The 72,089-nt window shown below is 42.0% G+C and overlaps 1 long non-coding RNA gene and 2 pseudogenes across 2 annotated transcripts in view; all 3 read left to right on the top strand.

The window, feature by feature from the left end:
* Positions 1-8,944: 8,944 nt before the first annotated feature.
* On the top strand, positions 8,945-18,062 carry LOC117070325 (annotated as a pseudogene).
* Positions 18,063-28,511: 10,449 nt separating this feature from the next.
* On the top strand, positions 28,512-54,651 carry LOC117070335. The gene is made up of 4 exons (XR_004431880.1): positions 28,512-28,614; positions 44,809-44,948; positions 47,383-47,467; positions 54,472-54,651. It is a non-coding gene; the product is annotated as an uncharacterized LOC117070335 (long non-coding RNA).
* Positions 54,652-67,268: 12,617 nt separating this feature from the next.
* The window catches only part of LOC117070329, an 11,707-nt pseudogene continuing 6,886 nt past the window's right edge, over positions 67,269-72,089 (top strand). The window contains exons 1-3 of the transcript XR_004431870.1: positions 67,269-67,661; positions 69,319-69,431; positions 71,244-71,324. The product of XR_004431870.1 is annotated as a golgin subfamily A member 6C-like (transcript). The remainder of the gene's footprint in view (positions 67,662-69,318; positions 69,432-71,243; positions 71,325-72,089) is intronic.

Here is a 72,089-nt window from a genome sequence, read left to right as displayed (position 1 = left end):
GGGGAGACAGATATTAAACAAGATAAATAAGCAAAATATGTACTGTGTTAGATAGTGATCATGTCAAGGAGAAACAAATACAGAAGTGGGGAAAGGAAATGTCAGGAGTTGGGGTGCCTCCCTGAGAAGGAGACTTTCAGGTCAAGTGGGGTGTTGAGGTCAGGGAGCTACATGGAAGCCTAGGGAGAGCATTCCAATCAGAGGAAACAGGGGCATCCAGGTGGGCATGTGCCTGGCCTGTGTGAGGAGCAGTCAGGGGAGAAGGAGGAGGCCAGAATGGGTGGAGAAGGTGATGGGGGTGAGTGATAAGAGAGGGGAGGAATTGTTGTCAAGGAGCGGATGGGTCCAGAACTTGGAGATCGCTCTCAGGGCTTTGGCTTTTGCTCTGAGTGAGACTGGAGTCACTGCGGGGTTTTAGCAGAGAAGTGACGTGCCGTGACTTGGGTTTTAAGGGTCCATCTGACTGCTATGTGGAGGACACTGTGGGAGGCAAGCCAGAAGTAGGAAGCCCTGGGGGGGAGGCTGTTGCAATAATCCTGGAGGGAGATGGTGGCTTGGTCTGTGGTGGTGGCCGTGGAGTGGTGAGAAGTGGTTGATTTTGGATAGATTTTGAAAGTTCAACAAACAGGCTTTGCTGATGGTGGAGCTGCTGTGGGATGAGAGAAAGAATTAGCCCCACAGTTTGGGCAGCATGGGCAGCTGGAAAGATGGGGGTAACCCATCTGATCTGAGAGGGGAAGTCAGCAAACTCAGCTGGGGTTAAATGAGGCACTCAGCTGTGGTCATGTGAAGTTTGATGTGCCTGTTAGTTGTCTGGGATGCAGTGTTGAGGCAGTTAACTGTGGCAGGCAAAATGGTGGCTTTCAATGATATCCAGGCCTGCATCCCTGGAACCTGTGAATGTTACCTTACATGGAAAATGTCTTTGCAGATGTGATAGTCAAGTATCCTGAGCTGGGGAGATGATTCTGGATCAATAGTGATCACTAGTGTCCATATAAGAGGAAGGCAGAGGGAGATTTGACTGCACGGGAGGAGAAGGCCATGTGACCACAGAGGCAGTTTGGAGTGATGCGGCCACAAGCCAAGGGATGCCCGTGGTCACTCTCAGGGCTGGAAGCTGGAAGAGGCCAGGAACAGATATGCCCCTGGAAATGGCAGGAGCCAGTCCCCCCAACACTTTCAGCAGAACCTGGAAGAGGCCAGGAACAGATATGCCCCTGGAGTCTGTGGCAGGAGCCAGTCCCCCCAACACTTTCAGCAGAACCTGGAAGAAGCCAGGAACAGATGTGCCCCCGGAGTGTGTGGCAGGAGCCAGTCCCCTCAACACTTCCACCAGAAGCTGGAAGAGGCCAGGAACAGATACACCCCTGGAGTCTATGGCAGGAGCCAGTCCCCCCAACACTTTCACCAGAAGCTGGAAGAGGTCAGGAATGGATACGCCCCTGGAGTCTGTGCAGGAGCCAGTCCCCACAACACTTTCACCAGAAGCTGGAAGAGGCCAGGAACGGATACGCCCCTGGAGTCTATGGCAGGAGCCAGTCCCCCCAACACTTTGGTTTTGACCCAGTGAAACAGATTTTGGACTTCTAGCCTCTGGAACTGTGAAATAATACATTTATTTCCTTTTATCCTCTCCTCCCTCACACCCACCCTCCCTCCCTCCCTCCCTTCCTTCCTTCCTTCCTTCCTTCCTCTTTTCTTTTGAGACAAGGTCTTGCTCTGCTGCCCAGGCAGGTGGTGCAGTGGTACAATCACGGCTCATGTCAACCTCAACCTCCCTGGCTCAAGTGATCCTTTCACCTCAGCCCCCTGAGTAGCTGGGACCAGAGGTGTGTGCCACCATACCTAGCTAATTTGTTTTATTTTTTTGGAGAGATGGGGTCTAAGTTTCCCAGGCTGGCCTCAAACTACTGACCTTGAGAATCCTCCTGCCTTGGGCTCCCAAAGTGCTAGGATTATAGGCATGAGCCACTAAGCCTGGCTGAGAATAAATTTCTGTTTATAAAATTTTTTGTTTTTAAGCCACCGAGTATGTAGTGATTTATTACATCAACACTAGGACACTAATACAGTGACAGGCCTGGAGGGAGAGTGAATGGCGCGCACTCGTTCTGTGTTCTGAGGCTGTGTGTGTGTGTGTGTGTGTGTGTGTGTGTGTGTGTGTATGTCCAAAATCTGTGTAAGTCCAAAAGCTGTTTCACTGGGCCAAAACCCAGTTGTGTGTGTGTGCACGCATATGTGTGTGTGGTGTGTATATTTGTGTGTGTGTGTGTGTGTGTGTGTGTGTGTGTGTCTATGGGAAGGACAAGTGTGTGCACCTGTGCTGTGGCCTGTGAAGTCAGAAGGCCTACAATGATGGGGTCAGCACCCCACCGTGATAACAACAACGGTAATCAATAATACCACCACATACCACTGGCTGGGTGACCGCACTGTAAATATTTGATCCTCACTATCCCCTGTAATTGAGGCTGGGGCTGGGGAAAGGCTTGGGTGAGCACCTTCGATGTGGCAGGCTGAGCTCCTGGGCTTCCTCCCGAAGTGCTATCTCAGCAATGAGGGTTGTCTCTGCAGGGTGGGAGGCCCCTGGGAAGGGACTGAGATTTGCCTAGATGGTGGGAATGCCCCACCTGGCCAGGTTGGTAGTGGCTCTAAGCAGAGTATTTAGAGCCAGCCTCTGGGGCCAACCTGCCTGGCTTTGAATCCTGCTTCTCCACCTAGAAGTTGGGTGGCCCTGGCTGTGCCTCAGTGTCGTGTCTGTAAAATGAGTGTATTAGCAGTGCTGACCTCATGGGGTCTAGTGAGGCTTACATTAGTGAAAATATGTACAATGCTTAGAATGTGTCAGCTCTTAACTCTCTGACCTTGAGGGCCGAGGCTGTGGTAGAAGCAGCTTTGCAGTCTAAGGATCTAGGTTCAAATCCTAGATCACCTCAAACCAGGTATGGGACCTTGGACAGAGGCTTGTTTTCTTCTGCATAACACCAACCCCTGCACAGCCATGGAGCATATGGTGGCTGGTATGCAAAGGGCCTGTCATATTGGGCCCCCAAAGTTGAGGGCTCAGCCGGAGTCAGCTCCCTTCCTTTCTGCTCACCCCAAGACAGGTGACCTGGCCCCCAGACCACCTCCACCGTGAGCAGATTCTGTCTTAAGGCTTGCAGGGCATGAGGGAATCCATGGTGGAGGGGGTGCTGGGAGGGTCCTGGGCATGGCAGGGAGGGTGGCCAGGGCAGTCAGAGTGATGCCTTAATGTGCCCAAACAGCTGTGGCTGTGCGTTCGTGGTTGCGGTGACCTCGGGAACAGCAATGTATTCAGGCCCCGTTAGAATCTGCAGGGAAGATGTGGTAATATTTACAGCCCAAATCTCCGTCCCCATAAAGGTAGGCAGGGGGAGGAGCTGGGAGGGGGAGGGAGGGGCTGGGCTTTTGGTTAATGTCATAAACAGAGACTGTCTCCCTGGAAACAGCCGTGGTGGTGGCGGCCACAGGCTGACAGATGTGCACGCCGTAATATGGGTCCATGGAGGCGGTGACGAGGACATTGAGAGGGATGAATGGGCTGTAACTCACCAGGCCTGGGGCTCAGAGACATCAGGTTGTGCTAATGAAGGCATGGGGGGGATACTGACGGAGGGACGAAGGCCTGGAGCTGGGTGTGTGTGGGGCAGTGGGATGGCCACTGCTGTGTGGTGTTTGGGGAGACCCTCCAGCCTCTGGCTTATGGCCCAGGGCCGACCTCAGACACAGGCCACACTGGCTGAGATATATTTTCAGTTAGGAAACTAATCCTTCTGCCGTGTTGGACTGGGTCTAGAAAGGCACAGACAGAGGGAGGAGGGCTGGAGAGCCTCAGCTCAGGCATGGGAGGCTAAGGAGCAATGTATGTCAGGTATGACAAGGAGCAATGAGTGTGATATGAAGCAGGGGTTGGCCCAGTCGCACCTGCTGTGCACAACCCTGTCAAGAGCTGGGTGTGGTGGGCCCACACTACCAGAGCTGCTGGGGCCAAGACTTTCCCTAAGTTGTCTCATTTCAGAGAGAGGGAGGAGCTGGCTGGCCTTCAGCCACCCAGCCAGTTGATGCTCCACTCTGGGTCCCACCTAGGCCCACAGGGACACTAACAGGAGGTGGCAGGCAGGAGGGACTGGGACCTGCAAACTGGGTAATGGTAGACTCAGGGGCTGCACTTGCTGTCTAGGAATGTCTAAGGGCCTGGAACCCTTGCCCCAAACTTGGGTCTGCAGTGGGCACCCACTGCTGCAGGGCAGAGCCAGGTCCAGGGTGGAACTCCGTCAGAGCTGCAGATGGATGGGCTGCCTTGGGTGGAGGTGAGCTTGCTGTCATCAACTGGGGGCTTGAAGGCCATGGCCAAGGAGACTGGAGAGGGAGTTCTTGGTGGAGAAAGGGGCAGGTTGGAGGCCTGTCCCTCTGCCCCAAGGTGCTGCCACCCCCAGTTCTCTGCAATAGGATGAGTCATGTCTGAGCATCAGGCCTGTGGCTCTCCCGCCCTCACAACATGCATCGCATCTGAGCCCCAGCTCCAGGCGACGGGAAGCGTGGGTTCCAATCCCAGCCAGGTTCCGACTTGCTGTGTGACTTTAGCTGGAGCTCTTGGCCTCTCCGGGGCAGGATGCAGGAGCACTGAGGCTGTGAAGGTGCGGGGCTGTGGAGGGGGAACACTGGGCACTGAGGCTGGGTGCCGAGTCCAGCTCCTTTTGGGCACTCTTCTCTGTAGGTGGATAGAAATCCAGGAGTATCCACTGATGACCTCGTGACCAGGGTCAGGAGCCGGTATGGGGTCAGGAGTCTTCTTTTCATCTCCTTCTGCTGCATGGCCATCAACCCTGTCAGCCTGCCACTCTCATTACTGACATCACCACCCTGAGCCCCAAACTGGGTGGGCCGATGGGCTCTGTGTGGTGGGTGGGCTATGTTTCTGGGCTCATGCCCTGCTGGGGGTCAGGCACCCAGGATTGTGTGTGTGTGTGTGCACTGAGTGTGGGCAGCCTTACTTGATCCTACGGGGCAGCCCGTGGAGTTCCCGTGGGGTTCCCGACGGGGTTGGAGAGGGCTCCTGTAGGATGCCCCACTGCCTGTGGTGTCTGGGGCTGGGAGTGGAATTGGCGGGGGCTGCTCCTTGATTCTGAGGTGGAATCTGATCAAAGGTGTTTGAGGGGAGATGGGCCCTGGGAGAGGTGGGCGGAGGGCTGAGGGCTGTTAACAGAGTCTGGCCAGGGACCAAGTGGGCATCTGGCAGTCGGGCGAGGCCAGTGCCAGCTGTTTCATGCGAATGAAGACCCCCATTCCCCTGCTCACCTGTGGATCTGAGTTAGCTCCCCCCCTGCACACTCACCACCCTCTAGGCTGTGCCCCTGCACCTGGGAGAGGCGCACCCATTCTCCCTGGGAGGGCATCCACAGGCCCACGGCATCCCCAGAGCTACTCTGTCCTCAGGGGCTGTGCAGCCAAGGAGGGCAGTGGGTGGGTAGGGGCTCCCCATGTGGGGGTCTTGCAACTGCTGCTCCCCTCCAGGAACTCCTGACCCAGTGTCCCCTTTGGAGCCATGGAGGTGTGGGACTGAGGAGGGATGTTGTTTGTGAGGATCAGCAGGAGCCTGAGGGGGTGTTCTCAGGATTTAAGGGAGAGAGTGGGGGGCCAGAGACCCCTGAGTAGGTAGGACAGACAGAGAAGGCTGCTGTTCCTTGGGAAGGTCCCCAGGCTGAGGGCTTTGGAGGAGAAGCTTTGCCCTAGGCAGGGCCTCTGGCGGCTGGCTGGCCCCAGAGTGAGTTTCCAGGGCTGTAAAGTCAGAGAGAGGTCATATGCTTAAAATTTTCACTGCCCAGGCCATGTGACCCCAGGCAAGTGCCTTCGAGCCTGTGTATCAGTGCTGGGCAACCTTGGTCAGCTTCTGTCTCCAGGGTTGCTTGTGCTGAGAGGTGCCTGGGCTGGAGTCATGCCTGCCTTCCTGTGTGGAGAGGGAGCTGGGGCTGGACTCCCGGGCTGGGAGGGATGGGCTTCCAGGGTGGTGGAGGGGCACAGGCGGCCAGGCACGGTTTGGCTTGCATCGGTTCAAATCTCACCTACTAGCTGTCACCTAACTTCGCTGTGACCAGCCTTGTCATCTGTAAAGTCGGGATTCTGCCAACCTCAGGGGCTGCTGTGTCAAGGTCAAGTGAGTCATTTCATTCAAGCCTGGCACACAGTGGGTGTTCATTCATGCTGGCCACATTGTTATAACACTGGAATTGAAATTGCTCAGAGCTCCTGGCAACTCCTTTTCCCCACAGCCTGCTGCAACATGCCAAAGCCTCCCAGGAGTCCCATGGATCTTCAGCAGTCACATGGTCCAGACTCCCATTGCTCAGATGTGGAGACTGAGGCCTTATAGGATAGGGCTATGGCAGGGACCTGGGCTCTGGGGCCTCCACTTTGGCAGCCTCTTCTCTGGCCTTTCTACAGCCACCTTCTCCTCCCTTCATCAGCCTATTCTCCGTTGCCATGGGGGACACCCGCCTTGGCTGTTGACCATGTGTCACCCAAGAGCAGATGCCCATAGACCAGGTGAGGCTGAGTGGGTAGTAGGTTGAGGGATGGTAGGAGGGAAGGGAGAGACTGAAGCCCACTCCCCTGGCCCCCTAGTCCCCAGAGCCGAAGCTGGTTCCTGCTAATTAGCACCTTAATGAAGCATGCTAAGGCTCTCCCCCTGAGTCTGCTCCCAGACAGATAATTACGATGATGTTTTTGGCTGCTGGGGGCAGGCAGCTGGAGGTGGGGGGCGGGAAGAGGGCTTTTCTGGCTTTATTACTGTCCACAGGCATTTTCATACTTACCCACTCTTGCCTCATTTGGAGGAGGAAAAAATGTGTTAATGGACCTTTTCCTACAGCTGAGGACAATTTATGATAGAGGTGACAAATGTCATTTCAATGAGAGTCAGATTCCGCTTTATTTTAAACCATAGACCCCCACCCCAGCCCCCAGCTGAGTCTGTGGATTTGGGGCGTTGACAGCGGAAGCCAAGGTGTCAGGTTGGCAGGGCCTGGCCGACTGCTCAGGGAGCAGTCAGAATTCTCACCCTCAAGCCGCAGTGTCTGCCTGCTCACACGCTGCACTCCTGCACACTCGGGATGCCAGTGCTTGTGCCTTCCACCTATGGATGAGGAAACCGAGGTTACGGGAAGTTAAAAGACTTGCCCCAAATTGCCCTGGAATTTTAAGGGTTGGTGGGTGAGGCTGGAACCCAGGCTGCCTGACACCAAACTCCATACTCTTAGCACTTCATCTCACTGCCTGACTCTGGTAGGGGAGAGGGAGCTCAGGTTAGATAAGCCAGGTAGAGTCTACCAGCCCTGGCCAGCCCTGGCTCTGGAGCACCTGTGGCCACACTGGCCCGGGAGGAGGCCCAAGGTTCCTCTTTCTCTATGGAGGGTGCTGCTTGAATGGCTTTCGCTGAGGGCCTGGAGGTGGGGTGCACAGTGGAGGTGTGTGTCCCATCTTCCCTGCAGCCTCTAAATCAGAGGTGGTCCCTCCAATGAGTCTACCAGACCTGGGAGCTGGGCTGGAGGGCGATGGTCCAACCTCTGAACGAGGAGAAACTCAGGGCCATTGAGGGCAGGCGACCTCTCAATGTGTAGGCTATTGAGAGTCAGGACAGGGAACAGGTACTCTGTACACAGGCATATAGAGGGGGCAGCCGGGAGCGCGCGCACGCTCTGAACTCGTGCACCCCCGCCGAAACGGGTGCGCCCGGGGCGCCTCGGTGTCAGGGGTCAGTGGTGAGAGGTGGGGGGGACAGGGGCGGGGTGGGGGCCGGGTGGGGGCCGCCCTTTCCCAGACGGTAGAGGGGGCGGTGGTGCTGTTGCCCTTTTAAGCTGCGGTTTGACACCGGTCGGTGGAGTCAGTTACAAGGGGAGCAGCCGCGCAGGTCGCTACACAGCTCTCCACCAAGGCCTCGATGCCCCCTTGGCATTTTCCAGTCGCGCTCCGACGAGTGGGGAGGCGGCGGGGAGAGGCGGAGCCGCGAGAGCGCGGCCGGTCCCGCGGGGTGGTAGCGGCCAGGACAGCGGTTCTGGACAAGCTTCCCTTCCGCGCCCCTCATGCTGGAGATAAGGGGAAGATGTCCGTGTCAGTGTTTAAGGCCAAGCTGGAGTTTACCAGGAGCCGCCGCAGCTCACGCTCCGCTCACGCACCACTGCAATATCACCGTGAGGCGCCCAGCGGCGGATTCGCGGGGCAGGGCGCGGGCGGAGAGGGGGCGCGGAGTCCCGAAACAAAGGGGAGCCTGCTTCGGAGAGGCCCCGGTTCCCCAGGTGGGGCTGGCCTCCTGCGACTGCCCCGGTCCCGCCCCCGGGACTACGTGAGGCTTGGGTGGGAGGAGGCGGAGGGCGCGTCTTTTAGACTCCTAGCGCTGCACTGGTTTGGGGACTGGTGGCCCTTCTCGGCCCCCGTCGCCACGCCCCGACGTGGGAGCCAGCGGTGGCCGGATCCCTCTCAGGGCCCGTGGTCGCCCTCAGTCAGTGGCCTGATCCCTGGACCGCGACTATGGGCATGGCAGGGCGGCTATGGCTGTTGTTTGAGCCCAGGCGGAGAACGGAAAAGACCTTTAAGATTTATGGTTTTTTGACCAGGCGCGGTGGCTCACACCTGTAATCCCAGCACTTTGGGAGGTCGAGGCAGGCGGATCACCTGAGGTCAGGAATTGGAGACCAGCCTGGCCAACATGGTGACACCCCTCTCTACTAAAAATGCAAAAATTAGCCGGATCTGGTGGCGGGAGCCTGTAATCCCAGCTACTCGGGAGGCTGAGGCAAGAGAATCGCTTGAACCCATGGTCTGTCAAGAGATGGAGGCTACAGTAAGCTGAGATCGCGCCACTGCGCTCCAGTCTGGGAGACAAGAGTGAGACTTCCTGGCTAACTTTTGTGTTTTTAATAGAGACGGGGTTTCACCATGTTGGTCAGGCTAGTCTCGAACTCCTGACCTCAAATGACCCACCTCTGCCGTCCAAAGTGCTAGGATTACAGGTGTGAGCCACCGCGCCTCGACCCAAGGCCCTTAAGTTTAAAGGCCTCATTCTTCAGTCAGGTTTTCCTTGTTCCCACGTGTTCAGCCAATTGTCTTTAAGTTTATGTTTAAGGAGAAACTAACAATGAAAAGGGACTCATTGACAAAGAAAAAGTTGGAATGCAGCCTCTGGTGCTGTTTGAGCGATCCTTCTCCACGGGCCTGGCTGCGTGCTGCTGTGTTCTGGAAAGGCGCGTTGTACCGTGGATGCGGCAGGTTAAGGGTCCTGTACAGGTGCTCTGCCCGCTTTTCCTTTCAGGCTTCTGTATCAGCTGTTTTTCCCCTGTAGAATGTACTCCTGACAGCCATGCCCTAACCCTACCCAATTTGTCTTTACATGTCTGACCATCAAGGCTCTTCTGGGTCATATTTAGTTCATGCTGATATATCCCCTTCCTCCACTCTTAAGTGCTTACTAGTTTTGCTTTGTTCATGTTATGCTGTATTCTGTAAGCCTTTTAAAATTTTTTTTATGGCGGCAGTGGAGAATATTTTGTAATTATGCTTTGTGCTTTTTATCTTCCACTCAATAAATGCTTGGTAAATGTTTGTTTTATTGAGTATATGACCCTATTCTAGCTATATTGTGCTTGAACAAAAAATCTTAACTGCCTTGTAAGTTAACTGCTAAGAATTTGTCAAAAATGCAGAGATAACATCAAGAACTTAAAAAGGTCTCTAAGGGCTTGATGGAAGTCTGTAAATTAACTTCATATGAAAGAGAGTGTAAGAAGTGAAAAAGGTAATGCATGACTAGAGAGCCAGAGTGATAAAGCCAGGGTCTCTTTCTCCAGATCTTTTGTAACAGTGTTATGTGATCTCTTCTAGAAGATCGTTCTGAAAGATAATGCCAACTTGAAACCTAGGAAACCATCTAGTGGGTTTCTGCAGCTTAGGTGGTTCAAAACCTCATCAGCACCTTTGTTTTCTCTGCCTCAGTTTGCTTACAATGATGTTCTTAATAGCTGTAATTGCTGTCTATCTTTGAATACTTAAGCATTTTTTTAGATCACAGGGATATATGTGCATTTTTATTTTACTGAGTGTTAGAATTTTTACTCTACTTTTGTGGGCTCTGGGTTAGCTACTTGGTTGTTTAGTTGTAAAATGATTAGGAAAACCGTGTGTGTGTAGCTACTTGGTTGTTTAGTTGTAAAATGATTAGCTAGGAAAATCGTGTGTGTGTGTGTATGTGTATGTGTGTGTGTGTGTGTATGTGTGTGTGTGTATTTTAAGTTTCTTTTGTCAGAGTACTTAGAGTTTTATTTTATATGGTAATTTTGTCAGTTTACTTTATTCATCACCCCACGTTTATTGAACAGCAAAGTATGAAAGTAATGAGCCCCATAACCAGCCTTCAGAAGAATTACAACTGCTGTATATCCAAACTGTCTTTTCTTTTCTTTTTTTCTTTTTATTTTGAGATGGAGTCCCACTCTGTCACCCAGGCTGGAGTGCAGTGTCACGATCTCGGCTCACTGCAACCTCCGCCACAGGTTCAAGTGATTCTCTTGCCTCAGCCTCCCGAGTAGCTGGGATTACAGGCAACTGCCGCTGCACCTGACTAATTTTTGTAGTTTTAGTAGAGACAGGTTTCACCATCTTGGCCAGGCTGGTTTTGAACTCCTGACCTCGTGATCCACCTGCCTCAGCCTCCCAAAGTGCTGGGATTACAAGCGTGAGCCACCGTGCCCGGATGAACTTTCAAGAAGAAGTTTGTGCATCAATTTTCAAAAAATTATGATATCGAAAGATAGCTGTGTCTTACATTTGGAAAGATACAAAAACTGAACATACTGGCAGGCAGTATTGCTTGGTCTCAGTGGATTTATGGAGATAAATAGATACAGAAAGTTATTTCTAAATAAGACCAAAATATCCTTTTCTTAAGCAGTGACAGGTAAAGAGATTCTCTTGGTTAACCTTGAATTGTGTTGCCCTTGATTGAGAGTTTTATGGCAGGGATGGTAGTGGTGATAAACTTGTTTGAAATTTGTCCACTTACAGTAACCTTTGTGGTAGCTGTCACAGACAACTTCATCCTCACAGACCTTGAAATTACTATAAAACTAACAGAACAGAGGAGAAACAAAGGACCTGAATAATTGGATGCTTAGAAAATTGTTCTGTGTTTTCATAACCGATGAAAAAGAACAGTGTTAGAAGCACTTAAACATTTTATGTAAGGAACACTGCCTGAGTTTATATTGCAATTTTTTTTTTTTTTTTTTTTGAGACGGAGTCTCGCTCTGTCGCCCAGGCTGGAGTGCAGTGGCCGGATCTCAGCTCACTGCAAGCTCCGCCTCCTGGGTTTACGCCATTCTCCTGCCTCAGCCTCCCGAGTAGCTGGGACTACAGGCGCCCGCCACATCGCCCGGCTAATTTTTTGTATTTTTTAGTAGAGACGGGGTTTCACCATGTTAGCCAGGATGGTCTCGATCTCCTGACCTCGTGATCCACCCGTCTCGGCCTCCCAAAGTGCTGGGATTACAGGCTTGAGCCACCGCGCCCGGCCTGCAATTTTTAAGTATCATTCACTGTTTAAAAACTGGCATATTGTAAGTCACATTTTAAAGACAAATAGAAAACTTATATTTTCAAGATGGATATAAAGCTTAACCTTATCAAAATTACAAAATTTAAAGCCTATGATTGAAAAATGTTAATGCGTAGATTTAAATATTGGTCATCACTTTAGATGTCTTTCAAAATAGATTGTCTCTTAAATATTTAACTGAACAAACTTTGAACATGTTGTAGAGTTTGTGCTCAAGGTGAAGTTTCCTGGGGTGATGGTTAGTTTATAATATGGATAACAAAAACTTCTTATTTTAAGAAATTTGGAAAATTTTTAGGCAAAACTAGAAAATATTACTGATAATTCTACCACTCAGAATGTACCACTATCAGAATTTTGTATCTTTCCAGTCCTCTGCTCATCTCTTTTCTCCTACGTTTGTATGTGTTCCCTCTCCCTTACAAAATCAGATTTTTTTTTGTAATCTGGTTTTTCACTCAACAATATTGTAGATCCGTGTCATAAGTTACTCCTCTACAGTGCCTTCAGTTATTGTGTGCATTGTGTTGGATGACTGTACTATCAAGTCAGTCATGTTTCTTGGTACTGAATATATAGGGGTGTGTGTGTGTGTGTTTTTGTGTGTATATGTGTGTTTTTCTGTCTTAACTAATGTTTTAGACCTCAATAGGTAGAGCTAAATCCTTAAAACCTTCCAAGTGGTGGCTTTCAGTTCTCATTACTGAATTGCTTTCTAGAGATGGAACAAATTATATTGTATGGAAACTCTTTTTCTGAGATGAAGCCTTGCTGTTGTCATCTAGGCTGGAGTGCAATGGTGTGAACTTGGCTCACTGCAACCTCCATCTCCCAGGCTCAAGCAATTCTCCTGCCTCAGCCTCCCAAGTAGCTGGGATTACAGGCACCTGCCACCATTCCTGGCTAATTTTTGTATTTTTAGTAGAGACCGGGTTTCACCATGTTGTCCAGGCAGGTCTCGAACTCCTGACCTCAGGTGATCTGCCCGCCTCGGCCTCCCAAAGTGCTGGGATTACAAGCATGAGCCACCACACCTGGACTTTTTTTCTTCTTGGTACCAGCTTTTATTTATCAGATTGGTAAAAATGTTAGAAAGTGTGCAATGAAATGGGCATTCTCACAGTCGTGGCAGAAAGTATAATTATCTTTGACTTTCTAGAAAGTAGTTTGGCTTTCTAGAAACTTGTCTGAACTCTCCCTGTTTAGGCAGGATGAATTCTGACTACCCCAAGGTGGCCAGCCTTGTCCCTGTGATTCCAGATCTCCTAGAAAGAGAGGTCTAGTCTCAGGGAAAACCCAGATTTGCTTGGCTTAGCCCACCTGACAGCTAATCACTTGGAAATGGGGTGGGCTGATACAGTCCTTTGGTCAGGTTTGTGTTGAGAGAGAGGTGGGAAGATGGGATGGAGGTAGCAAAACTGGCCTCAATGGAACTATGTAAGTTAATATAGAATGGCAAAGGGATGTTTCTTCCAAGGAAGAAATTCTAGGGAAGCAAGGAAAGTGGAAGGGAAGGCAGCAGTTCTCAAAGTTTTGGGGTCAGGATTCCTTTATACTCTTAAAAATATATTGAGGACCCAAGGAGCTTTGGTGTATGTAGGGTATATCAGTTGGTATTTATCACTAGAAATTAAATCAGGAATATTTATTCTTTAAAAGCTCACCATATATTAAAAATGCTTTTATGAAAAAATTTCTAAGCCCACAGCAGTATATTTTTTGAAAATTTCTTTGATGTTTGGTATGTCATTTGTGTCTGCATCAATTTGTTGTGTGATATTTGCTTGAAAAAATGTGAACAAAGGCCAATCTCATACAGCTAGCCATTTTAGATCATTGTGGATATTTCTTTTTTCTTCGAGATGGGGTCTTGCCCTGTCGCCCAGCCTGGAATGCAGTGGTGTGATCACGGCTCACTGCAGCCTCAGTCTCTGGGGACTCAGGTGATCCTCCCACCTCAGCCTCCAGAGTAGTTGAGACTACAGGTGTGTACCACTACACCTGGCTAATTTTTTGTAGAGACAGGATTTTGCCATGTTGTCTTGGCTTCTTTTTTGATACTCTATCAAAACTTGTTTTTTCTTGAACTTTGGATCTTTTTTTACCCTGGCATGATATTATAACATTATGCACTGGTCATTTTGAAAATAATGGTTCACTGAGATCTTCTATATGTTGATACATTTGATTATACAGTATCAAAATACATTCATCAATATCACCATCAACCTCAGAATACTTTTGGAAAGCGATGGTAGATATAAGTTTTCTAAAATTCTAATTTTTTGGTCAAAAGCTTGAATTTTATTATTAGCAGTTTTATTTTTGAATTTTATTATGGCCTGTCTGTTGTTTTTCTTGAAATGACAGAATCTCATTTTTTGAGAAAATGTCTCCCAAAACCCAAGTTGAAATAACATTTTTTGTCAGTCATCCTTTGAAGTAAAAATGATATTCCATTAAAGTGGTTAATTCACTTCATGACTTAGTCACACGAGGGTTTTTTCTCAGGCAGTCTGTAGGAATGCTCATGTATACTTCCCGTTTCCTCACTTGAAATATTAAAAAGATATATTCAAGGATTAAGATGTAGTAAAATTTTCACTGCTTCATCATAGACATTCTTTTTATTTTTGAGATAGGGCCTTGTTCTGTCACCCAGGCTGAAGTGCAGTAGCATGATCACAGCTCACTGTAGCCTCAACCTTCTGGGCTCAATCAATCCTCCTGCCTCAGCTTTCCAATTAGCTTGGACTACAGGCATGCAACCACCATGTCCAGCTAATTTTTGTATTTTTTGTAGAGATGGGGTTTTGCCATGTTGGCCAGGCTGATCTCAAACTCTTGACCTCAGGTGATATGACCGCCTTGGCCTTCCAAAGTACTGGAATTATAGGCGTGAGCCACCATGCCCAGCCCACCCTTCCTTTTTAAACCTTTCCCGTGCATAGGGAAGAATACCATGTCTACTAGTAGTTTGGTGTTACTGCCTTTGTTTGTGCTAAAGTACCAGCATTTTTACCCACCATTGTATTCACACACTTACAGCAAATGTCACCATGTTAGTATTCCTGTCAAAATAGTTTGGACCTGAAGGTCTGAGGGCCGCACTTTGGGAACCATTGAAATGGGTACTTAAATGTACTATGTATCATATCTTTTCATCTACAAGGCTTTTAAAAACTTGATTTCAGTTAATTATTTTTTGTAATTTTTTTTTTTTTTTTTTTTGAGACGGAGTCTCGCTCTGTCGCCCAGGCTGGAGTGCAGTGGCCGGATCTCAGCTCACTGCAAGCTCCGCCTCCTGGGTTTACGCCATTCTCCTGCCTCAGCCTCCCGAGTAGCTGGGACTACAGGCGCCCGCCACCTCGCCGGGCTAGTTTTTTTTGTATTTTTTAGTAGAGACGGGGTTTCACTGTGTTAGCCAGGATGGTCTCGATCTCCTGACCTCGTGATCTGCCCGTCTCGGCCTCCCAAAGTGCTGGGATTACAGGCTTGAGCCACCGCGCCCGGCCTGTAATTTTTAAAATATGGTTTTGAGGGGTTTCAGTCCAGAGCAACAACACATATTTTATTTTGCTTATGTTGAAGTTTACTAGACAAATACTAACCTAATAGAAGCAGGTCCTAAATCTAGTTGCAGTTTCTTTAGCCAAAAAAAATAAAAAAATAAAAAAAAAAAAAAACAAACTGAAAATGTAAAAATGGTCCATATGGTGTATTCCCAATGTATGCTGAAGAATTTGAAGAAGAAAATGCAATACTCAGTAACTGGTGCTCTTTAAGAATAGGATTAATTCTGAAGAGTTTCTTTTAGCCTGTAAAGAGATTTGGGACACTGTAAGAGAGGAATGAGAAGAATGAGAATAGTAAACCATTATTGAAGAGATACACTGTTAATGATGTCCTCCTTCAATACAACTTGTTTTTCTTTTTCTTTTCTTTTCTTTCTTTCTTTTTTTTTTTTTTTTCAGACAGAGCCTTGCTCTGTCACCAGGCTGGAGTACAGTGGCATGATCTTAGCTAACTGCAACCTCTGCCTCCCAGGTTCAGGTGATACCCCTACCTCAGCCTCCTAAGTAGATGGGACTACAAGCACCCGCCACCATGCCTGGCTAACTGTTTTTATTTTAGTAGAGACAGGGTTTCATCATGTTGGCCAGGATGGTCTCAATTTCCTGACCCCATGATCCACCCACCTCAGCCTCCCAAAGAGCCAGCATTACAGGCATGAGCCACCGTGCCCAGCCAGCTTGTTTTTTTTTTTAAAAGAACCTTTGGTAAATATTTGGTTTCTGTGGCTTCAGCTGTATTTCAGATTACAGTTTTCAAAGCAGTGTTTCCTAAAGTTGTTTGTGTGAAATTGTTTTACATGACTTGATCCTGGTTCTTCTGAAGCTAATATATAATAATGGATCCTCTTCAATTTATAATAGAAAACAGTACAAAGTAACAGAGTAAATGTTAGTGGGTGAAAGCACATAATGCTTAGTCCATTCGCTTTTTAAAAAATCACATGTAATTGTGTTCTGAAAATATATGTATAGTAATGGCATTTCTTGGTATTACTTGGTTTGTGTGATAGAATAAAATGTTAGAATTTTATGGTGTTTGAATTAGTTATCTATTGCTCTGTAACAAATTTAGCAGCTTAAAACAACAAACATTATCTCACAGTTTCTGTGGGTCAGGATTCTGTGTAGTTTACCTTGGGTTCACTGGCTTGGCCTCTTACTAGGCAGTGAAGGTGTTGGTGGCGGCAGTGATCATCATGAGGCAGGATAGGGAGAGAATCCGTCTCCAAGCTCACTCCTGTAAATGTTGGCAGGATTCACCTCAGGCTGTTGGACTGGGCCTCCGTTTCTAGATGGCTATTGGTCGGAGGCCTTTTACAATACCTTGCCATGTGGGTCTCTCCATAGGGCACCTCATCACATGGCAACTGGCTTCCATCAGAGGGAGCAATGGAAAGAGCAGGAGAAGCGTGACCAAGGCAGGCATCGTAGTCTCCTTGTAGCTTCATCTCAGAAGTGACGTTATTACTTTTGCTGTATTCTCTTTGTTAGAAGTGAGTCACTAGGTTCAGGAGTGGGAATTTTACAAGGATGTGAATGGCAGGAGGTGAGGGTGATCAGGGCCATTTAGAGGCCGCCTGCCAGTGTTGAAGAAAATTGTTGACTTCTATGAGCTGTAGCAGCAGACAGTGCTATGTAAAGAATGGCTGTCTCAAAAGTCCAGCTCCTCACGTGGGTTTACGTGTGTTGTCTTTTTCCCCCATACGTTTTGTTTACATCCATGGTCATCTTACCATTTAATGGTGTGCTTTAATTGCATATTTGGGTTAGTCTGTATGTAAACGTTTAACACAGGTGTCTCTGTGTTAAACAGGAATCCTGTTCATCTTCTTCACCGATATGGTTTGTGGACTCTGATCTGACATCAGTTCTGGAATGTCTAGAAGATACTAAGAACAACAATTCGGTGAAGAAAGAAGCCAAGCTATTTTCTCTTTTCCTCATGAACATGATATTTAGAAATTAAATGTTAAGTGATAATATTATATAAAAGCATGATTAGTAACTATAATCTTAGAGGAATTAAAGTCTAGGTATTTTAAGTCCTCCAAATCTTATGTGCTACCTGGTAAATAAGGTAGTATTTATTATTTCCCACATGTATAACCTTAGTTTAGATTAGGAATTCAGGAATTCTTTTATCCTGAATTCTAACCATTAAGCCAAGCAAGCATTTTGAGTAGAGACTAGTGGTGGGAAGTAGAAAAAAGACCAAGGTAGAAGTGAAGGAAGAGATGGGGAAAGTGACACCAGAACTAGTGGGAAGGAATTGCCTTTTCTTTCATGGGTATGTAAGTCTGCAGTAAAAGTCAAACGTATTCAAATAGAAAGTTTTGTTTTTGTTTTTAGTATATAAAGAAGTATAACTTTCCATGTTGCAAAAATTTTACAAACTTTTTTATTATAAAACTCGTAACCATTGTTGAGAAAATTAGTAAAATACAGAAAAGAAAAAAGAAAACAAATTGAAGTATCCCATAATTTCTCTACCTAATATAGCCACTGTTGACATGATGGCTATTTTCCACCAATATATATATATTTTTTGCTAGTAAAATACATAACCCTTATACATATGTTTAAATAGTTGAGGTCATAATCTCTATAGTTTTATATTCTTTTAAAAAGCATTTATTGTATTTTCCCATGATGTCATAGTCTTTATAGAAAAATAACAATCATTGTTTTCAGTTGACATGATTGTTTACCTAAAAATATCCAAAGGAACCAACTGAGAAAAACAATTTTTAAGATTACTGGTTAAAAGCTCTGTTATAGAAATATCAATAGCCTTCCCTAATATTAACCATAATCACATAGAATATATAGTGGTAGGCCGGGCACGGTGGCTCATGCCTATAATCCCAGTACTTTGGGAGGCTGAGGTGGGCGGATCACGAGGTCAGGAGATCGAGACCATCCTGGCTAACATGGTGAAACCCCGTCTCTACAAAAAAAAAAAAAACAAAAAATTAGCTGTGCGTGCTGGCGGGTGCCTGTAGTCCCAGCTACTTGGGAGGCTGAGGCAGGAGAATGGCATGAACCTGGGAGGTGGAACTTACAGTGAACTGATATCGCGCCACTGCACTCCAGCCTGGGCAACAGAGTGAGACTCCGTCTCAAAAAACAAACAAACAAACAATATTTATATATATATAGTGATAAAGTATTTTTTCAAGTATTGTAAGCAAAAACTAAATACCTAGGAATAAACTTAGATGTGCAGGACTTTTATAAAGGACACGACAAAATTTTGCTGAGTGGAATGAAAGATTGGCATTCTATGTTCCTGGATGAGCAGATTTCATATTATAATTATCACCGTGTCTTCATATTAATTTATAAATGTAATTTCTGCTAGGCACAGTGGCTTACACCACTAATCCCAAAAGTTTGGGAAGCTGAGGTGGGTAGACGACAATTAGCTGGGTGTCCATGGCACACACTTATAGTTCCAACTGCTCAGGAGGCTGAGGTGGAGGATCACTTGAACCTGGGAGGCAGAGGTTGCAGTGAGCTGAGATCATGCCTCTGAACTCCAGCCTAGGTGACAGAGTGAGACCCTGTCTCAAAAAAAAAAAAAAAAAAAAAATATATATATATATATACACACACACACACACACACATACACATTTTATATTTTATATATATTTATATATATAAATTGTGTGTGTGTGTGTGTGTGTGTGTATACATACCCATGCAAATTTCAGTACAAGTCTCAGCAGATTTATTTTTGAAACTTGACAAAATGACTCTAAAGTTTGTTTAGAAGAGTAATTAAAAATAATAAAGAGTACACTTGTTCAACCAGCTATTAAATAAAATATTGTGGACTAGCCCTGGGCCAGACAGATAAAGGCAATAAAAGTTTAGAATCAGAGTCATGCAAATGAGAATTTATATAAGGAAAAGATGATATTTTAACTAAATAGGGAAAAGATAGATTATTCTGGCCTGGCAGTGTGGCTCACGCCTGTAATCCCAGCACTTAGGGAGGCTGAGGCGGGCAGATCACCTGAGGTCAGGAGTTCGAGACCAGCCTGGCCAACATGGTGAAACCTCGTCTCTACTAAAAATACAAAAATTAGCTGGGTGTGGTGGGGGGGACCTGTAATCCCAGTTACTTGGGAAGCTGAGACAGGAGAATTGCTTGAACCCAGGAGGCGGAGGTTACAGTGAGCCAAGATCATGCCATTGCACTTCAGCTTGGGCAACAAAGAGTGAAACTGCGTCTCAAAAAAAAAAAAAAAAAAAATAGGGGCAGAGCAAGATGGCCGAATAGGAACAGCTCCAGTCTCCAACTCGCAGCGCGAATGACACAGAAGACTGGTGATTTCTGCATTTTCAGCTGAGGTACTGGGTTCATCTCACTAGGGAGTGCCGGACAATCGGTGCTGGTCAGCTGCTGCAGCCCGACCAGCGAGAGCTGAAGCAGGGCAAGGCATCGCCTCACCTGGGAAGCACAAGGGGGAAGGGAATCCGTTTTCCTATCCAGGGGAACTGAGACACACAACACCTGGAAAATTTGGTAACTCCCACCCCAATACTGCGCTTTAAGTGAACGGGCACACCAGGAGATTATATCCCACACCTGGCCGGGAGGGTCCCACGCCCACGGAGCCTCCCTCATTGCTAGCACAGCAGTCTGTGATCTAACCGCAAGGCAGCAGAGAGGCTGGGGGAGGGGCGCCCGCCATTGCTGAGGCTTAAGTAGGTAAACAAAGCCGCTGGGAAGCTCGAACTGGGTGGAGCTCACAGCAGCTCAAGGAAGCCTGCCTGTCTCTGTAGACTCCACCTCTGGGGACAGGGCACAGCTAAACAACAGCAACAACAACAACAACAAAAGCAGCAGAAACCTCTGCAGATGCAAACGACTCTGTCTGACAGCTTTGAAGAGAGCAGTGGATCTCCCAACATGGAGGTTGAGCTCTGAGAAGGGACAGACTGCCTGCTCAAGTGGGTCCCTGACCCCTGAGTGGCCTAACTGGGAGACATTCCCCACTAGGGGCAGACTGACACTCCACACCTCACACAGTGGAGTACACTCCTGAGAGGAAGCTTCCAAAGTAAGAATCAGACAGGTATACTCAGTGTTCAGCAATATTCTATCTTCTGCAGCCTCTGCTGCTGATACCCAGGCAAACAGGGTCTGAAGTGGACCTCAAGCAATCTCCAACAGACCTACAGCTGAGGGTCCTGAGTGTTAGAAGGAAAACTATCAAACAGGAAGGACACCTACACCAAAACCCCATCAGTACGTCACCATCATCAAAGACCAGAGGCAGATAAAACCATAAAGATGGGGAAAAAGCAGGGCAGAAAAGCTGGAAATTCAAAAAATAAGAGCGCATCTCCCCCTGCAAAGGAGCACAGCTCATAGCCAGCAACAGATCAAAGCTGGTCAGAGAATGACTGATGAGATGGGAGAAGAAGGCTTCAGTCCATCAAACTTCTCAGAGTTAAAGGACAAATTACGTACCCAGCGCAAAGAAACTAAAAATCTTGAAAAAAGAGTGGAAGAATTGATAGCTAGAATAATTAATGCAGAGAAGGTCATAAACGAAATGACAGAGATGAAAACCATGACACGAGAAATACGTGACAAATGCACAAGCTTCAGTAACCAACTCGATCAACTGGAAGAAAGAGTATCAGCGATTGAGGATCAAATGAATGAAATGAAGCGAGAAGAGAAACCAAAGAAAAAAGAGGAAAAAGAAATGAACAAAGCCTGCCAGAAGTATGGGATTATGTAAAAAGACCAAATCTACATCTGATTGGGGTGCCTGAAAGTGAGGGGGAAAATGGAACCAAGTTGGAAAACACTCTCCAGGATATCATCCAGGAGAACTTCCCCAACCTAGTAGGGCAGGCCAACATTCAAATTCAGGAAATACAGAGAACACCACAAAGATACTCCTCCAGAAGAGCAACTCCAAGACACATAATTGCCAGATTCACCAAAGTTGAAATGAAGGAAAAAATCTTAAGGGCAGCCAGAGAGAAAGGTCGGGTTACCCACAAAGGGAAGCCCATCAGACTAACAGCAGATCTCTTGGCAGAAACTCTACAAGCCAGAAAAGAGTGGGGCCCAATATTCAACATTCTTAAAGAAAAGAATTTTCAACCCAGAATTTCATATCCAGCCAAACTAAGTTTCTTCAGTGAAGGAGAAATAAAATCCTTTACAGATAAGCAAATGCTTAGAGATTTTGTCACCACCAGGCCTGCCTTACAAGAGACCCTGAAGGAAGCCCTAAACATGGAAAGGAACAACCGGTACCAGCCATTGCAAAAACATGCCAAAATGTAAAGACCATCGAGGCTAGGAAGAAACTGCATCATCTAACGAGAAAAATAACCAGTTAATATCATAATGGCAGGATCAAGTTTACACATAACAATATTAACCTTAAATGTAAATGGATTAAATGCTCGACTTAAAAGACACAAACTGGCAAACTGGATAAAGAGTCAAGACCCATCAGTCTGCTGTATTCAGGAGACCCATCTCACATGCAGAGACATACATAGGCTCAAAATAAAGGGATGGAGGAAGATCTACCAAGCAAAAAAAAGCAGGGGTTGCAATTCAAGTCTCTGATAAAACAGACTTTAAACCATCAAAGATCAAAAGAGACAAAGAAAGCCATTACATAATGGTAAAGGGATCAATTCAACAGGAAGAGCTAACTATCCTAAATATATATGCACCCAATACAGGAGCACCCAGATTCATAAAGCAAGTCCTTAGAGACTTACAAAGAGACTTAGACTCACATACAATAATAATCGGAGACTTTAACACCCCACTGTCAACATTAGACAGATCAACGAGACAGAAAGTTAACAAGGATATCCAGGAATTGAACTCATCTGTGCACTAAGCAGATCTAATAGACATCTATAGAACTCTCCACCCCAAATCAACAGAATATACATTCTTCTCAGCACCACATCGCACTTATTCAAAATTGACCACATAGTTGGAAGTAAAGCACTCCTCAGCAAATGTAAAAGAACAGAAATTATAACAAACTGTCTCTCAGACCACAGTGCAATCAAACTAGAACTCAGGACTAAGAAACTCAATCAAAACCGCTCAACTACATGGAAACTGACAACCTGCTCCTGAATGACTACTGGGTACATAACAAAATGAAGGCAGAAATAAAGATGTTCTTTGAAACCAATGAGAACAAAGATACAACATACCAGAATCTCTGGGACAATTTAAAGCAGTGTGTAGAGGGAAATTTATAGCACTAAATGCCCACAAGAGAAAGCAGGAAAGATCTAAAATTGACACTCTAACATCACAATTAAAAGAACTGGAGAAGCAAGAGCAAACATTCAAAAGCTAGCAGAAGGCAAGAAATAACGAAGATCAGAGCAGAACTGAAACTGAGGAGATAGAGACACAAAAAACCCTCCAAAAAAATCAATGAATCCAGGAGTTGGTTTTTTGAAAAGGTCAACAAAATTGACAGACCACTAGCAAGACTAATAAAGAAGAAAAGAGAGAAGAATCAAATAGACGCAATAAAAAATGATAAAGGGGATATCACCACCGACCCCACAGAAATACAAACAACCATCAGAGAATACTATAAATGCCTCTACGCAAATCAACTAGAAAATCTAGAAGAAATGGATAATTTCCTGGATACTTACACTCTCCCAAGATTAAACCAGGAAGAAGTTGAATCCCTGAATAGACCAATAGCAGGCTCTGAAATTGAGGCAACAATTAATAGCCTACCCACCAAAAAAAGTCCAGGACCAGATGGATTCACAGCTGAATTCTACCAGAGGTACAAGGAGGAGCTGGTACCATTCCTTCTGAAACTATTCCAATCAATAGAAAAAGAGGGAATCCTCCCTAACTCATTTTATGAGGCCAACATCATCCTGATACCAAAGCCTGGCAGAGACACAACAAAAAAAGAGAATTTTAGACCAATATCCCTGATGAACATCGATGCAAAAATTCTCAATAAAATACTGGCAAACCAGATTCAGCAGCACATCAAAAAGCTTATACACCATGATCAAGTGGGCTTCATCCCTGGGATGCAAGGCTGGTTCAACATTCGCAAATCAATAAACGTAATCCAGCATATAAACAGCACCAAAGACAAGAACCACATGATTATCTCAATAGATGCAGAAAAGGCTTTTGACAAAATTCAACAGCCTTTCATGCTAAAAACGCTCAATAAATTCGGTATTGATGGAACGTACCTCAAAATAGTAAGAGCTATTTATGACAAACCCACAGCCAATATCATACTGAATGGGCAAAAACTGGAAAAATTCCCTTTGAAAACTGGCACAAGACAGGGATGCCCTCTCTCACCACTCCTATACAACATAGTGTTGGAAGTTCTGGCTAGGGCAATCAGGCAAGAGAAAGAAATCAAGGGTATTCAGTTAGGAAAAAAGAAGTCAAATTGTCCCTGTTTGCAGATGACATGATTGTATATTTAGAAAACCCCATTGTCTCAGCCCAACATCTCCTTAAGCTGATAAGCAACTTCAGCAAAGTCTCAGGATACAAAATTAATGTGCAAAAATCACAAGCATTCTTATACACCAGTAACAGACAAACAGAGAGCCAAATCAGGAATGAACTTCCATTCACAATTGCTTCAAAGAGAATAAAATACCTAGGAATCCAACTTACAAGGGATGTAAAGGAACTCTTCAAGGAGAACTACAAACCACTGCTCAGTGAAATCAAAGAGGACACAAACAAATGGAAGAACATACCATGCTCATGGATAGGAAGAATCAATATCGTGAAAATGGCCATACTGCCCAAGGTTATTTATAGATTCAATGCCATCTCCATCAAGCTACCAATGAGTTTCTTCACAGAATTGGAAAAAACTGCTTTAAAGTTCATATGGAACCAAAAAGAGCCTGCATTGCCAAGACAATCCTAAGTCAAAAGAACAAAGCTGGAGGCATCACGCTACCTGACTTCAAACTATACTACAAGGCTACAGTAACCAAAACAGCATGGTACTGGTACCAAAACAGAGATATAGACCAATGGAACAGAACAGAGTCCTCAGAAATAATATCACACATCTACAGCCATCTGATCTTTGACAAACCTGAGAGAAACAAGAAATGGGGAAAGGATTCCCTATTCAATAAATGGTGCTGGGAAAATTGGCTAGCCATAAGTAGAAAGCTGAAACTGGATCCTTTCCTTACTCCTTACACAAAAATTAATTCAAGATGGATTAGTGACTTAAATGTTAGACCTAATACCATAAAAACCCTAGAAGAAAACCTAGGTAGTACCATTCAGGACATAGGCATGGGCAAGGACTTCATGTCTAAAACACCAAAAGCAATGGCCGCAAAAGGCATAATTGACAAATGGGATCTAATTAAACTAAAGAGCTTCTGCACAGCAAAGAAACTACCATCAGAGTGAACAGGCAACCTACAGAATGGGAGAAAATTTTTGCAATCTACTCACCTGACAAAGGGCTAATATCCAGAACCTACACAGAACTCAAACAAATTTACAAGAAAAAAACAACCCCATCCAAAAGTGGGCAAAGGATATGAACAGACATTTCTCAAAAGAAGACATTCATACAGCCAACAGACACATGAGAAAATGCTCATCATCACTGGCCATCAGAGAAATGCAAATCAAAACCACAATGAGATACCATCTCACACCAGTTAGAATGGCAGTCATCAAAAAGTCAGGAAACAACAGGTGCTGGAGAGGATGTGGAGAAATAGGAACACTTTTACACTGTTGGTGGGATTGTAAACTAGTTCAACCATTATGGAAAACAGTATGGCAATTCCTCAAGGATCTAGAACTAGATGTACCATACGACCCAGCCATCCCACTACTGGGTATATACCCAAAGGATTATAAATTACTACAAAGACACATGCACACGTATGTTTATTGCGGCACTATTCACAATAGCAAAGACTTGGAATCAACCCATATGTCCATCAGTGACAGACTGGATTAAGAAAATGTGGCACATATACACCATGAAATACTATGCAGCCATAAAAAAGGATGAGTTTGTGTCCTTTGTAGGGACATGGATGCAGCTGGAAACCATCATTCTTAGCAAACTATCACAAGAACAGAAAACCAAACACCGCATGTTCTCACTCATAGGTGGGAACTGAACAATGAGATCACTTGGACTCGGGAAAGGGAACATCACACCCCGGCGCCTATCATGGGGAAGGGGGAGGGGTGAGGGATTGCATTGGGAGTTATACCTGATGTATATGACGAGTTGATGGATGCTGACGAGTTGATGGGTGCAGCACACCACACCAACATGGTACAAGTATACATATGTAACAAACCTGTACGTTATGCACATGTACCCTAGAACTTAAAGTATAATAATAATAATAAAAAAATAGATTTAGGAGAACTGACCCTTTGAAGAATTTTGAGTCTTAACTCTAATTTTTGTCAAAATAAGTTATAGTTGGTTTAAATGCATCTATTCTTAAAAATAAGAACAGAAGAACATCAGTTTTAAGATATTTTAAGTGTTAAGGCTGAGGCTGGGCACAGTGGTTCACACCTGTAATCCCAGTTCTTTGTGAGGCCAAGGTGGTCGGATTGCTTGAGCCCAGGCGTTTGAGATCAGCCTCGGCAACATAGTAAGTCTCTCTCTCTCTCTCTCTCTGGATATACATATACAAATACAAAAAAAAGAATTAAGGTTTGTATGGAGAGCCATGAAGATAAGAGGTAAAAATTAAAGACTTGATGGACACATGTTTACATCTCCAGCAAGGGGGTTGATGGGAAAGAATGATAGGCATAGCTCCATTACTGCTACCTCCTTTTAGGAAGTTGCTTCTGAACATCTAAAGATAACAGTTTTATAATAGCAGAAATGAGTTATTTTTCAGTGTCTAAAACATTACATAACATACATACATACATACATAAACATGTTCATAAAGTTAAGTGAAGTAGGATATAAAATTGGGCCTAGTGTTTAAAAAAGTAAATATATTTACATGAAGGAGAAAACAACTCACCTCCTACTCTTGCAGCCTCTGCCAGTTTATCATAGCCTAGTTTCTTGAGACAATCAGCTACATGTCTTCATCTTTTTTTCACTGAGCTTATTATAATTGGATTCTGCCTTCATCACTGTGCTAAAATTTATCTCCTAGTTGCCAAATCCAGTGGCTCCCCTGTTAGTCCCCAAATTGACCCCTCTGCAGTATTTTGATACTGTTGATTGTTCCCTTGTTGAAACATTCCTCCATTCTTAATGTCCACCAATAAAGAGTTGGTTAAATAAAAATTATAGTGTAGTTTTATAATAGAATATTCTGTTGTAGACCAAAAAAATGCAGGCAGTCTTTCCATAAGAGCATGTGCAAACTTCTAAGATATATTAAATTAAAAAGCAAGGCATAAAATATTGTGTAATCTGACTCCTTTAGTATACAGTTTAAAAAAATCTATGTCTGTGCTTGGATAGGCTCTTTCAAAGTTGGATTCTTGAATCTTGTCATATTTTTGTTAACTTTCTCCTTTCCACTTTATTTGTTCATTTTGAAGTGTCCATTAATTGGATTTTAGTCCTCTTGTCTTGAGTCTTGTATCTCATGTTATTTCTAATTTTTTTTTTACATTTTAAGTTCTGGAATATTTTTCTTATCTTTGAACTTTCAGGAAATTTTCTTTGCACAACTATAACTTTAAGTTTTGTTTTGGTTATTAATCGTTGCTTAACCAATTTTCCCAACACTTAGTGGCATAAAACTGCACATTTGTCTATCTGTCAGTACCATGTGGGTTAACTGGGGATAGCTGGACAATTTTTCTGCTGGTCTCATTTGGCATCTCTCACTGTGCGGTTAGACGGTGTCAGGGACTGGTCGTCTGGATGCTCAGCTGCAGTGGAGTGTCTGAGATGGCTTCTTCACCCACAGGTCTGCTGTCTTGGTGTTTCTTCATGTGGCCTTCCTCTCTGCATAGCATCTCATCCTCTCGGGCCTCTTCATGTGGCTTGTCTTTCTCCAAGAGGATAGCCAATTGTTATTTTTGGCTTCCAGAAGCACAGAAGTGGAGCTGCCAGGTGTTCTTAAGGCTTAGACCTGGAGCAGGTCCAGTGTCATTTCTACCAAATTCTCTAGGTTAAAGTGAGTCTTGGGGCCAACCCAGATTCACTGTGGGATGGGCCTGTCCACGGACATGGTGACAGGAGGTGTGGCTCATTGGGGACCAACTCCCAAGATGAGCCCTGAGTTCTAAGAACTTTTTCTTCTCTGATTATTCCTTATTCATATTCTATTTTGTAATACATGTAATTCATGTAATACATTCACAAGTGTCTTTATGAAGTGATTCTGATACTCTTTTGTCTTCTCCCTTGCATCTCTTTGTTCTTTAATAAATTTTTTTCTTAGTTTATTTTGGTCTTATTTTTCTTTTTAAAGCCTTTCTTTAAATATGTATTCTGTGTTGCTTATCATTTGCAGTCTTTTTTTTGAGATGGAGTTTCATTCTTGTTGCCAGGATGGAGTGCAATGGCGTGATCTTGGCTCACTGCAACCTTCGCCTCCTGGGTTGAAGCGATTCTCCTGCCTTAGCCTCCCAAGTAGCTGGGATTACAGGCATGTGCCACTACACTTGGGTAATTTTTGTATTTTTAGTAGAGAAGGAGTTTCTCCATGTTGGTCAGGCTCGTCTCAAACTCCCAACCTCAAGTGATCCATCCACCTCGGCCTCCCAAAGTGTTGGGATTATAGGCGTGCGCTACCGCGCCCAGCCTGTGTTCTTTTTTGAGATTCACTTTTTTGTTCATTCATATTTGGGAGAGGTACTAAAGGACTGGGAGGCTGGGTGTGGTGGCTCACACCTACAATCTCAGTGCTTTGGGAGACTGAGGTGGGAGGATCACTTGAGCCCAGGAGCTCACGACCAGTTTGGGCAACATAGTGAGACCCCATATTTACAAAAAAAAAAAAAAAAAATCTAGCCAGATGTGGTGACACCCACCTGTAGTCCCAGCTACTTGGGAGGCTGCGCCAGGAGGATCACTTGAGCCTGGGAGGTTGAGGCTGCAGTGAGCTGTGATCATCCCACTGCATTCCTGCATTCCAGTGTGGGTGAAAGAACAAGACCCTGTCTCTAAAATAAAATAAAATAAAATAAAATAAAATAAAATAAAAATAGATAAAAATAAAAGATAATAATTGATTGGGAGTTCTTCATGGCCAATACTTGGCAAGCGATAGCTTTTAGGGGGAATATATGCTGATTCCTGATTGTTATCCTCTATCCCTCTATCTTATCTCCCTGTGCAATCATAAATGATGGCTGGAACTACTCCATTCCTCTGGAGATGAAATCTACATTTTCTTGCCTGAGGTAGATATGTTTGCTTGGGTTCTGCTTAAGGAGATGGGGGAGAGCAGTGTGTTTCAGGGCCTGGAAAATCTGTTCTCTATATAGGCTTCTGGTTAATGTTTGTTTTCAGTCTTGCCTATCAGTCCCACTCTCAGGGGTACCTGGTGTCTGAGTCTAAAATCTTTCCAGGTTGCTGTGGGACAGATTAGCCGCCTTGTAATTGGTATCCCCCGACCTCCACCTTTGTTTGCTTTGCTTCATTAATTAACCATTTTCCATTTACTGTCATTGTCTAATGTAAGTGAATTATCTTCTGTTGGTAACCCCATTCCTTTTTTTTGTAATTGTGTGTTTATATAATGTTTATTCTTCACTGTATTTCTAGTGGAGACTCAGGACAAAGAGTAGATGGTGGAAATATGTGTTCAGTTTTCAGTTTTTTTCTGTATGACATCTGCAACTTGTGTTTGTCATTGAATATCACTTGGACTTAATGCTTATAGAGCTACCTTGTTTTTCATGATTGTGCCTACAATTCTATGGAGAAATATAATTTGTGAATTACCTGATGAAATTTTCCTAATTTTGAATCATCCTTGCAATCCTATAATAAACACTGTTAGAACGGCTATAGTAATATTCTATTTTTTACTTCTGTATTAAATAAGATTAAAGTTTTGTTTGTTTCCTTTAAGGCTCTTATTTCATTTCAGTATCAAGGATATGCAGGGCTATCTTGGGAAGATTTACATCTTTCTTCTAAGACCAAGGATGTAGATCTAGTTTATACAATAATTTTCAACTGCAGGAATATTTTGCCCTCCCATGGGACGTTTGGGAATATCTGGAGACATTTTTGTGGTCACAGCTGGTCATGGTCAGGAGGTCTTATTGGCATTCTGTGGGTAGAGAGGATGTTAATAAATGTCCCACAACATGCCAGGGGAACCCTCCACAAAGAATTGTCTGGCCCAAGATATCAATATTGCTGAGGCTGACAATCCCTGGTTTAAATAAACATCCAATTTGGAGGCCAAGTCTTTGTCTTTTTCCTTCTTCTGTATATTGGTCTCCAGATTTTCCACTTCTTCAGTTAGTTTTCGTAACTGTAGATTCTTAAAAGAAATGAGCAATTCATCCATACTTGTATGGTATTGTAAAGATGTGTAAAGTTTTCACTTTTTGCATCATATTCACATGTGGCTATATGCCATTTTCTCTTCAAAGTTTTATCTTGATTACTTATCAGAAGCTTGACTGTTTTATTATCTTAGTCTTTTGAAAGAATCCTCCTGTAGTTTTATTTTTTAAATCTAGTGGGTTTTTTTTTCACGTTTTCCTTGTGTCTTAATTAATTCCCCTTTTTGTTTATTTTGCTTTTTCTAATTTAGTAGATCAATGTAATTTAAATTGCTTTTTATTTTATTTTATTTTATTTATTATTATACTTTAAGTTCTAGGGTACATGTGCATAACGTTTATATCATGTATACTCCCCAGTGCAATCCCTCCCTCCTCCCCCCTCCCCATGATAGGCCCCAGTGTGTGATGTTCCCCTTCCCGAGTCCAAGTGATCTCATTGTTCAGTTCCCACCTATGAGTGAGAACATGCGGTGTTTGGTTTTCTGTTCTTGTGATAGTTTGCTAAGAATGATGGTTTCCAGCTGCATCCATGTCCCTACAAAGGACGCAAACTCATCCTTTTTTATGGCTGCATAGTATTCCATGGTGTATATGTGCCACATTTTCTTAATCCAGTCTGTCACAGATGGACATTTGGGTTGATTCCAAGTCTTTGCTATTGTGAATAGTGCCGCAATAAACATACGTGTGCATGTGTCTTTGTAGTAGAGTAATTTATAATCCTTTGGGTATATACCCAGTAGTGGGATGGCTGGGTCATATGGTACATCTAGTTCTAGATCCTTGAGGAATTGCCATACTGTTTTCCATAATGGATGAACTAGTTTACAATCCCACCAACAGTGTAAAACTGTTCCTATTTCTCCACATCCTCTCCAACACCTGTTGTTTCCTGACTTCTTAATGATTGCCATTCTAACTGGTGTGAGATGGTATCTCATTGTGGTTTTGATTTGCATTTCTCTGATGGCGAGTGATGATGAGCATTTTTTCATGTATCTGTTGGCTGTATGGATGTCTTCTTTTGAGAAATGTCTGTTCATATCCTTTGCCCACTTTTGGATGGGGTTGTTTGCTTTTTTCTTGTATATTTGTTTTAGTTCTTTGTAGGTTCTGGATATTAGCCCTTTGTCAGGTGAGTACATTGCAAAAATTTTCTCCCATTCTGTAGGTTGCCTGTTCACTCTGATGGTAGTTTCTTTAGCTGTGCAAAAGCTCTTTAGTTTAATTAGATCCCATTTGTCAATTTTTGCTTTTGCTGCCATTGCTTTTGGTGTTTTAGACATGAAGTCCTTGCCCATGCCTATGTCCTGAATGGTACTACCTAGGTTTTCTTCTAGGGTTTTTATGGTATTAGGTCTAACATTTAAGTCACTAATCCATCTTGAATTAATTTTCGTGTAAGGAGTAAGGAAAGGATCCAGTTTCAGCTTTCTACTTATGGCTAGCCAATTTTCCCAGCACCATTTATTGAATAGGGAATCCTTTCCCCATTTCTTGTTTCTCTCAGGTTTGTCAAAGATCAGATGGCTGTAGATGTGTGATATTATTTCTGAGGACTCTGTTCTGTTCCATTGGTCTATATCTCTGTTTTGGTACCAGTACCATGCTGTTTTGGTTACTGTAGCCTTGTAGTATAGTTTGAAGTCAGGTAGCGTGATGCCTCCAGCTTTGTTCTTTTGACTTAGGATTGTCTTGGCAATGCAGGCTCTTTTTTGGTTCCATATGAACTTTAAAGCAGTTTTTTCCAATTCTGTGAAGAAACTCATTGGTAGCTTGATGGAGATGGCATTGAATCTATAAATAACCTTGGGCAGTATGGCCATTTTCACGATATTGATTCTTCCTATCCATGAGCATGGTATGTTCTTCCATTTGTTTGTGTCCTCTTTGATTTCACTGAGCAGTGGTTTGTAGTTCTCCTTGAAGAGTTCCTTTACATCCCTTGTAAGTTGGATTCCTAGGTATTTTATTCTCTTTGAAGCAATTGTGAATGGAAGTTCATTCCTGATTTGGCTCTCTGTTTGTCTGTTACTGGTGTATAAGAATGCTTGTGATTTTTGCACATTAATTTTGTATCCTGAGACTTTGCTGAAGTTGCTTATCAGCTTAAGGAGATGTTGGGCTGAGACAATGGGGTTTTCTAAATATACAATCATGTCATCTGCAAACAGGGACAATTTGACTTCTTTTTTTCCTAACTGAATACCCTTGATTTCTTTCTCTTGCCTGATTGCCCTAGCCAGAACTTCCAACACTATGTTGTATAGGAGTGGTGAGAGAGGGCATCCCTGTCTTGTGCCAGTTTTCAAAGGGAATTTTTCCAGTTTTTGCCCATTCAGTATGATATTGGCTGTGGGTTTGTCATAAATAGCTCTTACTATTTTGAGGTACGTTCCATCAATACCGAATTTATTGAGCGTTTTTAGCATGAGGAGCTGTTGAATTTTGTCAAAAGCCTTTTCTGCATCTATTGAGATAATCATGTGGTTCTTGTCTTTGGTGCTGTTTATATGCTGGATTACGTTTATTGATTTGCGAATGTTGAACCAGCCTTGCATCCCAGGGATGAAGCCCACTTGATCATGGTGTATAAGCTTTTTGATGTGCTGCTGAATCTGGTTTGCCAGTATTTTATTGAGAATTTTTGCATCGATGTTCATCAGGGATATTGGTCTAAAATTCTCTTTTTTTGTTGTGTCTCTGCCAGGCTTTGGTATCAGGATGATGTTGGCCTCATAAAATGAGTTAGGGAGGATTCCCTCTTTTTCTATTGATTGGAATAGTTTCAGAAGGAATGGTACCAGCTCCTCCTTGTACCTCTGGTAGAATTCAGCTGTGAATCCATCTGGTCCTGGACTTTTTTTGGTGGGTAGGCTATTAATTGTTGCCTCAATTTCAGAGCCTGCTATTGGTCTATTCAGGGATTCAACTTCTTCCTGGTTTAGTCTTGGGAGAGTGTAAGTATCCAGAAATTATTCATTTCTTCTAGATTTTCTAGTTGATTTGCGTAGAGGCATTATAGTATTCTCTGATGGTTGTTTGTATTTCTGTGGGGTCGGTGGTGATATCCCCTTTATCAGTTTTTATTGCGTCTATTTGATTCTTCTCTCTTTTCTTCTTTATTAGTCTTGCTAGTGGTCTGTCAATTTTGTTGACCTTTTCAAAAAACCAACTCCTGGATTCATTGATTTTTTTGGAGGGTTTTTTGTGTCTCTATCTCCTTCAGTTCTGCTCTGATCTTCGTTATTTCTTGCCTTCTGCTAGCTTTTGAATGTGTTTGCTCTTGCTTCTCCAGTTCTTTTAATTGTGATGTTAGAGTGTCAATTTTAGATCTTTCCTGCTTTCTCTTGTGGGCATTTAGTGCTATAAATTTCCCTCTACACACTGCTTTAAATGTGTCCCAGAGATTCTGGTATGTTGTATCTTTGTTCTCATTGGTTTCAAAGAACATCTTTATTTCTGCCTTCATTTTGTTATGTACCCAGTAGTCATTCAGGAGCAGGTTGTTCAGTTTCCATGTAGTTGAGCAGTTTTGATTGAGTTTCTGAGTCCTGAGTTCTAGTTTGATTGCACTGTGGTCTGAGAGACAGTTTGTTATAATTTCTGTTCTTGTGTACATTTGCTGAGGAGTGCTTTACTTCCAACTATGTGGTCAATTTTGGAATAAGTGCGATGTGGTGCTGAGAAGAATGTATATTCTGTTGATTTGGGGTGGAGAGTTCTATAGATGTCTATTAGGTCCGCTTGGTGCAGAGATGAGTTCAATTCCTGGATATCCTTGTTAACTTTCTGTCTCGTTGATCTGTCTAATGTTGACAGTGGAGTGTTGAAGTCTCCCATTATTATTGTATGGGAGTCTAAGTCTCTTTGAAGGTCTCTAAGGACTTGCTTTATGAATCTGGGTGCTCCTGTATTGGGTGCATATATATTTAGGAGAGTTAGCTCTTCCTGTTGAATTGATCCCTTTACCATTATGTAATGGCCTTCTTTGTCTCTTTTGATCTTTGATGGTTTAAAGTCTGTTTTATCAGAGACTAGGATTGCAACCCCTGCTTTTTTTTTGTTCTCCATTTGCTTGGTAGATCTTCCTCCATCCCTTTATTTTGAGCCTATGTATGTCTCTGCATGTGAGATGGGTCTCCTGAATACAGCAGACTGATGGGTCTTGACTCTTTATCCAGTTTGCCAGTCTGTTTCTTTTAATTGGAGCATGTAGTCCATTTACATTTAAGGTTAATATTGTTATGTGTAAACTTGATCCTGTCATTATGATATTAACTGGTTATTTTGCTCGTTAGTTGATGCAGTTTCTTCCTAGCCTCGATGGTCTTTACATTTTGGCATGTTTTTGCAATGGCTGGTACCGGTTGTTCCTTTCCATGTTTAGGGCTTCCTTCAGGGTCTCTTGTAAGGCAGGCCTGGTGGTGACAAAATCTCTAAGCATTTGCTTATCTGTAAAGGATTTTATTTCTCCTTCACTGATGAAACTTAGTTTGGCTGGATATGAAATTCTGGGTTGAAAATTCTTTTCTTTAAGAACGTTGAATATTGGCCCCCACTCTCTTCTGGCTTGTAGAGTTTCTGCCGAGAGATCTGCTGTTAGTCTGATGGGCTTCCCTTTGTGGGTAACCCGACCTTTCTCTCTGGCTGCCCTTAAGATTTTTTCCTTCATTTCAACTTTGGTGAATCTGGCAATTATGTGTCTTGGAGTTGCTCTTCTGGAGGAGTATCTTTGTGGTGTTCTCTGTATTTCCTGAATTTGAATGTTGGCCTGCCCTACTAGGTTGGGGAAGTTCTCCTGGATGATATCCTGAAGAGTGTTTTCCAACTTGGTTCCATTTTCCCCCTCACTTTCAGGCACCCCCATCAGACGCAGATTTGGTCTTTTTACATAATCCCATACTTCTTGCAGGCTTTGTTCATTTCTTTTTCTTCTTTTTTCTTTTGGTTTCTCTTCTCGCTTCATTTCATTCATTTGATCCTCAATCGCTGATACTCTTTCTTCCAGTTGATCGAGTTGGTTACTGAAGCTTGTGCATTTGTCACGTATTTCTCGTGTCATGGTTTTCATCTCTGTCATTTCGTTTATGATCTTCTCTGCATTAATTAGTCTAGCTGTCAATTCTTCCACTCTTTTTTCAAGATTTTTAGTTTCTTTGCGCTGGGTACGTAATTCCTCCTTTAGCTCTGAGAGGTTTGATGGACTGAAGCCTTCTTCTCTCATCTCGTCAAAGTCATTCTCTGACCAGCTTTGATCCGTTGCTGGCGATGGGCTGCGCTCCTTTGCAGGGGGAGATGCGCTCTTATTTTTTGAATTTCCAGCTTTTCTGCCCTGCTTCTTCCCCATCTTTGTGGTTTTATCTGTCTCTGGTCTTTGATGATGGTGACGTACTGATGGGGTTTTGGTATAGGTGTCCTTCTTGTTTAATAGTTTTCCGTCTGACAGTCAGAAGGACTGTCTGTTGGTCTGTTGGAGATTGCTTGAGGTCCACTCCAGACCGTTTGCCTGGGTATCAGCAGCAGAGGTTGACAAAGATAGAATATTGCTGAACAGCGAGTGTACCTGTCTGATTCTTCCTTTGGAAGTTTCCTCTCAGGGGTGACTCCACCCTGTGAGGTGTGTGGTGTCAGACTGCCCCTAGTGGGGGATGTCTCCCAGCTAGGCTACTCAGGGGTCAGGGACCCACCTGAGCAGGCAGTCTGTCCGTTCTCAGATCTCAACCTCCATGTTAGGAGATCCACGGCTCTCCCCAAAGCTGTCAGACAGAGTCGTTCGCGTCTGCACCGACCCCCGCTGCTTCCCCTATTGGACTGCAGCTGTGCGCTGTCCGCAGAGGTAGAGTCTACAGAGACAGGCAGGCTTCCTTGAGCTGCTGTGAGTTCCACCCAGTTCGAGCTTCCCAGCGGCTTTGTTTACCTACTTAAGCCTCAGCAATGGCGGGCACCCCTCCCCCAGCCTCGCTGCTGCCTTGCGGATCGATCGCCGCAGACTGCTGTGTTAGCAGTGAGGGAGGCTCCGTGGGCGTGGGACCCTCCCGGCCAGGTGTGGGATATATTCTCCTGGTGTGCCTGTTTCCTTAAAGCGCAGTATTGGGGTGGGAGTTACCCGATTTTCCAGGTGTTGTGTGTCTCAGTTCCCCTGGCTAGGAAAACGGATTTCCTTCCCCCTTGCGCTTCCAGGTGAGGCGATGCCTCGCCCAGCTTCAGCTCACGCTGGTCAGGCTGCAGCAGCTGACCAGCACCGATTGTCCGGCACTCCCTAGAGAGATGACCCCAGTACGTCAGTTGAAAATGCAGAAATCACCGGTCTTCTGTGTCACTCGCGCTGGGAGTTGGAGACTGGAGCTGTTCCTATTCGGCCATCTTGCTCCGCCCCCCCCCAAATTGCTTTTTAAACAAACACGTAAGGGTATACATTTTCTTTGGGTGCTGTTTGACTTTATTGCACAAGTTTTAAAATCTATTTTCTAAATACTTTGTATTTTCTAAGTCATTCTATTGCATCCTGTGTTCACATTGCTCTTACTATTAAAACCTTTTATTTTGAGGTATGACATGTATTGAAATTATGTGAAACGTAAGCTTAGTGTAACATATAGTTAGAGTGAGTATTTGGGAACTAACACCTAGCAAGCACCCAGGTGAAGAGAAGGCACATTGCTTGCACTACAGAAACCTTCTGCAGGCTGTTTCCCGATCACAGTGCCTCTGTACGCTCATCTTGCCTTATGTTTCTCTAGTGTTATCACTCACGTATGCATCCTTGAACATAGAGTGTAGTGTTGCCTTTTGTTTGATTCGAAAATCATACTATATATTTTTTCAGATCTTTGTTGTGCTCAATATTGTATGTGAAATTTGTTCCTATTGTGCGTAGCTACATTCTTTTGATTTGCTGTATTTACTCCATTGTTTGAATACACCATACCATTTATCCCCCGACTAGATACAGACATGTGGGTTGTTTCCAGTGTTATTAGGAACAGCGAATGCTGCTATGATCATTCTTGTCTGGATTTCATGGTACCTCTGTGCCAGCATTTCTCTGGGGCACATACTTAGGGGTTGGATGACTGACACATGAAGATCAATTTCTTCTTTTACCCAAGAGTTATCTAAGAAAAGAAAACTTTTTAAAAAGTATTTTCACCGGACATGGTGGCTCACACCTGTAATCCCAACACTTCAGGAGGCCGAGGCGGGCGGATCATGAGGTCAGGAGATCGAGACTGTCCTGGCTAACATGGTGAAACCCCGTCTCTACTAACAATAGAAAAAAATTAGCCGGGCATGATGGTGGGTGCCTGTAGTCCCAGCTACTTGGGAGACTGAAGAATGGCATGAGCCTGGGAGGCGGAGGTTGCAGTGAGCCGAGATGGTGCCACTGCACTCCAGCCTGGGCAACAGAGTGAGACTCCGTATCCAAAAAAAAGGGCATTTTCTGGTGGCTTTTGAGTTATTTTTAGTGCATCAGTATGGTCAGTGAGTATGGCCTGTGACCTTTCACCTAGATTATCAACAATCATTTACACTTCACTATTGGTGTTACTGTTGTCTTTGCTTATTGCTACTTCTTGTATTATGTCTCCTGCTCTCTGCCCCTCAGGTATATCCCTGAATAATATCCTGGGCTTTTTTTTTTTTTCCTAGAAAGTGTTTGTGTGGGTGTGTATGGAGAGTGTTCCATGAACTTGCTGTTATCATTTGTTCAACAAATATCTGACTCTGTTTACAAAGTACTCCATCCATATCAGTGTGGAGAATCCGGAGGCAAACATACACAGATAGGCTTCCTGTATGGATGGAGCTAGATATAGAATTCTGAGGTCATAATTGAGTTTCTTTCCAGGTCTTTACACCTTTATGTTCTGATATTTATTATTACAGATGAAAAGTCTGATATCTGTCTGATTATTAGTTCTTTCTGGTAGTTAGGATGATTTTCCCTGTAACTGTAAAGTGTGGGAGTTTTACTTTTTAGTATTCCTTTTTTGTCGTTTTTGTTTTGTTTTGTTTTGTTTTGTTTTGTTTTGTTGAGACAGAGTCTTGCTCTGTTGCCCAGGCTGGAGTGTGGAGTGCAGTGGTGTCATCATGGCTTGCTGCATCCTCTACCTCCTGGGCACAAGCAGTCCTCCCACCTCAGCCTCCTGAGTAGTTGGGACTACAGGTGCGCATCACCATGTACAGCTAATTTTAAAATTTTTTCTGTGGAGATGAATTTTTACCATGTTGCCCAGTCTGGTCTTGAACTCCTGGGCTCAAGTGATCCTCCTGCCTTGGCCTCCCAAAGTGTTGGTGTTACAGGCATGAGCCACTGTGTCCAGCCTTCAGTATTCCCTCAGGCATTCAGAGCCACTTAATATTCTAATGTCTTTCTTTAGCTCAGCAGTATCTGTCTTCTTTCTTTCTTTTTATTCTCTTCCATTCTCTGGATGAATGTTAGATTTCTATATCTTCTATGTCCCTTAACTATTCTGTTACTTACATCTCTGCTGTTTTTTCCTTCAATCTCCTTTTTTTCTCTCTTCTAAGGGAACATCACAATTTGGTGGTTTTTGTTTTTGTTTTTGAGACAGTCTCACTCTGTCACCCAGGGTGGGGAGTAGTGACACGATCTCGACTCACTGTAACCTCCGCCTCCTGGGTTCAAGTGATTCTCCTGCCTCAGCCTCCTGAATAGCTGGGACTACAGGCGTGTGCCATCACGCCTGGCTAATTTTTTGTATTTTTAGTAGAGACAGGGTTTCACCATGTTTTAGCCAGGATGGTCTCTGTTTCCTGACCTCGTGATCTGCTTGCCTCAGCCTCTCAAAGTACCGGGATTACAGACTGAGCCACTGTAAATGCTTTGCTGAGTCAAGTCCATTGTGCTCTGGCCCTTCTACAAGTTTTTTGTTTTGTTTTGTTTTGTTTTGTTTTTGGGGGGGTCTTATTTTTACCTCCTAGAATTGTCTTTTGCATGGTAATCTGTTTTGTATTTTGTGCATACAGTATCTTTTCAGTTACTGCTAAAAATTCCAATTAGGTTTTAAAATTCTGTTTATTTCCTTCATTAGCAGTGCTTCAGTTCATTTGTGCTTCTTTGACTTGGCACCTTCCTTTCAGGTTGCTAATTTTCTTCAACTCTCTGATGATACATGGTTATCTGTTCATTTATAGATGAGGTATACCTTTGATCAGTATCAGTTATTATGAGTGTCTTCAGAATTGTCCCTCTTTTCTGCTGTGGCCTCCCCCTCCTGGTTTGCAGACCTGTGCTCTTCCTGTGGCATGAGGATGGAGAGGTGCTGGCCGGTGAGCTTTCCAGCTCCTGAGCTAGCAGGAAGAGGCAGAGTCTGTTACAAGATTTTGCTGCTGCATTGAGTTATATTGGAAACATTCTGTCTTTTCTCTCTGGTTTTGACAGTCATAGTAAGAGACCATCAAGATAGGCTTCCTATTAGCTGAGTGATCCTTACCAACTATAGTTGGGACAAGTGTTGTGAAGAATGGTTCTTCAAACAAAAGTGGTCCCTCCATTATTTGGATTGGGTTTGTGGCTTTCTCGAGCCCAGCAGTCTGATTCCATCTGCTTTGTATCTTCCAGCATGTCCTTATAGTTTTGGTTCACTAAGGATATTCTTTTTATATTTGTTATTTTTCTGCTGCTGCAGCAGACTTACTGTCTTTTATAAAATTATGTCATTTCAGTGGGGTTTTGGAAAGAGGACCAGACCACATCTTGAAATGAAATTAATCTTTAGATTTCACAGCCCTAACTCACTTTTTGTTTTGATTAAATTACTTCCCATTTTTGAGGGGGTAGGCTCTCAGCTTTCTCATGTGTAAAATGAAGGATAGTAACTGGACTAGTGGTGACAGAACCAGATATATTTGAGAATCACCTCAGAGAACTTTTGCAAAACAGATTCTTTGGGTAGGCTTTAAAATTAGCATTTCAAAAATGCTCTTTCGACCACTTATGTAACCAAACTCTTTGCGACTTTGAGGCTGGGTGTATATTCTTTAGATACCCAGAATAATTGGATTTGAAATGTAACAATGTAGGGAAATGAAGAAGGGACGAATTACATTTTGGAAGCTGCTGCCTGCTTCTTTTTTCCATTTAGTTTTTAGAAGACAAAGAATGTCTAAAGAGATGCAGATTTAAAGGAAATATAAGTTAATTCTGCATGGAAATGTTTGTCTACATGACATTCTCCAGCTGGCTAATCCAGGGGAGTTCTCATACCCTCTGCGATCAGGGGTTTGTTTTTCTTGAGAATTATTCCAGCAGAGTATCTAATAACAGATGCTTAGATACTCCTGAGACCTTTGTTGGTCTTGATTTCTGGATCCTGGTTTCTTGATCTTTTACATATTCTGGGTTCTAACCTGAACTGGCCTGGTTAAAGATGCATTTATATGCTGTGTCCTGGCCAGGAAGCTTGTCTTTTGAACTTTGACCAAACTGGGTATGAAGGCACTTCCTAAAAATTCATTAGATTCATTTCTGAACTTGATAATTGTAATTTGTGTTAATTGGTAAATTGTGTCTTTTAGAGAGATACTTGATAGTAAATTACATGTTTCTTGAAAGAAAATTGCTTTATAGTGAGGTGGTAATCATGTCATAATTCTTAGTTTTGGGAAGTGTCTATTATAAGTAACACATCTGACCTATTAAAATGTAAGACAATTGAATTTATGTGGTGATTCAGGCTTTTCAAAGTTAAAAAGGTAGCTATTTTAAGGAATTGATAGTTTGGGAGATTTATTTTAACAAAATAAGCCTTTGATTTTATGCACATAGCCATATAAGTAAAATGTTTCCTTATTTTAAATTAGATTGTTTTAATTTTTTTTTCAGTTTTGCTTTGTATTTGACTGATTGCTTTTCTTTATTCCTAAGGCATCCATTAAGTTGAATTGTTCAAAATTGTTTCACTTTTAAAAGCTGAGAACTGTTCTTTGTCAAATCAGTGTTGGATTTCAAAATGAACATTTTAATTTTAATAAGCTCTCTGGTAGTGGGACTGCAGTGACAGATGGTTGAGAGTTTGTCCCTAAAGCTGTGACACCAGTCTTCTAATGTGCATACTTGTTCTGTGTAGCCCTGCTAGATTCTTTCTCTATTTCAGAATGGGACAACAGAAGAAGTGACTTCAAAAGAAAAGGAAGAAGAAGAGATGGCTGAAGTAGGTATTTTATATAAGAATAACATTTCGGCTGGGCGAGGTGGCTCACACCTGTAATCCTAGCACTTTGGGAGGCCAAGGCGGGTGGATCACCTGAGGTCAGGAGTTCGAGACCAGCCTGGCCAACGTGGTGAAACTCTGTCTCTACCAAAAGCACAAAAATGAGCCAGGCATGGTGGTGAGCGCCTGTAATCCCAGCTACCCGGGAGACTGAGGCAGGAGAATCACTTGAACCTGGGAGGCAGAGGTTGCAGTGAGCCAAGGTCGTGCCACTACACTCTAGTCTGGGTGACAAGAGAGAGACTGTCTTAAAAACAAATAAAATAAAATAAATTATAAATATCTTCATTTTTGAACATTTGAGTAATTCTCTTATCTCCTTTATAAACTACTACTAATGTGGAATAATTGAAAGCACATTGTATTTGGAATGGAATGTAATTTATAAATTTTGTCTTTACCTCTAACTCATGATATGCCTTTGAGCAAACTGTTTTATCTAAATTCTTGTATTTGATTTTCTGGAAAACAAAAGCTCTTAACTTTTAGCAATATAAATTATATTTAATACTAATCAGTACTTAAGCTGTATTTGGTTAGTTTTTGGAAGAGGAACTACTGAGTTTAAAAAATTTTGTGTTTCCATAGAAGGAGAGTTTGAGAATATTTTAGGTACTACTCGCCAGAAGTAGTGAAACTGTCTCTTGTTGAAAAATTGTCAAAGAAATTTGTCTTAGTCTGTTTTATAGTGTTGTAACAGAATAGCAGAGAGTGAGTAATTTATAAAGAACAGTCATTTATTTTCTGACAGTTCTGGAGTCTGGGAAATCCAATATGAAAATATCAATATTTGGTGTCTCAGGGTCTTGTTGCATCCTCATGTGGTAGCAGGCAGAAGGGCAGGAGAGCAAGCTAGTCCAATGTGCGAAGCCTCATTCGTAAGGGACTTAATCCCATTAAGGAGGCAGGAGCCCTCTTGGCCTAATCACCTCTTCAAAGTCCTACCTATTAATATCATCACATTGGCAACACTTGAATTTTGGAGGGAATACATTCCAACAGTAGCAAATTTAGTACAGCACATTCCAAAGACATTGAGCCTAGGCCAGCTGTCAATCATGGGTATAATTTTAGAGGTTTTCAGGCTCTGAAGCTTTGCATTTAAATTCAAACCTCACAACAAAGATCTATGTCTCTTCTTTGACCAAATAGAAGGTATGTGAATTCCATGGTATTGATTGTTTTAAAAGACTTTTTCTGTTTGGGGTCTTATAATTTAGACTTTCATTTTCTTGGTTTGGAAATTATTAATCTAAAATATACTTTAGAGTGCTTCTGAACTAAAGAAGTAGTGTTGTAGGATTGTTTTTGCTTGCTTGTTTTTTGAGACAGGGTTTCACTGTCACCCAGGCTGGAGTGCAGTAGCACGGGCACGGCTCACTGTAACCTTGAACTCAAGTGATCTTTCTGAGTATCTGGGACTACAGGTGGGTGCCCCACATCCAGCTAATTTAGTTTTTATTTTTTAAATTTTGTAGAGTTTGAGTCTCGCTCTGTTGCCCAGGCTGGTCTTGAACTCCTGGCCTCAAGTGATCCACCACCTCAGCCTCCCAAAGTGCTGGGATTACAGGCATGTGCCACTGTGCCTGGCTTTAGGCTTGTTTTATGATTCTGGGAGTAAAATACTTCTTAAAATTGTCTAATTAGAATGAGAGTTTGTTTTAATGTTTTTATGCAGTTTATTTTAGGTGGAATAAACTGCATGAAAACATTAAACCTTTTCCGTGCGTCAGGCAGCCATTGTACCAAGGTTCACGAACCCTTTCATTTTCTCTTCACAAGATAATAAACACGTGACTGCAACTTTGAGGGAAATCTAGAAAGGCAGGAGACTGGACTTTGGAGATGTCAGATTAGGACAGGTGAAAAGCAGATATTCTAGGCTCCTAAAATAACGTGGAAACAGGCCCAGAACAACCTTGGACCTGGTGTGTTTGGGTTCATTGGATACGTTTCTTTTGAGAAGGAAGGTTGATGTGTTAAGTCATGGAAAGCAAGACTGGCCAGAAAAGGCAGATGGTTAAAAGTCTTGAATTCAAGACAGGCATGTTTCTATTTGGTGTGATTGTTGATAGGAAGGCCTTTATCAGGGAATCTTGTGCTGAGAATATTGTTTTAGAAAGATATGTTGAATTCTGTTTGGGATGTGCTGATTAATATTTAGGTGGAGAAATTTTGTGGATGGGAACATGACTGAGGTTGAAGGTACAGGTGGAAATACAGGCCAAAGGCATTTGTGAGCATTGTGAGGAAAACAAGTGTAGGATGGAAGATCAGGGCTGAAAGGTGCACACAGGAGGAAGGGAGCTCCGTGAAGTACAGAGTCATGGGCAGAATTTGAGTGGAAGTAGACAGTAATCTGATATAGAAATCAGTGAATTAGCCAGCTTGGGAAAAAAAATGGAGATAAATATAAACTACTCCTTTAGAGATTTTGGCAATTGAAGTAGAAAAATAAGGTAATTGAACAAAGTTAGCATTTAAACAATTCTGCATGTATTTGTATATATGTAAGAACATAGTATGGGAATTGAGGCAGCAGAATGATGTGAATAAAGATGTTGTTCTGGGATGTATTATTCAAATTATCTTTAAATTATTATTATTTTTTGAGATAAGGTCTCTGTGACCCAGGCTGGAGTGCAGTGGCATGATCATAACTTACTGCAGCCTCAAACTCCTTGGCCCAAATGATTCTTCTATTTCAGCCTTCTGAGCACCTGAGATAAAATTCTTTCTCTAACTTATATTTTAGTTATTAATGTCAATAGATGCTTACTACATAAAACCATAAACTTGGAAATTAGGGGAAAGCACCAAATGTCTCCAGAGATAACAACTAAAATTAATTGAAATTAACCTTTCAATATAAGTTCTTCTGGTCTTTTTCTGTGCTTATTTCAGCATAATTGAAATTCTTTCTATTCCTTTGTGTATTCCATTTTTCATTTCAAAGTTTTTTGATACAGGAGAAATTATGCTGTGTTGGTATTTCGGTGGCCTCTTAATAGTTAATGGAGTTAACTGTTTTGCTATTTTTGCACATGCAGATTTTGTGTTTTTTGTGGTTGCAAGGTTGAAATAGGTATCCTTATGCCTAAATTTGTGTTTACATCTTACACTGGTTTCTTGGAATACAATTCTAGAAGTTGAGTTTCTGGAACAAACTATGGACAGTTAAGGTTCTTGACACCTGCTGCTAAACTGTTTCAAAGGTGCCTCTTAAGAGGAGATTTAAAAGATGGCTTGGCCGGGTGTGGTGTCTCGCGCTGGTAATCCCAGCACTTTGGGAGGCTGAGGTGGGCGGATCACCTGAGGACAGAAGTTTGAGACTAGACTGGCCAGCATGGTGAAACCCTGTCTCTACTAAAAGTACAAAGAAATTAGCTGGGCTTGGTGGTGTACATCTGTAATCCCAGCTACTCAGGAGACTGGGGCATGAGAATCACTTGAACCTGGGAGGCAGAGTTTGCAGTGAGCAAAGATTGCCCCCACTATGCTCCCGCCTGGGTGACAGAGTGAGACTCTATCTTAAAAAAAAAAAATAAATTGAATAAAGAAGTAAATAAATAAATGATTGTTTATTTTGTTATAGTTGTGACTTTGTAAAGCTTTTAAATCTGCTTTACCCAGAGTCTAGCTTTTAAATAAAATATAGGGTATAAAAGGTGGGAGCCTCTTGAATGGAATGTGGGGCTTTTTCTCTCTCCGCATAGGATAGATATATTCTGTTTATTGTCCCCCATTGAGTCAAGAATAATTTAACTTTTGGCATAAGAAACTGCTGAAGAAAAATAGGTTGAATAAGCTAACATTTTTCTTCTTTTTGCAGGATATAGAAGACTTAGATCATTATGAGATGAAAGAAGAGCCTATTAGTGGGAAAAAGTTGGAGGATGAAGGAATTGAAAAAGAAAATTGGGCAGTATTAGAGAAAATTAGGAAGGCTGAAAGGCAAGACCATTTAAATGTGTAATTGTGTATAAATATCTGGAGCCTGGACTTTTTGGTCAAGTAATTATAGTTAACACCAGGCAATTCATGAACATGCTGATCTCAGCTGCTCTCCTCCTCCATTCCTGCTTTAGTGGTGGATACAGTCATTTGCTTATTGATTTTGAGACAGGGTCTTGCCCTGTCGCCTGGGCTAGAGTGTGGTGGCACAATCATAGTTCACTGTAGCCTTTATCTCCCAGGCTCCAGTGGTCCTCCTGCCTCCAGTGGTCCTCCTGCCTCCAGTGGTCCTCCTGCCTCCAGTGGTCCTCCTGCCTCAGCCTCCCAAGTGTCTCAGACTATAGGCATGTGGCACCGCACCAGGCTAATTTTTTTGATTTTTAGTAGAAATGAGGTCTCACTATGTTGACCATGCTGGTCTTAAACACCTGAGTTCAAACAGTCCTCTTACCTTGGCCTGCCCAAGTGCTGGGATTACAGACATGAGCCACCATGCCCAGCCACAGTCATATGTTTTGCTGCCCAAGGTTATCTTTCTCATCTATGAATAGCCACTTTTTATCCTGTTCATCTGCTCTTCACATCCTGAACCACCTGCTGATCCCTGTATATGCCCCTTTCCAGCTGTCTATGCTGTTTTCTCTGCTGACCTTCCTTCTGTGGCATCTGTATATTCAAATTCATTCTCTCCTACAAAACACAACTCAAATTATTTCTCCTTCATGAAGCTGACTTTGATCCATCCTGCTCTGACGAAACCAAAAGTAATGTTTCTCTTTTGACTTAACATCTCTTTTATTTAAAGTGGCAGGATGGGAAAGGAACACTGAGTTTGGTGACAGACACACCTCGGATGGTTTCACTTTGCTCAACTCTAAAATATGGTTAGACAGTACATACCTTTTGGGTGATTGCTATGAAAAATAAATGAGAATTATCTGTGTGTATACATAAAATACTTAGAGTAGGGAAACATCAAATGATTGTCTGAACACTTACTGCTTCCTGCCTGGTATTAGAGCTATTTACTAACTCCATGAAAGCTGAGGACCAGTTACTTTGTATTGGGCACAGGTTCTCCAAAACAGGGAATGAACTGTTAGGCAAGTAGATGTCAAATGTTGAAATCAGATAGATAACTCTCCCTCCTTCAATCTTGTTTATATATTACTTTAATTGGTACTTTTTCATAGAGCAAAGAAATTTAGTCAATCCCCCATATCTTGATTATTTGAAAAACTAAAACTATAGCATTTGAATTAATGTTACTGTACTTTCTGTGTTTTGTGATCGATTCCAGTTTGAGTTATCTTCAAAACAAGTATAAATTATTGAACACGTTTGCATGACCGATACTATGCTAAGTACGTTATAGATCTTTTCATTTAGTCTTCATAGCCACTGTGTGAAATAGGTGCTCTTTATATTTTAGAGATAGGAAAAGCTTCTCATATTTTATAGATATGAAATAAGTTCATGATTACATAACTAAGAAGTAATATCTTCTTAAACTAGATTTTTTTTCTCCTTCAAAGTATAGTATAGTGCAGTCATTAAAACCTTTAGCTTCACATGACCAAAAAGTGGTTCCATTTCTATTTAGTGCTAGGATAAGATATTGACGTGTTTTCATCTTTATAGAAGTCCCTGCACTGAAAAACTGAAATGAGTTGCATGTAGGCACACATGGTTCTCAGTGTCTTAATGGGTGAACTAGACCATCTGTGCAATATTCTTGCTTTTAGTCTTATGAATGGAAGTCTATTCTAGTTAATAATTTGTTACCTTGAGTGTCTTCTAGTATTTTCAAAAATCGCTGGGGTTTGGAATAGACTCATACTGAATTCTGTGCTATCGTGGAGTCCATGATGGTCTGAACATGTTGGCTAGAGTTTTTCAGATGATAAAAAATAGGAAATGAACCAGACTTTTGTCTAGTTTTATAATCTCTTGAGACTTCATAATGCTTCATTTAATTGGACTGTTTTTTTAGTTCTTAAAATGTTGAGTGGTAATCCATTTTTATTGTAATTTCTCTCTCTCTCTCTCTCTTTTTTTCTTTTGAGATGGAGTCTTGCTCTGTGGCCCAGGCCAGAGTGCAGTGGTGCCATCTCAGCTCACTACTACCTCCACCTTCTGGGTTCAAGTGATTCTCTTGCCTTAGCTTCCCGAGTAACTGAAATGAGTTGCATGTAGGCACACAGGCGCATGCAACCAGGCCCAGCCAACTTTTGTATTTTTTTAGTGGAGATGGGGTTTCATCCTGATGGCCAGGCTGGTTTCAAACTCCCGGCCTCAAGTGATCCACCCTCCTCAGCCTCCCAAAGTGCTGGGATTACAAGTGTGAGCCCCCTGCCTGGCTACTGTAATCTTTAGAGCAGGTTGAAATACCTTAAATCTTTAAATTAGTTGGCTCAGTAGACCCTGGTAAACAGTGGCTTTTGTGTTTCAGGCTGCAGTGTCTGGGTCAGTGCAAGCTTCAGATAGACTTATGAAAGAACTCAGGAACATATATAGATCACAGAGTTATAGGACAGGTAAGGATCTCTAAATCCCTGCTCTTATGGTTCTTTTGTTCTTTTCTGTTGTCAGATTATAAATGTCATTTCTTAAAACTGGACAGAAATGGAAATGTTTACTAGCCTTATTTTGTGAACCTCAAATGCAATCAAGTTCCAAAAGATGTAGGGCGCAAGATAGGATGAGTTTGCTTGTTTTTTTGGATTTAAAGAAATTGTTTTTGTAGGTCCATCGGAATTTTTTTGTCATCTTCCTGATAGAGTGAACATTTACATGATTTTTATCTTCTGGCAAAAAGCTTGAACAATATTGCCTGGTAAGTAAATAAGAGTAATACATTTCATTATACAGAGAATGATTGCCAAGTTCATTTTTGTGATTTTTCCCCCCAGTTTTGAAAGCAACATAATCAACTCTTATTGTGGAGGTAGTTATGTTATTACTTTAAAAATATATAGGTGGAGTATACCTGTAGTCCCAGCTACTAGAGGTGGTGGGAGCCTGAGGCAGGAAGATCTTTTGAGCTTGGAGAAGTCAAGGCTGCAATGAGCTGTGATTGCACCATTATATTCCAGCCTGGGTAACAGAGTGAGACACCCTGTCTCTTAAAAAAAAGGGGGGTGTTGGGGGTGGGATTCATATTGGACATGTATATATAGGACAGTTGTAGAAAAATATCAATTTTTTAGTGATTTAGCTTTTGATAGTTCCGTCCATGGCAAATTTTTCTCCTTGAACACCTTGGCTTATAATACAAGTTTAGGAAAGCATAGTAAACTTTTTTTGAATTCTTGAGAACATTATATACATGTGACTGTTTTCCTTTAGAATGACTGCAAACTCTGAACCCCCTTATTAGATTAGATTTAGGCTATTATGATCTCTTTGGGACATTTATTCTAAAGGAGCTCGAAGCTATAATGGCCTCTATTTTTCCTGGGGATATACAGCAGCTTAAGATCTTCTCTTTCTGGAACTTACCCTAGGTGCTCTATTTTAACTTTCAGATTGGTTCATTTTTGAGTTAGTAAAAATAAAAAATCTCTTTGTATTTGAATTGTATTTTTGTTTTGTAATTCTTAGGGTTGACCCTGACAGTGCTTTGCACAGTGATCTTCAGATCGCAAAAGAAAAAGGAGAGATAGGAGACATTTTGCTCAACTTATCTTTTAAGGTAAGAAATTGTTATGAGACTCTATATCCTCCTAATGGAGGTGTATATTTGTACAAGTGTTTGGAAAACAATTTGGTAAAGTGGAAGATACTCATACCCTATGGTTCAGGAATCTCGTGGATGTATACTCCACAAGAAATGAGTACGTAAGCATCAGGAGACACAGGAATCTTCAGACAGTATTGTTTATAATAGCCCAAAACAGAAAATAACCCAAATGTTCATGCCAATAAAATGGAGAATTATGGTATTCATAGACTGGCTTACAGCTATGTGGGACAAGATGGGTGAATCTTGAACACTACATTAAACAAAAGAGACCAGACCCCCAAAACCTAATTTGTACAATTTCCTCTATATAGAGTTCAAAAATAGGCAAAATGTTGGTTAGGGCATACATTCTTAGTGGAGGATATATTGCCTGCAGTGGAGTGAAAACTGGTCCTTAGAGTGAAAGAAAATCTTACCTATTATAATGGTCTGCTGCCCTCCAAAGGGACGTAGAACATAAACAGATATACAATATATCTGTGGTGTTAAAATTCCATGGGGCATGGGGGTAGAATTAGGAAGAAAACTTCTAAAAAGGCTTCTTAGGGGGACAAAAATGAAAAGAAAACTGAAAAACACTCTTATGGATTCATACTTGGGCAGTAAAACTATCAAGAACAAAGAGGTGGTTACACACAGGGTAAGTAAAGAAACTGTTTTAGAATAAATCTGGTGACAGCAGAAGAGAATATGAGACACACTGTGCTCACAGAGCCATCGAGATGGGAGGTAGGGAGGTGTGAACTGAAAGGTACAACTGTGGGCTTCTTGGATACCGGCTGTAATATATTTCGGGACCAGGTTGGTAGGTATTTGGGCAAATAATTTACAATAACTTAAGCTATACGTTAAAGTATATTTTATGTACTTTTCTGAATGTATGTTATATTTAATAAAGTATTTTTGAGATACTAAAAATAAAGGTTACCAAAGAATAACAATGGAATCTAGAAAAAAATGTTAATGATCTCATATGGAATCTAGATAAGATATAATGGTTTAAAATCTATGGCTATAGGAAGCATTTTCATGAAAAAAACAAAGACATAAAAGAATACTTTATTGTACTTACTCCAAGGATGGTAGTAGTTTTCTAAAAGCTTCTTACTTAGCTTTTTTGTGTGTATATTTTTGCTTGGGGATATATCTTATGATTGAACTTTCTTGAAATGACCCTAATGTAGTATTTTCTATCACTTTTATTATCATAGAAACTGTTGTGGTTGTCAACTGTATTGTCTTCCTAAAGTATGAATCCGGTATATATTGATTGAAGTTGTTAATGGCTACTTCTTTACGAATCCTTATGGGGGAACGAATGAAGCACACAGGCCTACAACAAAAAACAAAACACAAAAAAAAACAGGAAGGTATCTTTTTTTTTCTTAATCGTTAAATTATATGTCCATATGCCCAACTTAAGAAATAGAAACTTTGGCTGGGTGTTGTGGCTCATGCCTGTAATCCCAACACTTTGGGAGGCCGAGGCGGGCAGATCACTTGAAGTCAGGAGTTTGAGATCAGCCAGGCCAAGATGGCAAAACCCCATCTCTACCAAAAATACAAAAACTTAGCCAGATATAGTGGCAGGTACCAGTAATCCCAGCTTCTCGGGAGGCTGAGGCAGGAGAATCTCTTGAACTCGGGAGGCAGAGGTTGCAGTGAGCCGAGATCACGCCACTGTGCTCCAGCCTGGGTGACAAAGATAAACTCCATCTAAAAAAAAGAGAAGAAAAAGAAAAGCTAAGTATGGACTTAATTTCTCTGAGGTTTAAAGCTGCAAAGGTTGCTCTTCATGAAGTAGGTGGGATCTCAGGTGGGCAGTGAAATGTGAGTGGGGTTTGGTCAGCTGGTGGAGGTTGAAGGAAAATTATTTACGTAGGTGTAAAGGAAACACAATCAGGTATCTAGGAAAGAGAATGAGGGATTCAGAGTATACAAGACCAGTTTGAGCTATAACACAAGGAGGGTAGGATTCATGTAGAAGAGTTGTAGGAAATAGTGCTGAAATAGTGCTGAAATATCTTGTACTCAAACAGTTCTGTGAATTGGTGACAGATTTTATTTCTGGTAATTAAACTATTACCCCTGGATATTCATCTTGCTATGTAACTGGTTGAGAAACAGGGGAGTAACAGTAAAGAAACTGTTTTAGAATAAATCTGGTGAGAGCAGAAGAGAATATGAGACACACTGTGCTCACAGAGCCTAGAAGAGTGTGACAGTAGTTGAGGGCCACGCTGTCATCTTAGAGTGAAGTGAGGAGAACCTACATTGGTTTGGTAGTCTTGGGAGTGGAAGGAGGAATGACATGTGAAAGCTCATTGGAGGCAGAATCAAAATGGCTTGGTCTTCATAGTCAACTATTAAGTGAGGAGGAGGAATTATTGGCTGACTTAGGAAGAAGTAAATAATGTGAAATGCCAATAAAACACAAAACTTGCCATTTTAGTCAGGGTAAAACTTAAGCATTGTGTGATTCTAGATAGACTATTGAGCAGTTTTGTTCCATTTATTTTATATCCCGTATCTTTGAGCTATAATCCTATTTCTTTTTTTTTTTTTTTTTTTTTTGAGATGGAATCTCACTCTGTCGCCCAGGCTGGAATGCAGTGGCCGGATCTCAGCTCACTGCAAGCTCCGCCTCCCGGGTTTACGCCATTCTCCTGCCTCAGCCTCCCGAGTAGCTGGGACCACAGGCGCCCACCACCTCACCCGGCTAGTTTTTTTTTTTTTTGTATTTTTTAGTAGAGACAGGGTTTCACCATGTTAGCCAGGATGGTCTCGATCTCCTGACCTTGTGATCCGCCTGTCTTGGCCTCCCAAAGTGCTGGGATTACAGGCTTGAGCCACCATGCCCGGCCTAATCCTATTTCTTTATTTCTTGACATAGCCAAACATTTTTTAAATGAACAGCTCTATTGTGATACAGTTTTCATATGATAAGCCTCACCCTTCAAAGTGTACAGTTCAGTGGTTTTTAGTATATTCAGAGCTATACAGCCATTAGCACTACCTAATTTCAGAACCTTTTCATCTCCCCAAAAAGAAACACCTTTTCGTCTCCCCAAAAAGAAACACTGTACCCATTAGCAGTCACTCCCTATACCCGTATCCCTCACCATTGATCCTGGCAACTTGTGATCTAATTTCCATCTCTGTAGATTTGCCTATCCTGGACATTTCATACAAATAGAATCACACAAAATGTGCCATTTTGTGACTGACTTTTCTTTACGGTGATTAAAAATCAAATGCCTGAAGAGGCTAAGCTTACCATAGTGTTTGCTGTACAACTTTGACAACTGAACTTTTTTAAACTTGAAAATATTACTGTGTCAGTATATGTGGCATATTATACTTAGATGACCCTTACTTCGATTATTAAAATTTTTTTCCCTAGTATTCTTGAACTGTCTCAATATTTAGCAGGAACGCTTTGGAGACAAAGAGCAGTAAGAATTTGGAACACATATTGGCAAAATGAATATAATTTAATACAGTAGTAGAGTCAACCACTTTTAGGTGTTGATGCTGCTGAAAGTGTATATTAAGGAAAAGTTTACTTATCTTAGTTTTTGTGGAAGTACTAGAACTACTTCTGTCTTGTGTGTAGATTTTAACAAACATTTGCATAGGTATTATGTGGTTGTACAAATGTACTTTCTTTTGACCTGAAAATGCAAAAACTTCCTTTCTTCCCACTTTCTGAGACTCTGCAACTTTAAAGGAAGAGTGGGGTTCTTTAAAGGAAAGGTGGTGATGGTTGGATAATGGGTAACAATGTCTACCATATGCTTCCTTTTCCCAAAACAAGTTCCCGTCTACCATCAACATTTCCAAAATTTGAAGATCAAGTGTGGTATTAACTCATTAACTAATGACTAGACTTTGAGTAGTTGTGGAACCAGAATCTCAGTGAGTGTCTGGATGTTCCAATTCTGTTAAATCAATGAGCACACATTATATACAATACTCTCTTAGCCCAGTGGCAGATTTAAGGAGTGAGAGATAGATTTCTATGTTTCAGAAATCAAATATACAAAGAATAAACATTTTTAATCCCGTGGTTCTTTGCTCGAGTTAAATTTTTTGGAGTGTTTTTCTTTTAGATTTTCTTTCCCTTCCATTAAGCTTTCACTTTGAAAGCTCCCAGGGTTTGGGCAAAGCAAATGGGAAAGACCCTTGCTTGGATTCTCCAGAGTAATGGAGTTAAAGAGGACTTCTTTCCCTCATTTTGTTATTGAATAATGTCATGATAACAATTATTAAGGTGAATGGTCTACAGTAGAAGTTTTTAGATGCCTTCTCTGCAAAATAATTTGAGTTAGTCAATGCAAGGATGCCTTTGGTTATCTGGAATGGAAGATGTGCAGGCTACAGGGTCTTGGCAAGTCTTCTGGGGGGAAATAACAGTATTTGGAAGGGTAGGAAGCAGAAGGAATCTCAGGCAAGGGAAAGGTGTGGGCAGAGACCCGGAGGATAGAACAGTTCGTGGTGGACTTAGTGTCCACATAGACCTAATCAGTGGTCTTAGCTTTTATGTTTTCAAAATTACCACAGTTTTTGTTCTAAAACTATCATTCCCTTGATTTTATTTTAGGCATGCTATCTGTGTATTTTGAAATTTAAAATAACATTAAAGGAGAATTGAAATTGTTTTGTTTGAGAAAGAGTTAAAAGGTTAAAACATCTTGATCTAAATAATTTTCTGATGGGAGATTTGGTACATCCCTAGAAGTTATCTTTGGTTCAGAGAACAGTCTTCAGACCTAGAAAGGACTTGAGGAGTCCCAGAGAGGAACTGCATGGTCTGAACCATTTGATTCTCCCAACAGAATGCATAAAAACAATTTGAACCATGAAACCATGCAGATGTTCATATTTTGGATAGGGTAAGGTCAGTGCCATTGTCAGAGGAAAAACTCTTGGCCATCACAGGATGGGAGAGAAAGTTTCTGTTGTAAAGAATACTCAAATGCCATTTAAGGAAATGGGTTCTTCTGCCCCTATTCTTTGGAATATTTAGGGCCAAGTTCTTAGTTTTTGACATCATCAAAATTTCAAAGTATTCTGTTCTAAGCCATTTCAAACAATTGACTAGAATTTCAGAGCAATTACGTGAGAGTGAAAACATGAGAATTTTTAAATTAGCCGTAGTCCTATATCCCTAACAAGTATGTTCATGCTTGCATGTTCTCTTCTGATCTTTACTGTGTGCATACTTTCTTAGTAATGGCAGTAGAACTTGTTTAAGCAGGAATAATTCTTGAGATAATTTTGTATGTTTCCTTTTTTCTTTTTAAGGTATGTATTGGGTGGAGGAGCATTATATATGGAAGTTCTCACAAAACAGGTGATTATTTTCTTATAATACTCAATTTTCACCCTCAATAGAGTGTTTTGATTATGTAAGTTAGATCATAAGTAGAAGGTTCTCTTAAAGACATTTTAGTGTTTTTTTGTTTGTTTGTTTGTTTTGTAGCTCCTACTTTCAAGAATGAAAAAGGTAAACCAGTAAAATGACATTGTACTTGGTGCTGAATCTATGCTTGGATAGGCATTAAGAGTGACCTTTATTTAAGGTTCTAATTTGTTCATGTTGAGCACTTAGAACATCAGTTTATTGTTTTTTGTGAGATTCTGGAAATGTTCCAATTTTACTTTTTCCCCTTAACTCAAGACTTTTTAACACTGATCTGCTGCTGTTAAGTTATATGCCATTTTGTTAGGGCTTCTCAAGTGGGAATCAGGAATGCTGCTGTGTTCTAGAGATGTTTTGTTCTTCCTGAGTAGGGCTGAAGCAGTGCCTACTTGATAGAATCAGTCGTCATGCAAATAAATGCCACCTGAGTCAAAGGCAAAGCCAGTGTGCAGCTTGGAGCAAAGAAGTTACTTTTATTAAGAATTTTATATAAATCATAAGATATATTTTATATTACTTTGTGAACCTTCTTCCTGCCTTAATACTTTTTGAGGTAATTCATTTCATTTTCATATAGCTGTTTTCTTTTTGTTACAAAGATGATCTATAGAAAATATAGAAGTATAAGAAAATTAAAGATACTAACTGATAATCACTTAATGATATAGTATCTGATGTTTAGTCTTTGTTATATTTACTGTAGACAAACATGTCTACAGTTGTTAATTTATTATTGGTATGTATATCCTAGTAAAAGTTATATGTACTTTGAAGTTTTACAAAATTGAGTTTATGTTATAGAATTATTTCCTGATGAACTTTTATGTGCTAGGCACTAGTCTTTTTATTTATTTATTTATTTTTACTTTTTTTCCCCCTCTGTGCCTATGCTTACCAAGTCTTTTTATTTTTTACTTTTTATTAACTCTTTCAATCCTCTCAATAACTTAAAAAGAGGGTATTATTAATATCAGCATTTTATGGATGAGGCAACTGAAGGTAGGTAACTTGTCCAAGGTCACAGGTGGCAGATCAAGGATTGGAGCCAGACAGCCTGACTGCCCTAGGCCCAACCAAGAGGAGCTGAGAGCAAGCCATAGGGCAGAAGGATGTTGGTCAGGCTGGTTTTCTGTTCAGTTAACATGAAACGCAGGCTGTAACATTAATTCTAGGACATTACCGAGAAAGCTTTCCAAAGCCAGAGGTTTTTTTTTTTTTTTTTTTTTTTTTTTTACCATGACCAGGACTTTTTAGCAAAAGTTTGATTTTGTTTAAAGGCAACATGGTGCTCTAAGAAGCTTCCATTCACACTCTTATGGAAGGTAGTTAGTTGAGCTAAATAGTGAAATGCTGTAGCACACAGCCTTTAGGGCAGCTTCTGACCTATTTCTATGGTCAGGAAAGACACCTATCTTTCCCTGCTGCCCACAGCCTCCAGCTGTTCACTTTCAGAATTTCCTAGTCTGTGATCACATTCTGATGCGAGATCTGCCTTGTTTTTTCAAGGGTGTGAGGAAGGGAGTCACCACCTATACTAAACAGTCTAGTCTTCTGTGTATAAATGAGTAAAGTTGGGGAGCCAAATTTGAGAACCTTGTGTAATCCTGAGATTCTCCAAGAGAATCCAAGAGCATGTCAGGATTATACATGGTGGTAAAGTGGTCTTTTATCCACAGCTCTCATCAGAGGCAGACACAGATACTTTTTGCAGGAAGGCATCTCTAACTTAAGCCTGGAGGATTCCAAAAGATTAAAAGCAGGCAATTATGAATTCAGTCAAATCATAGCATTCAAGTAGTCAACCCAATGTATTTGAGAATTGTCAGAAACAATGAATAATATGTTTCCCAAAGACTGTAGGTTTGGAATTATCAGATACAGAACACAGACTTCAAATATTAGAATTGTGAGAAAATAGTTACATGTGAAATCTAATATAAAAAAAAGATGAAATCATAAAATTGAGCAAGCAGTAAGACCACCAAAAACGATGAGGAGTACCTGAAAAGAAAATGGATGAAATAGAACTTACAGAAATAAAATATATAGCTGGGTATGGTGACTCACACCTGTAATCCCAGCACTCTTTGTGAGGCTGAGGTGGGAGGACGGTATTAGCCCAGGAGTTGGAGATGAGCCTGGGAAACACGGTGAGAACTCATTTCTACAAAAAAATACCCCACCACCACCAAAAAAAAAAAAAAAAAAAAAAAAAAAATTGGTGGGTATGGGGCACATGCTATAGTCCCAGCTAGTCAGGAGGCTGAGGTGGGAGGATAGACCAAGCCCAGAAAGCCAAGGCTGCAAGTTTGTGCCATTGCAGTCCAGCCTGGGTGACAGAGACTCTGTTTCAGAATACAATGAAATAAAGAAATAAAAAATGTAATTGTTGAAATAAGAAACTCAGTGGATGGATTAGACATCAGAAGAAAGAATTAATTGGTTAGACAATTATCTCCCCAAAGTAAGTCAGTATGTTACACAGAGAGGCATGAGGATAGATGATAGGGCAGAAGTTGGTGGGTTGTGCAGGGAGGGAAATCAGAGTGAGGTCTAGAATATGTCTTAGTGGAATCCCAGGAGGAGATATTAAAATTATATTGGAAAGTGAGAGAAATAGAAGTTCCAAAGGTGATAGAAGGAAGTCCACATAAATCAGTCACAACAAATGTAAATGGACTAAAGTTACCAGTTAGACAGATGGAACTAATAAAACAATATCCAGCTGTTTTAATCGGTCATATTTAAAATATGAGGATATGAGAAGATTGGAAGTTTTTATAAAGGAGAGAGAGTGATAAAGGTATGCCAGTATACATTAACCAAAAACAAGTAATGGAGCTTTGGTATCAAACAAAATAGGATTTTGGAACAGAAAGCATTAGTAAGAGCTTGATGCTAAATGACTGTTAATTAGGAGGACGTGGCAAGTTTCATATTTTATGTACCTGTCAAAATAGCCTCAAAATACAGAGGAAAAACTGATAAAGCCAGAGGGAGAAATTGACAAGTCTGCCATTGTATTTGGAGATTTCAACATACCCTGCTTACCATAAGTAGGTTACACAGAATGCCTATATATAGATTTGAATAACCAGTGAACGGACATGGTATAATGGACAAATATTGACCTTTGTACACAATAATTAGATTTTTCTATATTCTTCTCAAGCACATGTGGACTGTGGGAGAAAGATTAATTATATATTAATCCTTAAAGCAAGTCAGAAGATTTAAAAACAATTGGTACGATTCACACCATGTAATTTATAATTTAAATATAAAGCAATTAAGATTAGAAGGCAATAATGAAGAGATTAACAACAAGCTCCATTAATTTGGAAAGTAACCACCCTTGTAATGCATGGTTTTAAAAAATCCAATGAAATTTTAGAATGCTTAGAATTGAACCATAGTTAAAATACACAACTTCTGTCTATTCCTGTCTCTCGCCCTCTCCCTCCCTCTTCCTATCTGGAGCGTTCAAGAAGCTAATCTTTTTCAGTGAAGGACAACCCAAATACTGAAAAATAGAAAAAGAACAGATGTCATTCTCTGATCTTAGTTAAATCTATAAGTTAGTAACAAAACCAGAAAACACATGTTGACTTGTGGAATTTTAAAATTTATGCAAACAGCCCTTAGGTCAAACAGAGATGTGAAATTAAAACTGCAGAATATCTAGAGAATAGCAATAATGCAATCATTACTGATTAGAGACTGGAGGAGAACTCAGAAGAATGTTCATTGTCTTAAAATCCTTGTGTCATGAAGAAAAGAATGAAAATGAATGAAGCCTCTAACTCATTCTTAGAAAGGACAGTCAACCTGAAGGAAAGCAGAATGGGGAAATTATTAAAGATATACAAGTAGAAACCAGTGAGTTCAAAGAATAGAAAGGGCTAAATCCCCAGTACAGTAAATCCTCTGCAGAAACATTCCTTTAAACTGGGCTTTGAGTACCTTGCTACTGATAATTGAGAATGGGAAAGGTCAACATTCTTATTTTCTCCTCATGTTTTGGGTGGTGAGCAGTAGGGTTTGGAAGTGACTGCTTTACAATCATTTGGGAGCTTCAGGGTATATGTACTTTCCATATACAGTTTGTTTCTGAATCTTTTATTTTTGTCCTTTTTGTGAAAATATGGACTGATTAAAGAACACTTTTTCATTAATGTTAAGAAAAGCATGTTACTACATGTTTTACATCTTAGGTTTTTAACAGCATTATGGCAGGGCTTTACTATTTTAAAGAGCTCTTAGAAGTTGAAAAAGACTACCCTGTAAAAATTGGCAGAAGTGGCCAGGTGTGGTGGCTCACGCCTATAATCCCAGCACTTTCAGAGGCCGAGTTGGGTGGATCATCTGAGGTCAGGAATTTGAGACCAGCCTAGGCAACATGGTGAAACTCTATCTCTACTAAAAATATAAAAAATTAGCTGGGTGTGGTGGCAGACGCCTGTAATCCCAGCTGCTGGGGAGACTGAGGCATGAGAATTGCTTGAACCCGGGAGGCAGAGGTCGCAGTGAGCCAAGATCATGCCATCCCACTCCAGCCGGGGCGGCAGAGCGAGACTCTGTCTCAAAAAAAATAAATAAATAAATAAACAAAACCCTCAATGAGCTTGATAAACAAACAGAAAATGAAACTTACTTGTAATTAGAAGTTAAACAGGAGCTTTCAAAAACTTATTAGTTGACAACGAAGTCAAGAAAAAGGGAAAATCATGCACGTGATCCGTAATAGTAAAATATATCAAAACCAAGGTAAAATTAGAAATAGAGACATTTTCTAAATTAAATCCAAGGCTGCCAGATTAGAAGGACAATATCAATATAATACAACCTCTTTTCCATTAATGTTTAAAACTTGTCCTCTGTTGACCTATAAATTTGCCCCACTGATGAAATGGAATCTGAAAGTCAGGATACAGATACTGTGGGAAGAAAGATAAAATTGAACTTAATTATAGCAACAGTGTAGTCCCTGGACCAGGCCCAAGGAAACAAAACAGAAGCATACTCAACTAGGATTAACAATTCGTTTAGCAAGGGGTGGAAGGCCTATTGTAATCAAGTGGTTTTCAGTCACTGGAGTACATGGAATCACCTAGAAGCTTTTCCACATCCATACTTTTCAGGTATTCTGATTTGTTAGGCCTGATCCAAGGCCCAATTCTTATATTTCTACGTGTTAATTTGCTATAGGTAATTCTGGATATATACAAAGACTAAAGACTAAGAACAATTCCTTGAACATGGTGACAACCTCTACCTGGAATAGTCCAAATCCTAATTACCCTGATTCCTACACCAACAATTCCCAAACTGGTGTACTACAAAGTCTTGTGAATACTCTTTGAAAATAAAATAAGGCCCGGCACGGTGGCTCACGCCTGTAATCCCAGCACTTTGGGAGGCCGAGATGGGCGGATCATGAGGTCAGGAGATCGAGACCATCCTGACTTAACACAGTGAAACCCCGTCTCTACTAAAAATACAAAAAAAATTAGCTGGGCGCGGTGGCGGGTGTCTGTAGTCCCAGCTACTCTGGAGGCTGAGGCAGGAGAATGGCGTGAACCCGGGAGGCGGGGCTTGCAGTGAGTGGAGATCGGGCCACTGCACTCCAGCCTGGGTGACAAAGCAAGACTCCGTCTCAAAAAAAAAAAAAAAAAAAGAAAAGAAAAGAAAATCATGGCCATATAAATTCGTTGTTCTGAGAAGTCTTATTGAATTTACCAAGCATTTCCCAATGTATTAATTTGTTACCTCTATTACGTGTATTTATTACATTTTTAACCTAGTAACTATTAACAACCCCAAACTTACAGAAACAATGCCCCAAGGATGTTCTGTGATGTTGCTATTATTCTAGTGGAAATGTACAGAACAGTCATAACATGTACTCCATTTATTTATTTATTTATTTATTTAAGATAGAGTCTTGTTCTACCACCCAGGCTGGAGTGCGGTGGCACAATCTCAGCTCACTGCAACCTCCAACTCCCAGGTTCAGGCAATTCTCCTGCCTCAGCCTCCTGAGTAGCTGGGACTACAGGTATGTGCCACTGCGCCCGGCTAATTTTTTGTGTTTCTAGTGGAAACAAAGTTTTACCATGTTGGCCAGGCTGGTCTCAAACTGTTGACCTCAAATGATCCAACCACCTCGGGCCCCCCAAAGTGCTGGGATTACAGGCATGAGCCATCATGCCCACCCTTCCATAAGGCATTTAAAGGCACTTCCAAAGGCACAATCAACAGACTTGCCAAAGGTCAGTGGCAGGATCTCTAGACTCAGACCTGCCTTCAAATTCCAACTCCCCACAACCCAAAGCCAATCAATTTTCCTACCAGAATAACATCAAATAGCAATTAGCACGTGGTCCTCAACTTCTCCAGATCAGCTCCTAAAAGATATCTACTGTTAGCAGGGGAAATATTGTGAACTGAAGCCTTTAACAGATAACATTAATCAAAAACATTCCCATGGGTAAATGATTATATATAAAATGTTTCTCACCAACAAAAGCCTCTATAAATTTCAGACTGATCTGATGACATTTTAACTTATTTTTTAAATGCATAATTATGTCAAATAAATGCCATTACAAAGGCCTGAATACAATCTCTGAGTCTAAGGTCCTCCCCACCTTCTCCTCCATTTCACATTTGATTATACATATATTTGAGAGAACGTGACTCATTATTTGTTTTAGGAGTATTACTGGATATCTGATATTTCAGATATTATTGAAAGTAATTGATTGGAAGTCAATGGTACTGTTTATACTAAAAGAGTAGGATCCTCATCAGTAGATAGAGGCATATAAGTATAGTCCATACTACATCTACAAAGTGTCAATATCAGGCAGCGGCTTTAAAACCAAAGTGGTGGTTGGATGTAAAGTGGAATTTTAATTGGCGAAGGAGGCAGATAGAAGATATTGGTTCAATAATAACATGAAGTCCATGAAAGCCTGTGGCCGTAAAGAATGTTGAGCCATAGAGTCCATCAGAGATAGTAAAGGGGGTCTGGAAATATTCAGAGACTTGTAGAAGAGTAAAATAAATACTTAAGGTAGTTGTGATGGATAGTGCTTGAAGTATTTGCTTTCGACTACCTTCCATCGGGCTGTCTACAACCTTGAAAGTTTCTTGAGGACAAGAATCAAGTCTTTTACAGCTTCTAGCATGCCTCTATGTACCCAACAAGTCCTCAATAAATAATTTGTTACCCTACTTCATCATAAACTGTAGGACATACTTAGCTGTACAGCACGATGTGATTTTATCACACTCAACCTATGAGTGGAGAATAACAGCACTGAATCTGTTTAAAAACAACACTCCCTATTCCCTTTTCACGTTCCTAGTATATTTGTTTGGTTTCTAGTGATGTTGGTTCTATCCATATGTTTTTAGATAATAGTACAAACTGTGTTGTGCCTAAGTAAAATTATACCAAGAATTTTATGGGGGAAAAGCTAATGCACTGCTCTTAGTTTTGATTAAGATTTTAGATGTTTGAAAATATAAACTCAGATATTGGACAGTGAGGGTTTTATTTTGGAGGCTGGAGGAGATTGAAGTGTTGGGGTAAGACTGATAGGCTCCTTTGGCTACTTGTGCATGGGGGTGGGGAGAATATGCAAGTTTATCAAATCTTGTAAATTTTCACAGAGTTTAGTTTTGTGACTGTACAATAACTAGAATTGTTTTTCCTAGGTCTCAGTGGAGAAATGTAAGCTTTGAGTTTAGCATCCTGTTTACTGTGTTTTGGCCAGGATTTTGCAAGATTTTGTGGAGAAAATTATATTGCTTTCCTTATCCTGTTTGTAACATGTATGTATATCAATATGCTTCCTTGTGTTTTACTATGGCAAAATTGCATCTTACGTATAGAGAAATAAGTCTTTTAGAGTGAATTAAAAGAAATCTTTACTCTGAGGTGGCAGCCTTGTCTAATGGACTGTATGTTTAAGCCTTGTTAATACATCACACTAGAGCCCAGCATGGTGGCATGTGCCTGTAATCCCAACCACTTAGAAGGCTGAGGCTGGAGGATTTCATGAACCTAGGAGTTTCAGACCAGCCTGAGCTATGTAATGAGACCCCATCTCAGTCAATCAACCAATCATTTACACTAAAACGATCAAGATCTTTCTTGCTCTTTTAGAATGTCTTTCCCAGACATTTGTTAGAATGTCTGGGTATCTAAAACATTGAAAAGGGTTTATGACAGAGTTACAGCAGTTCAAGGTGCTGAAATCAGACTCTTCTCAAGAAGCTCATGAGCAATCAAGGGAGATGGATGGGTGAGCAATGTGACATGTGACAAGTGAGGTAATAGAGATATGACTAAGATGCTATCTAAACAAGAAGAAAGGAATTATTCGCAATATGTGGAGGGAGTGCTAGGGAAAGATTTCTCAAATGAAGCTGGCCAGGCCTGATGGCTCACTCTTGTAATACTGGCACTTTGGGAGGTGGAAGTGGGAAGACCCAGGAGGATCTAGAATCTGTAGACCTGCCTGTCTCTATATTTGAAAAAAATCAATAAATAAAATGCTTAAATGAAGTGATATTTGAGCACTCTAGAGCACCATACAAATATAGGACAGACCAAAGGAATGTATCCTGCTCAATTTGAATTAACATTTTTTGAAATTTTATACTTCAAAAATAGTACATATTCACTGTTGTGAAATTAGAAAGAATTGATACACAAGGAGGGTGGTCTACAAAACACTCCATAGATCCACCATACTGAGACAATGCTTAATGCTTTGATGGATCTATTATATACTTTCTATGCATATGCATGTATTATGTACATACATGTGCATGGTTAAATAGAAATGTTTCTCCTTGGTGTGCTGTTTATCCATTTATGGTTATGAAGTAAATCCCCAAGAGCACATTTGCTTTGCCCAGGGAGTCTTTTGCTACATCCTGCTGTATGTAGTGAAAACTAAAACAGGGGCTCACTTTTCAGCCTTGTGACCTTGTGGTGATTCAAACAGAGGCTTCATCGAAGGCAGATTCAGAAATGAACTTGGTGTGTGTGGGTGGTTATGCTTGGCATTGTTGTTTGTAATACTATGATAAGGATGACTTCAGTGTCCACCAACAGGGAACTGGTTAAGTAAACTGTGGTACATCCAAACAATGAATACTGTGCAGTTGTAAAGAAGAATGAGAAAGACCTAGGTACTCATGTGGAAGAACTCGGATATATTGTGTGTGTTTTCTTTTTAAAGGAACAAGGAATGGTATAGTATGTATTGTACGCTACTTTTTATGTTGAGGGAGAAGAGTAGAATAAAGACGTGTGTATTTGCAAAGATAAATTCTGAAATGATATATAAGAAACCAATCAAAAGTTTTTGGCTGTGGAAGGAGAATAAGACTGTGAATGGGATTTTGCCATATACTTTTAAAAATAGCTGTATTTAAAATTTTTCTGAACTATGTATTTGTACATATGACCTTTTTAAAAATAAATGAATGAAGGAATGAAGTAGGATTATGAGAAAGAGATAAGAAAAAAGGATCTAAGGGGCTGCCCATCTTTTTAGTACCCAGTGAATATTAATGCATAACAATAGCAGCAAAAATTGGAAGAGTAGCCCCAGGAGGGTAGGGAGTCAGCCTTTCCTTTGTCTTTTCCTCAATTTCATATATTTAAAAAAGTACTCTGAGAACAATAAAACAATTTGAAACAAAAATGTCTCCAGATCTCCTAAAGTAAAGGAGGATGGGGCAGCTTTATGTAGTGCACTTCCCCAAAATGGGCTGATTTACCTCAAGAGGCAGGGATTCCAGCCTACATGGGATACATACAGGAAAAAAATAAGAAAAAGAAAAGAGATTTAAATATAAATAAATGAAAATAACACTTCTCCCTGATTATAAAGGAAATCACATTCTTTTCATGATAATTTGGATGACAAATATTAAGAAAAATCTTTAATTTGCCACTCAAAGCATTCTGGTTTGTTGCTTTACATACTTTTTTTATGCATATAAACCTTTGAAAAAGCAGAATCGTAATATATAGTCTTTTGTCACTTACTATATTTTGGGCATATTTCTGTGACAGTAAATATATCCTGGCATCATCATTTTTAATAGCTGGATGTATATTGTTAATCATTGCCACACCAGAGGTGAATTTTCTTCTATACACGTTTTAATGGACTTGAGCAAGCATTTTTGGACTAAATTCGTAGAAGTAGAATTTCTGGAGGAAAATAATTTTTAGGGTTTTTAATAGAAATTTTCCAATTATCCTCCAGGAAAAGTGACTGAGGTTATACTCCCACCAATAAGGACAGAGCTCCAGGTTCCCCCTTCCGTTTGTCATCTTTGTTGCCTTTATACAGAAAATCTCAGTGTTTTCATCACATTTCTTTGATTTCTAGTGCTTTTGAATCTTTTCTATATGCCTATTGGCCATTTTTATTCTTGAGAGAAGTGCCTGTTTCTCCCTTGCCAATTGTCTGTTGAAAATCGCTTGTTGTTTTTTTTTTTTCTGAGTAATTTAAAAAATTTCTTTACAGACTGAGGATACAAACCTTTTATCTGTCATTGAGGTTACAAAAACTTTCTCCCAGTAAGTAGTTTGTCATTTCACGTTTCTCTTCCTCCTTGCCTTGCCTTTCCCTCCCTCCCTTCCTTCCTTCCATCTTTCTTTCTCTCTCTCTCTTTCTTTCGTTCTTTCTTTCGTTTTTTCTTTCTTTTGTTCATTCTTTCATTCTTTATTTTGTTTCTCTTTTCTTTTCTTTCTTTTCCTTCCTTTCTTCCCTCCCTCCCTCCCTTCCTTCCTTCCTTCTTCCTTTCCTTTCTTTTCCTTCCCTTTCACTAGCCAAACTCCAGAGTCACATTTCACTTAATTTTTATCCGCCAAATTTGAAAACATTTTAACTTAGTGATTTTAGTGTAAACAGTAGCAGGAGTCTCGCTCTGCCACTCAGGCTGGAGTACAGTGCCATAATCATAGCTACTGCAGCCTCAAACTCCTGGGCTCAAGCAATTTTCCCACCTCAGCCTCCCAAGTAGCTAGGACTACAGGTGTGTGCCACCATGCCCAGCTAATTTTAAAAATTTTTTGTGGAGATGTGAATTTGCTATGCTGCCCAGGCTAGTCTTGAACTCCTGACTTCAAGTAATCCTCCCACCTTGGCTTGCCAAAGTGCTGGGATTACAGGTGTGAACTACTGCTCCTAGCCAAGGTTTAGTTTTGTTTGCTAGTGGAGTTCTTGGTATCTTTTCATATTTGAGGCTTTGGTGCTAGTGTTGAAGTATTTCACTCACCATCTGAGGTTTACAGGACTTTTGTTTTAAAATTGAACAGATGGAACTGTTTAGTTCTGCATCTTTGCAGGTACACAAAATGCACCTATTGGGAATCTTCTTCATATCCAAAGAAATAATACAGAAATAATACAGCAAAACTTTGCCTGGCTTTGAAGGAATGGTGTATTCTGGTTTAATTCTATGAACTTGGTGAAAAAAATGAAGGTGAAAAAAATTTCAAAACTTAAACTTCCTGTTGAATGCAATTTGAAAATATTGCCAGTGATTCCACTTTTCTTCTCTAGTAAGTTTGGACATTCTGATCTACTTGGTGTTTCATTATAGAACTGCTAGTGTGCCTGAGACTTACATTGTGAAGACACTTTTTAAAAACTTGAGATGTAAGAGGATGTAAATGGTTTTGTATGAGATCAGATTGGATGAGAACTGATAATTGTAAATATACGTTTTAGACTTAATCTCTGCTTGCCACTTGTTTTCTTACTGAACTCATAAAAATAAAACACATTGGATGGAGGGTGAGTAGGAAGGAGATTTATGTGTTTTAATTGCATGTCATTGTTTCAGATCAAGATAGAACCTATGGTATCCCTGGCTTTGGATCTACAGAAGGAAACACATTTTTCTACCTGCTGTATGCCAGAGGTTCTTGAACACCTGGAGGGATTACTGCAGCATAGATTGCTGAGCCATACACCAGAGTTTCTGATTCACCAGGTCCAGGGTGGGGCCTGAGAATTTGTACTTTTAAGGTCTCAGGTGCTGCTGCTGCTGCTAGTCCAGAGACTACATTACTGAGAACCACTCTTGTCTATTAACTGTAAATCGTAGAACTCTAGAAAAAAGCTTAGTTTGGTGTGGGATGAGAAGCACACGGGTTATGGAGAAAATCATGAAAGATTCAACCCTTGATCCCAGCCTATTATGGAATTCAAGTAACAAGCAATACACAGTGACATAACACAGTTCTTAGTTGTCATGGTTGCAAGTCATAGCCAAGTATCAAGTGAGAAATTCAGTTTCATTTGCAAGGCTTAGAGAGGCCAGGTGAGTCTAGAAAAATGGGCCTTGTATTCATTTTAAATTGGTAAAGAGCTTTAAGTGCTCATTAGATTGGAAGCTTTCTGTTCTTACTTATTTTGTATTTTATTTTATTTCTTTTGAGATGGAGTCTTGCTGTGTCGCCCAGGCTGGAGTGCAGTGGTGTGAGCTTGGCTCACTGCAAAGTCCATCTTCTGGGTTCAAGTGATTCTCCTGCCTCAGCCTCCCAAAAAGCTGGAATTACAGGCACCCACCGCTACACCTGGCTAATTTTTGTATTTTTAGTAGAAACGGGGTTTCTTCATGTTGGCCAGGCTGGTCTCGAACTCCTGACCTCAGACAATCCACCCGCCTTGGCCTTCCAAAGTGATGGGATTACAGGTGTGAGCCACCGCACCGGGCCCAAAAGCTTTGTGTTTTTAAAGATATTAGACATGTTTCTTATTTTTAAAAAAATCTTAATAATGTAGGAGAATAAGAGAAACGTTTTTCCAAAAAAGAGAAACCGTTGTGATTATTTTATCTTATTGGAATGCTGGATATTATAGTCTGCTTCATTAATCATCAAGCATGCTATGGATTTTCCATTTTTATAGGATCGGTATCTCAGTTAAGGTAATACTGGTAATTCTTATATTCTATTTGAAGATGAAAAATATAGGCCAAAATCATAGACCTTGCATAGAAGCTGGATAATGAAGACAGCTCCGGAGGAACACATAGATACACACACACAGACACACATGTATAAAGTGTACCCACATATATTTTTTAAAGTTTATTTTTTACAGTTTTAAAGTTTTTAAAGCAAAAGCCAGCCCCTCCCCTCTCCCAGAGTGGGTGGCCCTGCCCCTCTCTCCGAGTGGGTGGGGACAGCGGTTGCATGGGCAGCTTTAGCGTTGTGATGCCACAGGTCCCTCTGGACACACTGCTGCTTGACCACGCCTCCTTTCCCTCTCATCTTTCTCACTGACCAATGGGCTTGGAGCATTAAGGCCACGCCCCTATTCTGTGTTCTCCTCGGGCCCTGGTTATGCCTCTCTGGCTCAGTCACACAGCTGCCTGGTAGGTAACTGGAGGCATTCAGCAGTGCTTACTGGGATTTTGCTGATGTGGTCCCAACCCTGCCTCCCTCCCCACCCTGCGATGTCAGAAAAAACACGACAGGACAAATTGGCTGCAGCCAAGAAAAAGTTAAAACGCACCAGGTCATGGCCCCCAACCCAGCCACAGATCCCCTCCGACAACAAGACCGTTGCCAGAGTCCATACCACTCCTGAGGCACACTGGACTGTGCCCCACAACCCCTGAGCCTCTGGGCTCCCTCAACCAAAGTGTTGTCAGTCAGCCCCACCCCTTCAGCAAGGAGCCCAGTCCCTGCCCTTGCCAATCACCTCAGCATGACTTTGGGTGGGTGATTCCTGTGGCTTCCCGCTCCATACTCAGCCCTAACCTCCTGCTGCCCCAAACTCGACCTTCCTGAGCTCTTTGGGCTTGCGTCTCCCAAGACCTGGGTCCCCCAGCCCAAGGCCCCACCCTCACCAGTTGTCCCTGGGTGACTTTGGGCTGGTGACTCCTGGGGCTCCCTACTGCAGACTCTGCCCTCCCCTCCTGCTGCCCCAAGCTTGACCTCCCTGGGCTTCTTGGGCTGGTGTCTCCAAGGACCTGGGTCCCAATCCTGTGTTTTCCTCCCCCATCCTGGAGTAGTAACTCGGGCATCGCACTAATGTGGTCCCCTCCCCTGGGAGGAGTGGAATCTAGTGATGTCACAGTCCCCCTAGGAACTGTCATTACTGCTGCAAGACCAGCCTTTGATCTTATGCCCCAGTCCCTAAGTGTTCTCACCCCATTTCTGGTTCCTCTGGTCACAGCATAGATTTCCAGCTGGAAGGAGAACGGGGATTATGGGACCTAGGAGCAGGAGGTTTCAGGCTGCCTTACTCCCTTAACGTAGACATTGACAGTGGGAAAAGCCTACACTTCCCCCATGAACTCAAAACGTTGACAGTATCTTAGGGTGGCAATGGGAGAATGGGTTTGGTTTGGTTTTCTCCCAGACTTCTACTTTCCAGAGAGACTTTAACATTTTTTTCTGAGTTCTCCACAGTTCTGGGACCAAACTGCTCTTCAGTCAGTGGTCTCTGAAGTGAGATTTGCTCATCTTCTGTGGAACAGATCTTGGGAAACTGAACTTGACAACTTGAATCTTCCTCATATCATCTCAACTTGGGGTACTTTGAGTGCCACAGGATAAATGTGGGAGATCTTTCTGAAGCATCTGTTTCCCTCAATTCTCTTAAGAGAGAAAAATCATTAATGTACTTAGGGATGACAGTCACATAGGTTTCTAAGAGAGTATACCAGACTTCTCTCTGAAATGAGACTTGGATTATCCTCTTTCTGATAAATTCCCGGATTTAACAAAGAAGCTGCCTTCTGCCATGAGGACACATTGATATAAAAGTTTGAGAGATACTGGTGCACTTATTCACACTAACAGACATGTGAGGATGTATGACTCTAAACCACACAGTGTGCAGTTCTTGACTACTTAATGTTTACTTTTCTACCTCTGCCTCTGGTTTTGGTCCCTGGCAGCTGCTGATTTGTGGAAAACCCCAGAGCTTGGAGTCAGAAGACTGAGTTTAAGTTCCATTATTGCCCCCAACCTTTTTTTTAAGCCATCGTATCCATTCCTCTCAGTCACTAAGTGATTGTGACAGCACCTTGTACAGTTGTTGGTGGCATTAAATCAGATGGTGTATAAGAGTATTTTGCAAAAACTGTAAAGGAGGATGTGGCTGTAGGGGCTGGTAGTTCTCATGAGTATTACTGCTCTTCTTTCCCACAGCTAAAAGAGTATCAGCAGAGGAACAGCCCTGGTGTTCTGACAGGAGCGAAGACAAAGAAGAAAAAAACTGGAAGTAGCCCTGAGACAACCACTTCTGGTAGTTGCCACTCACCTGAGGATGTGAGTCTTGGCTGACCAGGCTCCTGGGGACAGGGGGCCCAAGGGGCAGTAGAGGGTAATTGTTGAGATTGCTGGGTACTGGTAGAGAATTCTGGGTTTGAATCCTGCCTCTCCATCTGCTAGGCATCTGATTTATGGCAAATTGCTTCAGCTCTTTGGGCCTGTCTTTTCACATCTGTAAAATAGGGGTAGTATTGTTTGACTTCCATTTGTGAAGTTTAAATTAGATTTCTTATTATTGTTGTTTTTATGTTAATCCTTAGCACATGGCCTGCTGTAAACAGCCAGTATACTCAGGAAATGGTCATTGCTGTTTGATTTTCCTCATCCCCAGTCTCAAGGGGAAGCTGGGCCAATGAGTACAGCCACTTGCCATCAGGCTGTCCCTTTAGGGTCACGGAAGGGGGCCCAGTGTGTGGTGAGGACAGCCCCAGGCACTAGAAATAATAGAAGATCTAACTTGCCACCAGCTTGCTGGGTGACCACAGAAAAATCACTTCTTCCTGTGGGCCTCAGTTTCCTCCTCTGTAAGATGATATTGGAGAAGATCAGTGTCTTTCAAACTTGTTTTTTAGCTACAGCCCCCTTAGTTCAAGTGAACCCTTACTCAGAAGTCTGTTTTTTTTTAATGGATGTGGAGGTCTGGAGCTCTACCAGATTCATCGCCCATGTCCTGGGCCTGAGGGAGGGGGTCCAGTGAGCATATTAAGAGCTGCATTGGTCAGGTGAGTCCGCTCTGTGACTGCATCGCTCAGGGGACTTTTCCATCTATTTGTTCCTGCCCCTGGCAAGGCAGCAGGTGGCCATTTGGAAAAATGGCATAGGCCATGGTTTTAATCTCCTCTGCTCTTCAGCAGGGGAACGCACATCTTCCTCCTACCCTTTCTTGCTTCTCTCTAAGCTACTTCTGTCTTTCTCCACTTGCCCTTGTTTTTCCCTTGTCACCTCCTGTAGATTCAGGACATTCCGAAGGTGCCTGTGTCCAACCTTAACCATTCCAATGGAGTAGCACTCTGCCATTGAACAAGTGGAAGATGAGGCAGTGCCAGGACCCCTCTCTGGCTTGCTGTACCCAGCTGTGCATGCCCCTGAGGCTTCTCTGGTTTGGGGGATACTTTACCTCTGGCTTATTTTATGTTGCTGCCATTAACCTTCAGCCTGTTTATGGGAATAACGTACAGAGCAGGCATGTGGGATTTGGGGCTTTTTTTCTTGTCTTTTTTTTTTTTGAGACAGAGTCTCACTCTGTTACCCAGACTGGGGTGCAGTGGTGTCATCTCAGCTCACTACAACCTCTGCCTCCTGGGTTCAATGATTCTCTTGCCTTAGCCTTCTGAGTAGCTGGGATTACAGGCAACTACCACCACACCCGGCTAATCTTTGTATTTTTAAAAGAGACAGAGTTTCACCATGTTGGCCAGGCTGGTCTTGAACTCCTGACCTCAAATGATCCACCCGCCTCAGCCTCCCAAAGTGCTGGGATTACATGTGTGAGCCACTGTGCCTGGCCCCTTGCTGTTTTTTACCTTCTTGATATCCATAACTGTTTCCCATGTAAGTTTCTGTTTTTCTTCTGAATTTGTCATCATTATTACTCCTGCATCATCTGTTATCCTGAAGGATCTGGAGGTAAGAGGCCCTGGGCCTAGGTGCAGTGACCCTGCAGGCCAGCCCTCCAACCTCCTCTCACAGCAGGGGCTGGGTGCCCCTTTACCAGCTGAGACAACCCCCACACACCCCAGCCCTAATGATTGTTCTCTCTACCTCTCCCTGCAATCCTCCTCCAACTCATCCTCTCTGTATGCGCCTCAGAGCTGGTACCAAGAACTAGCAGTAGCCCTGGACTCAAACTCCACGACAATCAATCACCTTAATGAAAACATAGAATCATTGGTAAGAGTCCAGTGGGGTCCCCTGATTCCATGCTGCCAATCCTAGTCTTTAGTTTATCCATGGGGCCCTGAAGAAAGGGGCTGGGGGCCCCTGATACCAAGGGCAAATGGGAAGCTGGAGCACCCAGGCCTCACCTGGAGGGACTCCAGAGCAAGGCGCATGTAGCATGGCTCTTCTGTCGCTGCCCTCTTTGTCAACTCTCTGTTCTCCAGACACCTCTGCTCCAGTCCTGGCCACACACACCCTAGGGTTGTCACCTCTCAGGGAAGCACTAGCCTGACTGGTTGTCAGGGGCCCTGTATTTCTGCCCTGACTCAGTCCTGAATTTGCTCTTTTCAGAGCAAATTTGACAAGTCACCTCTCCTCCTTGGGCTCGTGTTTCTGGAGGAGGTAGAGCATCAAAGGTCTCTGTTAGCTCTGAGAGTCCGAGATTTAATGGCCCCTAGAATGAAAACCTCATGGCCAAGGGCTCCTGTCTGTCCTTTTCCATCCTATATTTGCCATGGAGAACCGTACCTGGCCCGTATGTGCTCAGTAAGTGTTTGTTGAATGAACGCACCTTTCTAAATAACAAGCTGGCAGAAGGGTGGGCTTTTCTCAGACTCTGTCTCTGGAAATTTATGTTACTGTCCTTTCGAGAGAATCCAGATTCAGACTTTGAGTTCTGCGGCTGTGGGCAAAAACCGACAGAGACCCAAATCATCTGTCCTTGGGAACTTGAGGGGAGTTGACCAGTTCGTGTTGCCACTGGGTCTGAGAACATTG

Source organism: Trachypithecus francoisi, unplaced genomic scaffold (genome assembly GCF_009764315.1).
Source record: "Trachypithecus francoisi isolate TF-2019V2 unplaced genomic scaffold, Tfra_2.0 Lachesis_group3, whole genome shotgun sequence".
In the NCBI taxonomy this organism is placed as follows: Eukaryota; Metazoa; Chordata; class Mammalia; order Primates; family Cercopithecidae; genus Trachypithecus; species Trachypithecus francoisi.
This window is presented reverse-complemented; position numbering and strand designations above follow the sequence as displayed.